Source organism: Apteryx mantelli, chromosome 1, assembly GCF_036417845.1.
Source record: "Apteryx mantelli isolate bAptMan1 chromosome 1, bAptMan1.hap1, whole genome shotgun sequence".
Lineage (NCBI taxonomy): Eukaryota > Metazoa > Chordata > Aves > Apterygiformes > Apterygidae > Apteryx > Apteryx mantelli.
In genome coordinates this window covers 218,920,176-218,990,392 of record NC_089978.1, presented here as the reverse complement: position 1 = coordinate 218,990,392, position 70,217 = coordinate 218,920,176, and the positions used below count along the sequence as shown (strand labels likewise).

Sequence of the window (70,217 nt, the reverse complement as noted above, 5' to 3'; positions counted from 1 at the left end):
CTGTCACTAGTCACGAAGAAATACCAAGGCCCTTGGGCTCCGATTTCCCCATCTGCTGGCTCACAGCCTGTTCCAGCAAGCAGGCAGGTCATCGCAGTGCTTGGCGACAATGCTTGGCAGAGCACTGCGATGCTGGATCACGCCCTCTTAGCTTCCTGCAGCCACTGGCACAAAGCTAGCTCCCCCGTGCCAGGGCAGCACAGTAACTCCTTTAGCCAGCTTTGAAATTTTGCTCTCAAATCCTCCACTTCCCCCACTCCTGCGGAGGTCCTTAGGTGTGAAGAGGCAGAAGAGTTGGTCTGCTGCCCTGGTACAGGAGTTCTGTTGCCCCATCCCCACGGGAAGAAGTGAAAGAAAACTCCTTGCTGCACAATGTCCACTCCTGAGAACTCATGAACTTTAAGAATCTGATGGAATTTATTATAAGATAAAGTATCTCAATTCCAGCGTTTTATCACAATTATGTATGAACGTATTCACCATTTCAGACTCACTAAGTTGCCCACTGTAATATTTTGTCGATGGACTTCTTTGTACACAACAAATTTTTGGAGCAGAAATTGTCTGTAAGATGTTCTCCAGGGGGACTGGTGGTCTTAAGCAGTTCCACTATGCAATTAGTGCAGCATCAGCTCTAAACTGGACAATTTGTTCTGGGGTGGGCTAGAGGATTTGCCACCTAAACTCTTCAGCTTATAATTTCCTTGTGCTGTTGGATGAGTTTTGCTGGGCTTGAAGTTTTGAGGGCTGGTAGCTTTGTTTTGTTGTGAATAGATGCTTGCAGACAATTCAGTATTCAAAATCTGATACTCGAGATGCTTTTTTCAGTCATGAAAACCACACGCTGTCATTGCAGTTACCCAACTGGAGAAGTGTGACCCTTAAAATCAAGTGTCCAATGCAAGTATGTAGGTACACAGGAACATGTGGTAACACATAGCACTTTTGACAACACAGCTAGAATTTTCTTTCTGTAATAGAGACATATAGACATCACCATTGCACCAAACAAATGTTAAAAATGTTTTAAAGTATGACCTAACCAGCTTGTCAAACTTTCTCACCCATCAGTCTTTGTTTTGAGATCTATTAAGACAGAAGTCACTGTAACTGTGAGACATTAGCTTACCTCCAGAAGAAAGATTTGAAAAATAACCTTATTTGCAATAATCCATCTCCATCACCCAGGATGACTTTCAGTGCCATAAATACTCTGGGAATATCAAAAGCTCCTGGCCTGAGGTCTATTAATTTCAATGATGTTTCTAATTTAAGCCTACAAAGAAAGTGCTAAATGACAGTGAGTTACTCAAGCACAAGCAGATGATTTAAGAGCAGATGCAGGGATTCAATTCTCAGAGGTTTCCTTCAGCCTTTGTCCTGCCTAGCTGGTGAGCTCAAAATACCCTACAAGATGCTGGCACATCGACTCTTCCTGAGGCCAGAATCACAACAGCCACTAGAAACCCAGTTTTCAAATGACAGTTCAGTTTAGTTAGGCCTAAATCTTGGGGTATCTATATATAGGTTGATTTTTTTACAAGTTATGGGAATTCAGCTGCTCAAACTTCCACTGGAAAAGGCAAGGGTTGGAAATTTGTGAGATCTCATGGATATTAAATGATGCTCAATGCAGGCTCATGTTGTCTGATAATGCAGGAAAAATCCTTTTTGCCATGCATTTTGCTGGTCTCCCACATTCAGTGGCATTCAGCCCTGCAGATCTCCTCAGAATAAACCTGATCAAAGCTTTCCACAACTGAGTCAAGATTTTTCAGCAGTGTGGTCAGTTTTGCAGTGAGAGCACAAGAGGTTCCTAATTGTTCTTCTTCCTCCAGTAGCTCAGGCCACACTCCCACCCACAAGGCAGTTGTTCTCCTTCCTTTCTTCCCATCTGCCCAGAACCTGCTTCCATCTCTGTCCCAGTGCTAGGACAATCATGACAAAAGGATGTTGCAGGAATGACTGAGGGGAGGAAGGAAAGTGTGGCAATTTCCCTGTAAGTAGTTCACCAGATTGCATGAGAGCATCTGGTTACTGGTTGCCTCCAACTATAGGCACACAGGAGCTGTGGACTGCCTGTTCACCCCTCATCCTGAGGAGCTGAAATTGGTGATCCAACCACCTGGTCTGCATAGACCAGAACTGCCTCCTTAGCGGACACTTCAGCTCAAGCACCCCCTTTCCACAAACACACTGAAGATGGCTGAGAGTTCAGCAGATCCAGAGCCAAATGATATGTATAAGCAACTGGGCACCAATAAAGCTAGAAGCTTTGCATAGATGTCCTGAGACCACCACTGCTCTTTTAATTAACTGCTTGAAAAAAAATTGTGTAGGTCTGGACCAAAGTAAAAAACCTTACATTGTCCATGAGCCTGTCTCCATCATGACACCAGACCTCATACGGATATAACAGGGGCTTGATGCTGTGTAGAAGATTCAGGCTTTTGCACAGGGACCTGCACACACTCACTTGCAGCTATGTCCCTGCCATCACGCATCATGTTGGAGAAGAAGGCAGCTGGAAGCAAGCTGCCATAATCGAACAGTTCCTGTGTGTCACCCTTCCCAGACAAAGTCTTCATTGGATATAGCTCAGCAGCAGTCACGGAGTGCACTGTCAGCTACAGAGTGGAGGAATTGTTCTCCCCTTACCTCTTCATTGCTCTGATGGAGGAACCATGTGGCCACAAGTGTCCAGGAGCACAGAGAGAGTCCAGATACAATGGTCTGGACTAATTAAAGCAGTCAGGGAATGCAGCAATCAGCAGGAAGATGCAGGGCACAGACAGAGAATAGTGAAGACAGGGAGTATGCAGGTCATAAGCCAGAGTAGAGAACATTCAGGAACAGGAGATGCAAGACCTCAGAGACACCTCTGGAGACACTCAAGATCCTTCTGGGCAGTCCACCACTCATCCCTGAGTCAGAGTCCTACCAGCTCAATATGCTTGCTCCAGCCCTGATCAGTACAAGACTAACTTTCCTCACTTCCACTGGGAAAACCATTTCACTCTGTCCCATTGCCTGCTCCACACTTCTGGAAAGTGCTTGTGATTTCTTTCCTTCTTTCTCTCCCCCACTCCCACTTCCGATCCTTCATTCTAGTACTTGAGTTTCTGACTTCCTTTTTATCAGCTTTACACTACTTGAAATGAAAGCTCCTTTAGATAGTACTATCTAGGCTTCTGTATTCCCCCTGTCCTAAGAGGTTTCCACATATGCTGAGTTCAAACAATCAACTATTGTCTTTGGTCTGGGAAGGGTGTGGCAGAGGCTTTGTCCACAGGGTGGGGATACATGCATCAAAATTTTCAGGAAGCAGCACTTGTGGTAAGAATGACCTTGTATTGTCAACCAGAATCTACAGCATCCACATCCTCCTCCTCTGGGGATGTGCAAACAGTATCAACCAGGAAAAAAGCCACCAGCAGCCCAAAACATAGGCACCATTTTAGAAGGAGGCAGGGGATGCAGCATGCCCTCTCAGATTACCCTCCGACCTTGGCTAAAATATTACTGCCCTCTCGGAGGTGTCCAGCAACTGCATAAGCATGTGGTAGATTCTTGCGGCATAGTAGCATCACCTCCTGTAAAGTATCCAGAATTAGCAGAATTATGTCTTAGAGTCTAAATTTTGGGGAGTATCCACGTGCCAAAATGCAAGTGTTTAGCATCATTTTACCCTGTTGGGTATTATGGCTGGTATCCTGCTGCCTATCCAAAACTATAGGTCTTCCCTAAATTCTATATTGTAGCTGCCAGCCCCATATACACTGTAGGTCTTGCACACCATGAGGTGGCTCACATGGCCCAGGGCACTTCTGTTTAGAGAACTTAATACCAATGTGCACAACAAAATGAAGACATCCGCATTTAGGTGTCTCCTTGTGAGCTGGGTATCTAAGCTCCCATGATAGTCAATGGAAACCTAAGATTCAACTCAGTTGTCTAAACATAGAGCTCTAGTACCAGTAGAGATGCTCTAGGATATCTGAGATACAGACAGCTTACAGGTGTATCAGGTAGCCTACAGAGACAGCTCAGATAGCCTTAGAAATCTGTGTTTAGACAGCTGAATCCCACCTATTGTGGTGTGAGCAGTAGTCCAAAGGAAAGAGCAGCTTGAGGAACAAGTGAGGTTAAAGACAGAGGGCTACCTGCACTGGCTAGGAGGTTCTTCGCAAAGGGAGCAGAGACAGGTCAGGGATACCAGACATCATATGGGATTAGTTTGCTTAGCCAGAGAGACAGCTCCCAAAACAAAACTGGTCTGGATCTCATGGCTTTGCATGGGGCAGGTCCAGGGAAGTGACTAATGGCATCATGACATATGCTGAGAACACATCCTTGATCCTCCATGTCCCAGTCCTGACAATATTCCCATCCCTCATACCCTACCTCCTCCCACCACGTAGGCAGCGCCTAAACCTTAGGATCTGGGCACTCATTTGGTGGTGTTTTGCTGCTGTTTGTTAGGCACTGGCAGCCCCCCGCTAGCAGTGGTGGAAACTAAATATAACTGGCTCGGGCTCATGGATTTCATTATCGAGCTCAGAAAAGGAAACACCTGGAGCGAGGGGAGGAGGGGACGAGCACAGCTAGCTCTGGTGCCTGGATGGACTACCTGCCCCAAAGGCATTGGCGTTCCCATCGCAGTCTCATAACAAATAACAAATAGACACTGTTTTCCATCCCAGTGGCATGTCCCGTTGGAGTCACCGTCCAGCTTCAAGCTGCAATTGCTGCAGTGAGAGCTGTCCTGTCAGCCAGCACCAGGCTGGCTGCAGACACCTTTAAGCCTCTCATCAGACCAGGCTCTGCAGAAGCAATCTCTCCTAGAGGGGCTTGGAGAGGGTGAGCAACCAAGAGGCAGCCTACCTGCCAGCCCAGCATCTCCTGCTAGACAGAATTTCTCCCAGCCCACAACTGCTCTCACAGGGGCTGGTGACAGCTTGCAAAGGACAGTTCCCTCCTTAGCCCCCTTCCCTGCCACCGTGGACCCTCAGCCCGCTGTCCCTGCGGTCCCTCTGCTCTGGAGCAGCGAGGCAATGACACTGTCTGACTCCCGGCAGTTGCCCCTTTTCTCCTCCCAGCCCTCAGCTCGAGCTGCCTCCTCCATCCCCAGCCTCAGCTCATCAAAGGGCTCTGTGTTGCGCCTCCTGCCCCTATTGAGGTCGACATTACAAATTATCCTTTCATTCCTGCTGTCATCTCCTCGGCAGAGCACAGAAGTCCGACCCCCCCCCCCCCCCACCACCACCACTCCAAGCTCAGCACTGAAAAAGATGATGATTTTTTTTTTCCCCTCCCACGGAAAACAGCCCACCTGCTCCGACTTTCATCCCCACCCCAGTTTCTGCCCTGTTCCCTTCCTCTGCATTCAGCCTCTTCTCGCAGGAAAACATTCACAATGGAAAAGATCGACAGCAAGGAGGATAACGCGCGAGCCAGCATCCCTCCAGACAGCTGCTCCTGCTCCGCAAGTGGCCAATAATGATTTCGCTTTCCCCTCTCCCTTCACATGCTAATCACTGAGGAGTGATTAGAGTTGCAGCCTGACACCAAGGGAAAGAAACAGAGCGAGAGGCCAAAAGGAGTTCTCAATGCTAAAGTGGCATGGGGGAGAAATGTGTGAACGAAAAGCAAAACAAAGCAGAAAAATCAAAAAAAAAAAGAATGGTGCTGAAAAAAAAAAACAAAAAGAAACAAGGATTTGAAGAAGACTCTTTCTTTATGGTTAGTCACGTTCGCTCCTTTCAGCGTTCACCCTCAAAGTGACCAGGGAAGTGGCCTATTAAAGACTGCTGCTTTCTTATTAGTATTCCTCCTTCCCAGCCGGAGGAGGTAGCAAAGAGGGGGAAAGGGCGATGGAAGCGGGTTTAGGGAGGGCGCTTGGAAATTCCTGGCATTTTTCTGCCTTTGTGTCTGGGGGCTGAACTGAAAGGGAGCGATGGAGAGCTGCAAGGGCCCAGCATAAAACCTCCTGCCCCCTCCAGCAGCGAGGGGATCGTGCTTGGCAGAACTGAGAGCCTTTTTATCCCCTTCACTAGTCAGCTTCCAAAAAAACCCTATAAATTTGATGGGTTTTTCTTTTTTTTGACGGAGAGTTGGCCCTCAAGGGAGCAGACCCCGAGGTCTCTTTTCCGTCTGCCCCTGATAACACTGACTCCTTTGGATTCCCACGGGAAAGGCCTGTTCAGATCTTCTCCCTACAGCCCTGGAGACTGAATCTCTTCAGGTTTTTGTCTGGTTTCACTTTAAAATTGCCATCTGACAGAGCTCCCCTGGCTCCTCTTTTGAAACGACGCTGTGCTGCTTCGTTTCACTGTCAGCCCCAGCTATTGTCCATCGCATTCCTCAAGGCGTAACAACAGCTATAGTGGGTCAGAGCAAAGCCTTGTCTAAGCCACTATCCTCTCCCCAAAATGACTAGAAGTGGATAAAGAGGGAGAGGAGGCAGCGAGGAATATTCCTAGGGAAGAGAATGAGAACTGCAGCGTTAAGCGACCTCAGCAGCCTCCAGGAGCTCCTGCACGAGAGTTTCCACCCAGAACATCACGCTTACCAGCCAACGATAGACCTGTCCCCCTGGATTTTTTTTGACTCCTTTGTCGAACTCATTTATGCTTCCGTTCTCCGCAGCATCTCCCAGTTCCTGAGTTATGTGAAGGAATGAACAGTCTCACCCGCTCCCACTGTCCGTGTCTCTCAGGATGTTGTGACCCAGGGTTGTCCTCCTGCCCAGCTCTCTCTTTTGCGGACAATGGAGCCCTAGCCTATTCCCTCGGTAGCGCTTACACAGAAATTGTTCAGGGCCTGTAATTGTTCGTGGTGCCCTTACCTTTCCCAGCCCTATTGTGTCCTGTGGAGATGGGGGGAACAGAATTGTATACTCCATTCAAGAGGTCAATGCCCCAGAGATTTATTCGGTGCCATAATCGCTTTTTTTATTTCTTTTGAACATTATTCCTTTCCTAAAAGCTCTAAACTTCTATTTCACCTTTTTGACTCTGGCTGAGTACAGAGATGACATTTCACTTAGCTCTTCCCAGGGACACAAAGGTGCCACCCTGGGAATGGCTAATTTAAGGCCTGGGTATGGTCAGGCTGCTTTTTACCATGTGCAGTATTTTACACTTTCCAATATCAAATGTGAATTGTCCCTTGTCCCACTCAGTTGCTCCAGATTAGAAAATCATTCTGCAGTTTTACATGCTGAGCTTTCAGTCGGACTATCCCGAATAAATCTGTAGCAGCAGCAGCAGCAGCAGCAGCAGCAAACATACTGACTTCATTATTCACCCCCTTTTCCAGATCACCCATGAAAAGACTGAGCAGAACAAGCCCAGGAGAGGCTGGGACCTACCAGCATCACAACCCTGCTGGAAAAATCATCACTTCATTCCTGTTCTTTGTTTCCTAGCTTTGAACCTTTAATTAATCCATGGTGAACAACAGAGGTATCATAGTCTTCTGTACTGCTCAGGACCTGGATCAGACCAACCAGACTGGATCTGACTCATGTGCCATCTCACTCATTTTTTTGACTGAGCCCAGTAAAAGAAACCAGAAAGCCCACAGGGGCAGGGTGGCCTGCCTTCTGATGTTCAGCCTATATCTTACTAAGGCTATGAAGGAAGATTCCCACATGAGGCCTCTCTATAGTCCACACGGTCCTGTACATAGATGTAGGTGCATCAAGGTACTCCCTTGAGCTTTGCGTCTGAGTGACTCTCCTTGGGGGAGTCATCTCGCTGCCCACTGGCAGAACACAGCTCATAGCCCATCTTTCCTCTCTCCACTTATCCACCTGAAGCTGGGAGGGAACATGTCCAGGGCTTTGCTTCATGGAGAGCTATAAACTCTGTCCAGATCTGTTGCATGGAAAAAATTATGATGAGCCAACGCATCCACACACCATCTGATAGCTAAAAATAGGGAGCAGTGAACCGAAAATGTCGGGCTCCGCCTTGGAGAGCCCGCAGAGCGCCTCGCATGCAAACATTTGTTTGCAGCAGTACAATGGAAAAGTGGTCAGTGCTAAAAATAGGGAAGGTTGCTCTTAAGCACGGGTAGGTGGGGTGGAATATGTGCTGTGCCAGTAGCTCAGCATTTGGCTAATAAATGAGGGAGGACAACAGCCGAGGAACTGAGGGGGGAAGAAGTTTGTTTATTCATAGCTACATGCTGTCTTGTGCTTTTTCCTTCTGCCAAGAGTGACCTCAAAGCAATCGAGAGCTCCTCACCAGAGCCTGCGCCTCTCCTTCCCTCCTCCTCTTTTCACTTTTGACCGGGTTGCAAAGGCCAGCTGGCCCCTGCTGTTCGCCACGCTCAAAAGATACACAAGCATTGTACAGTGAGATCCATGGAGAATATCTCTCATCAGCAAAATCTCAAATCGAATTCAAAGCACACTGAAGAATGAAAGACAGCATCTGTGGATAATGCACTGGTGGAGGTTTCCAGCAATCAGGCTTCCATTTTCTTTCTCATTATTTACTGTAATTATCCCCTGTGCTATTCAGCCAGGAATGGCTGGTCCTATCCTGCCTGGTGCTGTAGATGACAGGGAAGCAATTGACTCAGACTCAGAAAGGTCACATCAAAATAGATAGCAGAGATCCCAGGTTCTATAATTGTGTGTAATGTTATAACATCAACCTCTTCTTTCATTTTGGCAGCTTGAAAAGTATCATGAAGAGTCGGCACCCAGATTTGTCATCTATCCTGTGACTTCAGTTGCTCTGAAGGAACTGAGGCTCTTCCTCCAGGGAACTGATCCATATGGAACTTTATGCACTGACTAAAGGGGTTCCTGGTGTCAGATAAAGTTGCAAGGGCTTCCAGCACTTTTAGCCCAAAGATCTTGAGAACATACTGACACTTACCAGTGCTTCAGCACCCTTCTTGCCCTTGTGAACCCATCCTGCTCCCTGTCACCCTTCCTACCAAGTGCTCCAGAATATCAATATTATCAGTGTCACCACTGCATCTGGATGGGCAGCCTTGTCTTCACCAAAGCTATTCAGCGGTCATCTCAGTATACAAGTCCATTGTCCAGGGGCTTAGAAAGGTGGAAATAGAAAATTCTTAGAAATGTATAAATAGGATAGAAATGTAGAGTAGATGCATTTGGAGATATGTCCCAAATATCTCAAAATACCGGTGGAATTTAGTATACAACCATCTTCTGTGGCATGGGAAAAAAGTTTGTCACATGTAATGCTGTCCACAGAAAAAGTGAGCATCCATTCTAACTTCCTTCTGTTCATCCTGCCCTGTGCAATGTAGACCTCTAAGACTGGTGGTGTGAATCATCACACAGGGGCACCTCTCCAACTCCACTGACTGGAGAGACCCTGAATGATTATGTTACGCTTCACTTGAAAATGGACAGCTGCTGGTGAACTACGGCCTATACGGCCTTTAGAGTAGGACATACAGCACTTCTAGCTGGGCATTGACCAAGATAAAGCCTTTGATCTAGTCAAGACCAAAGGAGTACAACATATATCCCAGGTCCACCCTGCTCTTGGCAAGTTTGGGATCTAGTTCAGATCGTGGAGTGGATTAATCAGCCAATGTGTAACAAACCTTCCCTCTTTCTCCCCCGTTGCTTCCAGATTTACCAAATCCATAAGGCTGATTCCTCACCAAAGCCACAGGATCTATGCAGTATGCTCAGTGTTTGTGGTGGTTTTAGTTCTTCTGTCTGTTTACAAGCCTGAAGGGAAGGATTTTCAGCTTCTCTTTGAGGGGATTTGTCATTTGTCAGCAGGGGAATCGATCTCCCTCAACTGGCTACAGAGTGACCAAAGTCTTGCATGTCCTTTTGCATCTTTCGCAGATGTTCTTTTAAGTGGACCTTAGCTCACACACAGGATGTAGCGACATAATGAGAACTTCCTCTGGTCCCAGAAATTTCAGCACAGTGCTCCCCGTGGTGGGGGGCATTCCCACCATGCTTGCTACAGAGCTAACAAGCAGGCTGGAACAGGTCCAGCTAAGCCCCCTCTTCTTCCTGGAATTTCCTTTTATTGTTAATCTCATCAGCACAAAACATAGACCTGGATATTTGGCTTTCTAACCAGCAACCTTCTGTTTGTGATGTTCACTCCCTTCACTGGAAGAAGAGATTCAAACCCCCTTCTGGGTTAATTGCTATTTTAACTGACTCAGGAAAAAAATGATCTGCTTTGCTGTCCCATAAGTTGCACTTAACACAGAGTTGAATCCTGCAAAACTGTCCATCTCTCTCTGAAGTGCTTTCTAATCTGTTGCTCTTCTGCATATGTGCACTATTGCACAGGTTGCTTTGTACAAATCCACCTCTCAAATGCAGAAACACCAACACAGCCACATCTTTCACCTCCAGAACATGTGGTGTCTCTTCAGTACCCTCAAGTAATAGAGTGCCCTACCAAGCATTTGTGCAAAGCTACTAGAGTAACTTCACAGAATTTCTCAGGCACAGCAGAGCAGTCCTACAGGGAAGATAGAAATGGTGGTTGCATCTCAGCTAGAGGCATGGTCCAGCTGCCCACAGACAGATACTTACTGCCATTAGAGATGCCCTAAAGAATCCTCTGTGGATTCCAGCTTCTTCCCCAAAAGGGCATGGGCTTCCTAGAAATAGTGGGGGGTGTTTGCCAGTCTAGGTGGTTGTCCTTGAATGGTGGCGACTTGGTGGCACTACAGCCTTACATTCTGCCCCAAAAGTGATTGCATTTCAACAGAGGGCAAAGGGATTTGCTTGGTGTGACGTTCATCCTTCCAGGTTGCTAGATCCAAGTTCTACCTCCTGTAACCACAAGGACTCTGCCGCAGAGGTATAGTACCTGTACCCTCCTGGAGAAAGAGCACCAGACCACATACCACAGATTATTGTAAGGCATTTGTTACCTTATTTGCTCATTTTCTTATTTTCTGCTCCACCTTGACTGTTAACTCCCCTCCCTTTATAATCTTTGTGCAGCTGCAGCCCATTGCACTACAAACAGGGTGTGGGTGAGTGGGTGCTTGCATGTAGCTGGTGCATGCATGGGGGTGCATTTGTAGAGCTCCCCCCTCAGGCTTCTCAATCACAGAGACAAAACTGACATTTTATGACAGAGCAACTCCCCAGACACCGCAGTATGCATCTGCAAGGTGAATCCCACCTCTTGTAGGTAGCAGAGAGCTTAGAGGCACCTGCCATAAAAAGGCAGGGTATCTGATGTAAAATACGGAGGCACAGTGTTAAGAATGCTGCTAATTTTCCTCTGTGGAGCCATCACAAGATGGCAGCTCCCTAGGTCCCTAATGAGCATCCTCAACCCAGCCAAGGGGACGTGCCTTTGTCCTGTGCTGGGACAGGGATGCTCTCCAACACTTCTTTGGGCAACACTTAGCATAAGACAACTTTGAGTCCACTTGAGCTTTCAAAGAACTCCCCCAAACACAACTCTCATATTCCTTAGTTCTAGTATATCCAGTTTCACTGCCAATGTCCCGGACTAAAAGAAGCATTTAGCCCTTTCTTGTTGTTCATACAAGGTTGTAGACAGACTCCCACTTGGCCGGCGTGATCTCAAATGAGTGAAGTGTTCACCTAAGGTGGTCTCCTGGCAACAAATTTCCAGTGTCTGGGCAGTAGATTTGGAAGTGGTCTAAGCTGAATCAACAGTGACTCCACCAAAGTGCAGTTATGTCACTGAAAGGCTTCAAGGAGCCCTTTGAATGTATGATAGATCTCAAGTGAACAGGCTTTTCCTGGTGCCAGTGGGCTGGGATCCCAGAGGGAACAGCCTCTCTGGACTAACCCAGAAACTGAGGAGGTGTTTTCTCACCTCTCCCATCCTATTGCAAGCAGCAGAGGGGAAAAATATTCCCAGCTTCATGAATACAGAATATGTTGGATTTGAGCTCCACTGAAGCTTGAGGAGAAGGTTGGAGTCACCTCTGGGGAGTCTGGTCCCTATTCTCCTCCACCCCTTACAGCACAAGCTCTTTTTTGGGGGATATTTGGGAAGATTAGAGTTAATAACTCCTGCCTAATCTGTCCCTGCACCAGGAGGGTCCAGAGAGGAAGTTTGACCCAACACCCATCTGCCAGCAGGGAAACAGATCATAAACATTTCCTGAAGTGCACCCAGGTCTACCCCCTTGCTGGGTATTGTTCCTGCCCTGACGACAAGGCTTCACATCCTCAAGATCTTTTCTTCCTTTCTAGCTGCTGGGCGGCTCTGAGATGTCTCACTTTGCAAACACTGCAGCATCCAAAGATGTCTGGCCGGGATTGTGTTGATGTTGCTGGTATGCTCTGCCCTGAAGATGGGCAAGAGACTGGTTCGACTGAGATTTTCTCTGTTGTTCTCACCTCATTTCCCATTTTCTCTACCACACACCTTCTCACAAATGCACTTGGCAAAGTTGCTCAGCCCTGTGCAGGGCAATCATCAGAGGTGAGGGGAGGGCAGAGAGGCTGGGCTGCCCATAGTGCCACTCGGCTTGTATTTGGCACTGGCAAAGGGACACAGGGGGACGAGAGCAAGGCTGGGCTGCATTGCAATGCAATGCAGGGCTGCAGAGAAGGAGAATGGGCCAAAAAAGTGCTGTTTAGCTTCATTAGTCTTTCTTTCCTGAGCCAGACCTGGCAGCCGCTGGGAGCAGTGCAGTTGCCTGGTTGATCAGCAGTGCTGTGCCTCTGAAAGACTTTGGACCTGGACCTGCTCTCATAAGAAGATGCCTTATGGGATGTCTTCCTTTGGTACAACCGGCTTCAGAGAAGTTTGCCTGTCACACAGGGTCCAGTCTCCTGACTACACCAATATCAAGGCACAAGCAGTCCCTATTTTCTCCATTTGCCTATGTAAGCTAAACTCAATGGACATCTTGCTATTAATTATGGTGGATTCTGTTACGTCTTATCTTTACAGCTGATTTCCAGGGAAAGCAGAGAGCTATTGGATAGGGCGATGGATGTCTCACCCTTACTGATCACAGCCCTTCTGGGACAGGACCAGTAATTACTGTAAGATGAATTGGTGAGGTCTCAGCTATCTAAAAGCACTCATCATGTTTGTCCTTCTTGCCCAGGGGTCCTAGCAGCTATGATAGATGATGTGTTAGAGTGCTTCAGCTCTCTTCTAAGGTAGCATTAAGTACTTCGATGAGTGAGATGGGAGCAGGAATTTTCCTGTCTCCTCTACACTTGCCCAGCAGGGAAATACTAGACATATCTCCATGGTTAACAATCTTTTTGGCAATGCTGCATTCATCTAAAACAGAATTCATTTCCTCTCTTGCCTCAGAAGGACATTGCCCCAGTCAGGAATCACCAGCTACTGTTAAGATCCATGTCAATGAGTGAGCAAGCATGTCTTACTGAAGCAGTTTAGCGTTGCCCATTAAGCATGCCAAATAAAACTGAAACATGCTGTGATTTGTACTTATCTTCCTTAGGCTGAAGGGATTTAAGGGAGTTCTTCGTGCAACTGATGACCATATGTAATTCCCATTACTGCTGATGAGAATGATGCATTTCCACTAACTGGATAAATATCCCTTAAATTTGTCTTTGCTGAACATGGGATTAGGGAAATGAAAGGAAGGCGAGCTCTTCTCATTGTAGTGTTTTAATTAGCTTCCAGTTTGTTTTTATTCTTGTCTTTAAATACCAAAGAACTCCATATTAAAAAAAAACCAAACTAATAAGCAAGAAAGAGGAGGTCAAATGAGTTATCTGTAAACACCTTCATTTTGCGGAAATAATAACATTTAGTATATCTACAGCATGTTCTTTCCTTAGATCTCAAAACCTTTCCTAGACCCAGTCCACTACTGTCTTGTTAATCTCAGTGGGATGCAGGATGCAATTTATGGTTTGCAGTGGGAAACCGAGGCACTGCAAGAGAAAAACACTTGTGGAAAAACAAATTAGCATCAGTTCTAGAAATGAGACTTATGAGTGGGATTCATCTCACCTAGGTGGAATAGGTGATTCATCTGGCCCAGCTTAGATGTCTACCAAAAAGGTGAATTCCCCCTCCAAAGAGCATATATCTCCCCTTAGTGTACTGTAAGCAAATGCCAGTTTTTTCCTCCTAGCTAGGGTGCTTTTCCCTCTAACAGATCGTTGTATTCAACAGCTGCACTGAAAAACTGACCCTACCCTCTCAAACCTACAGGTCAGCCCAGGAAAGTTGCCCAGTGGACCATTTTTAACAACTCCAAGAGGCAGGGTTTTCCATGGCAGCTGGCCGATGGCAGGGACACCATGGATTTGAATGGGAGCAGAGCACAGGCCCGGTTTTGTCGGAAATATCCCCCCTACATGTGTGAAGGGAGGGCTAGGACTTTGTTTTGCTTGAAAGGAGGACAAGGGGACGTGGGCTTGCGCTGAATGCCTGGCAGGCCAGCTGCTTTAGCCTGGATGCTTTGCCAGAGCCACATGAGGTGGTCAAGCTTGGTGTAAGGAAGAGGGATGGTGTAGGGTGCAGGCCTTGGTCCAAGTGGGCCATGCCAAAGTCCTGAAGAGGAGTCTGGGGAGAGGAAACCAACTGTGGCAACTCATATCACGGCCTCAGGCAGTTTGCACCAGGTGTAAGGAAGACAGCTCACAACATGAGTAGAAGGTGGGGGCATCAGCCCAGTAGTGGCCATCTGAATAGAGACAAGGAGCAGGAGCTGTTTGATGGTACCAAGAGCAGGGAAGGAGGTGGAGAGGTCATCTACTGTCCTGGGACAGGAGGTTTTCATTTGGCCCACCCCCCCTTTACTCTTCATTTTTCCATCGTGTCTAGAAAAGCACAAGGGAAGCAGGAAGACATACCCTGAAATGCTTGCAATCCAAGGCAGAGCCACAGGAGCAAAGCAAATGGGGCTTGCCCAAGGCTACCTGCGAGAAGGTGGCTTGACCAGGCAGTTATCCCACCTGAGCCGACTCCCAGCCCTACTCAACAGCCATCGCTGTCTCTCCATCATGTTATCAACTGATTTTTCATGCAGGGCTCATAAAGAAAAAAACATGTCCAGCAAGCTCTCCCGCACCCCTTTCCCCACTCCAGGCTCCAGATGATTTGCCCCATCTCTAATAATTCAGAGAGCTTTGTTATGACAGGGCAATACAGTTAATGGAGAGTGAAACTGAAGAAGAATGTGTGGCAGTTGCAGCTTTTATCTCTAAAACAAATAGTGAATTCCTCGGGGCGGCTGCAGCCTCCGACAATGATCCCGGCTGCCGGGTCTTCGCACGTTGCCCTGGTAACTCCCAGGCTGTTTGGGGCAAATCCTTGTGAAAGAGGGAAGAGAAGGCGGCGAAACCTACAGGAAGAGAAGTGGCACTGATGTTTGGGGAGCAGTGTGTCCCCCCAGGTGGGAGGCCTGAGAGATAGTCGAGCTGGTGGGACATGCTGCATCCACCTCCAAGGCTCAAAGGACCATCCTGATCCTCCCAGGAAACTCCCACTGAATCCAGGAGATTCAAGCTCTAAGGAGTTCTCCAGCTGGAAGGAAGTAAAGCTGGTCTATCATTCCGCAAAAGAGGGAAGTCCACCCCAAATCTAGCTAGAAGATCTCCTCTCATTCCCTGCTGGCCCACAGACACCTGCCGGAGTTTGTGGGGAGGTGGAATTGGGGACGTTATGGTAGCAGTGATATAATTCTCCACTGGCTCTGGGCTTGAAAAAAGAGATGCCTATTTAGCTGGAGACATGCAGAGCGACCGGTTTCCACCAGCGACTATTTCTAGCAGCGGAAAATGTGTCTAGGTGCCTGCCTGTCCCTCCTAACGGACTGTTTGTTTTTCTAATGCCTTTCCTGCATCCCTCCGCCTTCCCTTTTTCAAAAAAACATTATGTAAGCAGTCACACTTGTATCAAGGACAGTGCAACAGAGATGTGATATGAAACTTTCACATATATCTATGAACGCACCTTAGCCCCGATGGGCAGTTTTGCCTCTCCACATTGCCCTTCCCAATGCACCTGCTATGCAACAGCCTACGTTGCAGCTCCCCAGCTCCTCTCCAAACTAGGTCAGACCGGGAATCTGCTTCTTGCCAGTTGGATGTCATCCATGCGATGCTTCATCAGGGCTCCCCAGTCATGGTCTGCGTTTCTAATCAATCCCAGTCCCGTCCAGGTAAGAGTATCCAGGCCTGTGGTGCAGTCAGCAAGGCAGAGGAGAAAGGCTAGCATTTGGATGGTGCTCGTCAAAATCATTTCTGTTTGTTGTGATTCTGGCAGAACCTGCGTCACAGACTCAACCCCACTCTCTGCAAAGCCACAGTGATGTGCTGATAGAGCGTGGTGCCTTCCAAGCACGGAGGGGGCCCTTCCCTGGGAGATGGACAGTTTTGATCTCTTTGAGTAGAGCTCACTGAAGTATTTGGAAAGGATTCAAGGAGGAGGTGCTAAGTGGATGCAATTACGTGATCTGGTGTGCGACACAGGTTTCCTCTAAGATCAGTTTGGTTCTTGAGTTGTCTGGGCGCTGCTGCGTAGAGCAGCCCTTCACTGTATACTGTCTGTGGGGCTCAGCCCCAGGCTCAGACTCCTCAAGCTCAATTCAGCTGCCTGATAAGGCCTTCTGGAGCCATCTGAGATGCCCTCGGTGGCCTGAGACATCCCCAAGTGCCACGGGATGTGTAGGACACCTGTGGGCCTCTGGACCAGCAGCTGGAGGTGGGGCTGGACACCTTACCAAGCAGGATAGCTATTTTTAAGCAACTGAACTGAATCCCTCATCAAGGCATTGAGTGGGGTTTAGGGAGGTGATCTAGTGTATTTGTGTCCTTCAGGCCAAGACAAATCACTCTCCAGGCTGTGTGGAGTAGGGACAGGATCCGGTTGGCTAAAACAAGGTAGTGAGATGTGATTTCGCACACTGTGCTGTCATAGTAGCCAGTCCATAACTGCTGCCCCAGAGGGTATGGGCTTCTTAGAAGTCTTGTGTCATCCCCGTGAAGACATCTCCAGTACCTGAGGCACCTCTATTCAAGCAACGGGGTAGTGTCCCCATTTCCAGTGACGATAACGGCAGCCCCAGCACCCATCTTGCATGGAGTCACCTACACTACAGGCATGCCGATGTCTTGGTCCAGATCTGAATCCGCCCACAAAAGGGTATCTGCATGCGTCTGTGCATGATCAAGATGACAAGAGAGCTTCTGGAGCATCTGTGTTGCAGCAGAGTCATCTGCTTGCTGAAAATGCGGTTCCTCATTTATTTCTCTTAAAAAATGAAACCCAAGAGGGTCAGAAACTACACTTGTCTGTTCAGCCATGTCCAATGCGAAGCGGAGGAACAGAAGTACCACTGACCTTGCACTTAAACATAGGATCACAGCTGAAATTAGGAGCTGAGGGCCGAACCCAGACTGTATAAGTCTTTGCCTAATACATTAATTTCAACAGGGTTTTTAATCTCTTCACTGTCAGGAGTTTGGAAAACCATGGATAGCGGTGTGAGTCTTATCCTGGATTGCTCTTAGTTTTTCCAAGCAATTCCTGCTCACAAGGCAAGCTCCATTTCGGCTCCTCCTGTGGTGTCAGCTACAGGCTAAGGAACAGCCCATGCTCCTGACTCCCCAACACCTGATACATGCAGAAATTGTCTTCATTCCCTGTCCTGTGCACACCACAAGCTTCCTCCCTGATTTTTTTTTTCTCTTGAAGAACCTCTTTCCCTCACTTCTGTTTTACCTGCAAACTTCATTCTATCAGTGGTCTCATGCCCTTGAGGCTACCTGTCAGGCAGACATCAGGCCATAGTCATTTTTGTCTTTGCCAGGGTCTGGGGTTTTTTTTTTTGCTTTCCTTCCTGAAATAATCACTGGTGATCTTTACCCCGGTAACCCACCTTCTGTCATTCATGCTGTTACTCACGCCCCATGTGCTGCCGTTCGTCGTCCCGCCTTGACCCCAGATTTGAATTCCAAACATTATTACTTCGGGCCCCGTTGCACAAGGAAGATAGGCGATGACATTCAATAAAATCGGATTACTTGGCAAGTTAAATGATCCAAAGCTGGATCTCAGCCCAAGAATTGTCATGCTGCACTGGTTTTCCTCGGCAGCTTTCTGCGAACAGAGGTAAATACTGCAAGGATGCCTGGAGACGTCAGTCAAACATTATGACGAATCTGAACACAGCTGAACAGGAATTACACGGCACAGAGATGAAAAAACTCTCTTTGGGCATTCGTCCCAGTCTTGTGAAGCGCAAGAGCATTTCTCTGTGTTACATTTTGTGCTCCTCTGCCCAGTTTTCTTCAAAACGGCAGAAGAAATGGGGTTTCCATACTTTCTGAGGGGACCATGAAACCATCCCAATGTCATGTGAAGTGTCCCTTCTCCTGAGATAGTTTCATCTCCCCCTGTAATAGTATATCCTAAAACCTCTGGTTCCCTGTCCTGCGTCTTCCTCGTGTTAGATAAATATGGGAGCTGGGAGGAAAGGTTGTTAGGAACCAGGCGTGTGTGCGCATTACAGTCAACATTAAGCTTACGGAAGACGCAGGACTGACTTAAAACCATGAGATTTTAAATAATATTAATGCTGATAATAAATTTTAGTGTAAGCTCTCAGCTTTTTCGTTCCTGTTTCTCAGGCATACGTGCCGACCACTGTCAGCAGGGCTTCTCTGCACCCTTGAGCCATGTCGTTTTGGATTCAGAGCTGCAAGCAAAAGCACTGATGTAATTTCCTGATCCTGGGATGCTCGTATTTAGTAAAACCTCTGGAGCTGGGACGCCTGCGATAAAGCTCCCGGTTAGTAATGCTGCAAGTATTTGGGTGTAAATCCCTGTTTACCTGTTTCTGTGAAGTGATGATGCCTCTGTGGAAGTGCCCAGCTTCACAAGTTCGGTGCTTTTAACCTTCTGACCTGAGCAAATCTATCTCAAAAAAAAAAAAAAAGAGAGAGACTCCAAATATTTTCTACCTTTTGGCAGCCACATTGTAGGAGAGAGCTGAAAATGCAAATTAAATGTTGTCTTTCTAGTTTTGCTACACAGACTGTGTAGCGGGCAGGCGTGCCTCTCCCTTGCTCCATCAGGCACCGCGAGGTCCGGCCGGCGTGCCGAGAACTCACACAACTCCCTGCATGAGTGGCAGGGCGCACGGCCATGCCCTTCTGATCATTTAACACAATCCAGGGCCCGGATCAGCAACCTAAATCATTTTTTATGCAACAGTTGGCAGGGGAGGTTCAGGCGGGCTTGCAAGCAGAGGGCTGTTACCCATTTTTTACTCATTTTCTCATTTTTACTAGGCCTTCTAAGAAAGTATTTATTTACAAAGTTACCCACAACTGCTTCGGTTTAGTTTAGTTGCTACCAAGGGAGCAGGAGTCCCGGGCTTCCCAGCGCTGCTGTCCCATGTGCCGCGGGATATTTTTGCAGTTTACTGGAGGTGCTGGTGCAGCAAGCAGTGAGTCCACGGAGCTTGGCATCGCTGCCCACCTCTCCATCGCAGCTCAAGTTTTTTTCCCCTAGGTCGTCTTGTCTGGGCAGTTAACACCAAAATATGCTCATTGGGAGAGTATGTGCATGGGGAATGCGACCTGGTATTAAAAAAGGAAAATATTTTGCAGGGATAGAAAGAACCGCCTCTCTAATGCTAACGAGATTAATGACATGCATCAACACCTTCACTCATTAATTGCAAGTCTAGTTTCATGGTTTTTAGGCAAGAGCATTGAGGGTGGCTGAGGGACACTGGAAGTGTCACTCCAGGACTGACCTAGAAGCTAAAGTCGGGGCAAGGAGGCTTTTCTGTGGGACAAGGTGCAAAAAGAAGTAAGGAGGACTGGACAAGACAACCCAAGCCTCTCCTAAAGTCTTCTCAAGGTGACCTTGCAAAGACATGAAAGTCCACCTTTAATCGAAGACATCAAGAAATCCAAATTCTTAGAGTCACTTTTGGGGGGCAGGTTATTTTTACAACATCTGGGTCCAGGTTGGGAGCCTTAATGATTGGACTGGATGTGCCAGTGCGGGGGAGAAGAGTCAGTGGAAAGCTCGGAGCTTATTTTTAGTCTCCTGCTGGCTGCAGTGAACCCTGCTTAGCTGAATGTTAGATAAAAAACTTTCAGCACCCTTCCCTCTCACCACAAAAAAAAAATAAAGATTTGATAATAATTTTGTCCTTGGGAGCTTGGGTGTGCTTGCTTCTTTCTAGGTGTTCTCAAACTGATACAAACTTTTCTTAGAAAACCAACAAACCAGAAAATACCCAGTGCAAATGTACATTAATTTCTTCAAGCAATACTTGCAAATGCAACTTAAGTTCTGAGGGGGTGATGTGCGGGACCAAAGCTGGGGTATGAGCACCTTGCCCGCAATCTCTAGGCCTAGTGGTGACCATACAGGTGACCGCAGTGGCCCATAAACCTCCATATGGTTGAGAATCCCAAATCGACCCCTATCCAGATGAAAATCCCAAATCAGCCCCCTCAAGCCCCTATGCAGGTGAGAATCCCAAATCAACCCACATCCCAATTAAAACAAAAAACCAAATTCACCCCCAAGCAAGTGAAAAATCCTCAATCAACCCCCCAAACTCCTGTCTCACATGCAAAAACCAAACCCACCCCCATGCAGGTGAGAATCCCAAATCAAACCCCATCCAGGCGAAAGATCCCCATCAAATCCCCCATGGAGGCAAGAACCCCAGTCAGCTCCTGTCCAGGTGAAAATCCCAAATCAATGCCCAACCAGATGACACCCCCCCCCCCACAACCCCACACAGGTGAGAATCCCAAATCCCCCCCCATCCAGCTGAAAGTCCCAAATCCACCCCCACGGAGGTGAAAATCCCAAATCCAGCCCAATGCAAGTGCAAATCCCAAATCCCCCCTCCCCATCCCGACGAAAATCCCTGATCCCCCTCCCATCCAGATGAAAAAATCCCAATCAAACCCCCGTGCAGGTGGGAATCCCACATCCCATCCCCCCACACCCCGAAACCCCCATACCGATGAAAATCGCCAAACACCCCCCGCGCAGGTGAGAACCCTAAATCCCCCCCACCAAGATGAAAACCCCAAATCCCCCCCAATCCAGATGCCCCCCACACACACCCCACGCAGGTGCTCCCCCCCTCCCCCCTCCCCCGCAAGCCGCTCACACCCCCCTCCCCGGGGGGGGGGGGGAGGAGGGGGCGGTCCGGGGCCAAGCCGGGGAGGGGAGGGGAGGGGAGGGGGGGGAGCCTTCCCCGCCCTCCTCTTCCTCCCCGCCGGGCCAAAAGGGGAGGGAGGCGGCGGGCCGCGCTGGCTGCCGGCGGCCGCGGCGCGGGCAGGGAGCGGGGGGCGGCGGCGGCGGCGGCGCGGGCTGCGCGGAGGCTGCGCGGGGGCTGCGCGGGGGCTGCGCGGAGGCACCATGCGGGCGCTGCCGCTGCTCCTGCTGCTGCTCGGCGGCTGCGGTAAGTGCGGCGGGCGCGCAGCGGGCGGGTGTCAGCGCCGCGCTCCCAGCCATTTCCCCCCCCTCACCCCCCCCCCCCCCAATTTCTCGGGAAGTTGGAAGCAAATTGGCCAGAGCTCCCCCCAAAAAAATTAGAAAAAAAAAAAAAAGAGAGAGAAAAACTGAGATTTCTCTGAGCTCTTCCAGAAACCCAACTTCGGGCACAAATCTCTAGGGCAAAAAGCTTCACCGCTCGTTTCTTTACGTAAGACCGAAGTGCTTTCTCTTCACTCCTTCATCTTCCTTGGCAAAGCCCCTAATAATTTGGGCTCTTCAATCATGCTTTTTTTTTTTTTTTTTTTTTTGGTCAGATTTTTAGTTAGTTAGTTAGTTAGTTCGCTAACCGCCGAGCCGCGCATCCCTCCTTTTGGTCCCGGCCGACCGCAGCCGGAGCGACGCAGCCCTTCGGTTCGGCTCATCGCGAACGGTCCATGCGAGGCAGCCCTTTGGTTTGGCTCATCGCGAACGGTCCATCTCCATCCCAAACGCTGCGCTGCGCCAGGTGCTGCGCGTCTCCAGCGCGAGCCCTCGGCGCCGCTTCGCGGAGCTGGCGCGGGAGGCGAAAGCTTGGGGGGAAGCCAAAGCTTGGGGGAACGCTGCAAGTCAGGGATGGAGTTGGGGAAAGGATAAATGTCCTGAGCCCCTTTTGCTGCAGGGGCCTGTGCCGCGGATGCGAGGTGGGATCGGGCCCATCGCACGTGGGAATTTTGTGCATGGGAGTAATAACGCCGGCTGGGGCCGTGCAATCCCATCGCGGGTGTTCTAGCGGCCGCGAGAGATCTGGTTCTCCGGTGCCGCGTTTTGTTCAAAAGATGGCTTGAAAAGGCACCGAAAAGCAGTGGGGAAGAGGAAATGCACTGCTTGTTTTTTTTTTCCAAAGTGGAGAAAGGCAGGGAAGAGTGGAGCGTTTCTTCCATGTATTCAGGGAGAGGGAAGATGTGGGGGCAAATTAGAAAGGAAAAGGTGAAATCTTGCTCTGGGTCGTGTCTCCCGGTGGAATCGCAGCTGATGTGAATGTGCTTTTATTCAAGGTAACAAAAGCTCATGAACTCTCTGGAGGTAAAAAAACACAGTGGAGGCAGGGCCCCTGAATTTTAACTACGGGCTAAATTCATTAGGTCAGCCTGAAATCTCTGCCCGGGGTTTGACTGAGTAAGACAAAATTCTTGTCCTTGCTTCCATCCATATATTTGCTTTTCTGCTTCTCTGGTGACTCATATATGTTAGTGATGCTGAAGTAAAAGAGGAAAAACTCATGTTGCCTTATAGCAGTGGCTTCATGAGCGAGCAGGTGTGGGGTCTTCATCCCTTTCCTAGCACTAATGTGGGCTTAAAAAAAAAAAAAAGAAGATTTCGCTTGTCGTTGAAACCCAAGAAGCCAAGGGCAGCCTGCAGCTCCTTAACCCTGTAGGAAGCAGGAGCTGTTCATGCAACTTTGCTTGTTTTATACTGGCCAGAATTTAGCTGAGTAACTTCTCAGAAGGCTTTTTTGCTTTTGTTTTTTTTCAAAACTGAGCACTAAATACGCTGGGATTTGTACGAAACAGGCTTTTAGCTGCAGGATGGTGGCACGGGAAGCTGAAGGGGAGCTGTTACTATAGCACTCTCGAGTGATCCTATTACATCTTTCTCGGAAATTATTTGATTAAATCCTTCAAAACAGTATTTCCTGCCATTAGTTGCTGCTTTTAGATTTTGAAATAAGCTACTTAGAGATGCTTTTATACTGCTCCCTGGGTACTGGCACCGGGGTTTTTCCTCCTTAGGGACCAAAATATGCATCCCTCTTTCCTGGATGTTTTGACTTTGTGACTGCAATTTTGCCAAGTTTTACAGCTAATCGCGGCACTACCCAACTCTAAGCTTAGTATCTGGTGTAATCGTTTGAGTTACTCAAAGTGCATCTCTTAGTTTTTTTTCCCCTAAAGGGGGAAGAAGTTGGTTCTGTAAGTGAAAATGTGTGAGGTTTTGGTGTCCTAAAACAGTAACGTGGATAGAGCCTGTTGCTTGTGCCCCTCCTGTATTGACCTGCTCCCGTTTAAAATGGTTGTGAAATGGGTGGGGGACAGGGAGTTCGGATCCGGGAGCAAATCTGCTTGTGACATGAGCTAAAAAATGACGTTACCATGCTTGGGGCAAAGCAGAATTGGCCCAAGGTCACTGAAGTTTTTAAAAGCAGCTGTTTTCGGTGCAGCTATTTCGCTACAAATTCCCGACTTGCTTCCAGGTCTACGCCGGCTTTATATCACCATAAGCCCTTGGTTCTGTAGAGATCCCCTGTATTTAGACCACTGCAAATCAGAATAAAATGAGCCTCAAGAAAGGCGGCAGAATATGACATTGGGCAGATAACTGTCTTTAAATTCAGCCAGCCTGAAAGGGGCTCAGAGTTACCAATTATAACATGTTCGCAGGACATTTACTTTTTCCACATATTAGAAAAAGTGGAAAACAGATGTTAGATCTTATTTCCCATTAAGGGGTACGATAGCAAAATAGCATCAGAAGGAGAAAACCGATACTGTTTTATCCTCCGGGAGGCTAACAAAGAGGCACAGCTCAAGCCTGTCCTGGGGGCAAAAGAGGGGAACGGGTCTTACGGGTGATCTGCCCTTTGCCTCCTTCAAAGAAAAGCCCAGATCGCAAGATTTTAAAACCTTGTTGCCAAAACACCCCTCTTCTTTCCCAGAGCTGATGCCAGGGGGTCATTTTTGTCCACGGCGAGCTGTCAGAGATGCACGTTTTTTTAAATTGACTTGATCGGTTGAACGCTGGTCCTGACACTGGCAGGAGCAGGAAATTGCGGTCGTACCTACATTAGGAAAAACTGTTCATCAGCGTGCTTGAAAATCGGAACTGAAATAGAGCGTGTCTTAATATGCGTTTGCTGTCAGAGGAACTTTGACGGTCGAGGTTTTGCAGCCCGTTCCCAAGCCGGCCGCCCTAGCTAAGCGAGCCGTTTCAGCCGCGCTCTGCCTTTGATTCCCCGGTGGCAAAACAGACAGCAGTGATACCCCACGGGTCTATTTAGGCGGCTTAATTAAAGAATTGTTTGTAAAGCGCTTGAAGAGGCTTGGATGAAAGGAGCTGCTTCGGTGCAGTACACTGATTTCATTTCAGAGAGTAGCTTAAAAGGTTTATGATGATGAGGTTGGTGATAGCCCACGTCAGCGGTGATGGGAACCCAGCTGGAAATATCTGCTTGCTCCATGCGGATTGTGGAGCTTGTCCTGGGCCGCGCGGAGGTGGAAAGCCCATCCCTTCAGGGCAGACAGGGCCACCACCACGCAGCAGCGTGCCGGGCTGTCGCTTGCGTTGCAGGTGGCTGCGCTGGGATCTGCCCCGATCCCAGCGCCGTGGGACGGTTTGAACTTTGGAGGAGCCTCGGCGGCTGTGTGCTTCGCTGTGTGCGCGCGTGTGACATCTCGCAAAGTGTCCCCGAAACGTTTTCGCGTGCTTCTACTAACTGCCTTGTAGAAAGTCGGGTTGCGTGGACTGCCGTCCTGCATGGCTTCTTCTGTAACAGCCCCTTCTCCAGGCAAGGATGTTGCTCCTGAATTCTTGTAATGCCTCTCCTTCCCGGTGGGTTCATGACCAAACCGTCTTGCTTTTTTTCATTCGGAGCGAAGCACGTTGTCCTCAGGTTTTTGGTGTTCTCCATCTCCCTGCGGTCAACCCTCTGCACCTCTCCAGGGCTATCCTTCAAGTCCTGCGTTGCAGAGATTTGGGATTTTCGGGATCCTAAAATCCACCGAGTCTCTGCCTCCCCAGCAAGGCTGGACACGGTGTAGAAGACCCCGAGCAGGGTGCACCTTCCTGTTTTGAATTAATTCCTGCATAACCATCGGTAAGGCTGAGCAGCTGGAGCCAAAACCGATGTTTTGAGCCTGACAGGGCCCAAACCCTGCATTTGGGTCTCTCTGTGACCCTCCTTATAATAACTTAAGCCTCAAATTCACAAGAGCTTCCTTTGCATAATATCCGACGGCCGTGTCTTCCCTAGAAGTCCTGCTGGAAGCTGCCGCTGCTAGTATTTAATAAGCTTAAATAGCCAATATTGGCTACGGTTCCCTGCCTGGCACATTAAAATGAGTCACCGCTGACTTCAGTTCATTACAGCAGAGTGAACTGCAGCGGCCCATTTGGGGTTGACCATCCCAGATAACCCTTTACTGTAATGAAAGAGTAAAGCGATGACCAATAATATTGAAAATGATACGTTTTTTCTCCTGCAAGGTAGACTTTGCCGGGGTGCCGAGTTATCTGCGCAACTCCTTGCCGCAAGATGCCTTTGCTAGCGATTTCAGGGGGGGATGGAGGGTTTCCGCAGTTACATTAGAGGATAACAGTGCTGTACGGTATTAAAAAGCATATTTCTGGTTTTCCCCAATTCTTTATTGCCCTTCATAGGGATTGTAGCATATTCTGAAGCACTGGCTGGTCACTGAGTGATAGCGCATGGGAGTACAGGTCTCATCTGGATTGGTCATTCTCAGGGGACAACCAGCATTTTTCTGCCACGTTAGGACAAGCCGAAGGCACAAGCCTTTTTGCGTGGGTTTGGCCTGCTCTGTGTTTTCACAGTTCTTTCCTCCACGCCTTCGGACGCGTACATTGGCAGAAACAACTCACTTCCTTATCGCTCGCTCCCCCGGTGACGGGCTCATCGCCGCCTCCCACTCCCCCAGGTCCTTCTTGGGTTCCCCAGCCGCTCCTGGCCCTTCCACCTCGGGGGGATTCGTGGTGGTCTCTCTTGCTGCCACCGAGCATCTCACAAGCTGAGATGCCCTGCCAAGCCACAGGACAGCCACTGCCGGGACAGACCGGTGGCTTTTGGATGGCAACCACTGTCGCAGCTTGTGAGACAGCCAGACCTGAGCCTGGTTCGGTGTCGGGCAGAGGTCTTGCAGGTCCCGCTGCACGGTGGGATTTGTGGATATACCGCCAGTCTCCCTAAAAACTCCTTGCGTGGGACACTTGGAAGCTTAGCCAAAAAAAGTCATGTGAACTGCCCCAGGAATATGCAGGGAAGAGGCAGGCGGGAAATGCTCCCAGTGTATTACAGCTAGAGTGTGAACGGCATCTCGAGTTTCGAGGTGACTAAGCGTTGGGACTAGTCTGTATTCCAAAACATTTATTTCTGAGCTGAATGATCCTTTCCAAGAAGGTGGATAGGGCTGGGGAGAGAAAGACGAACTTGCCTGCTATTTTACCGAAACCCTGTGTGATCAGCTATGAGCGGAAGAGCTGAAACGCTGCTTAAGGGACTGGCCGTGCCTCAGTTTCTCTATTTAGCATGCGTCCGCTTAGACTGTGGGCTGTTTGGTGGAGAGACAGCTCGGGATGCATTCGGGGATGGGGAGCTGGTCTCGGTTGAAGCCTCCAGGGATGCTGCGGTGCAAACGGCACCGTCAAAATCGTGGCAGGCACGGAGCCGAGGTGCAACAACGACTTCTTGCAGCCAGGAGCGCCCTCGGGGACGCCGCAAGGCGAGGGTGGAGAAGCGGCAACCCGCCCTCGGTGGGCTTTTATCACGGCGACTCGTACATCTGGAGCCGGGCGCCGTGCTGTAATTCGGGAGGAGCAGCTGGCGCCGCACCGCTCCTCTCCGCGGTGTAAATGCCCCCTTTGAGACGTGGCCGCCTGGGCCGTGCTGATGTACCGGCGTTTTTCTTCTCTCCGGCCTGGTGCTTCCAGCTGAGGGGCACCAGTGTCCTCGCCTCCTCCCAGAGCCGAGGGAGAGGGCCAGGCTCCTTCGAGGATGATTTAGATCGCTGCAAGTGAGCTGCCTGCTCCGAATAGCAAGTAGCGCTAGGCACAGTGAGGGTTTTGAGGAGCCCTGCAAAACGCCGCCGGTAACGCAGCAGTGGGGCCCCCGCCCTCCCCTTGCGCTTTGCTAATGACTCAGCGTTGACGACGAGGTCTCCGAAAGAAGCGCCCGTCACCCCAGCGTCGTGCCGCTTGCTGGGGTTTCGTTTAGAGGCGTCCGCAAGAGGAGCATCATTGCGCCTCAGAGGCTGTCCTGCGTCGTTGTCCCGTGCCCGGGGACGTCCCAGATTGGGAGACAGCCCTGCGAAATGACCGGGAGTCCGGTTCTCCTCCCGTATCGCCTTCCGGGGCTTTCCGTAAGGAGGATCGTTTTGCTGGGGGAGGTCGGGCCTCTGGCGCAGCAGCAGCCGCGCGGCGTGGTCTTTCTCGCGTTGCGTTCAAGGACTGAGCGCGCAGCAGTTTCTAGCCCCAGGGCTGGGAAAATACAAGGGGCCTTCAAGAGGCGAAGTTGCACCGATATCCTCCGTTGCTCACTCGCTTCGGGGCTCCCGGGTCTTTTCCCCGAAGTTTCTCTCGTCACTAAACCCGGCCGCTTTGCAGACGTTTGCAACGCGCGCCGCTCCGCCTGCGTGATGCCTCGACGCCCAGCGCGGGGCGGGAGGCCACGGCAGTGGATGGGAAGGAGCTTTTATTTTGGGGAGCGGGAGTTCAGCGCTGCTAAAGCACCCGCTTTTAGACGCGCGTCCGCAAGAAAGCCGTGTCCGAGAGCACGCACGCCAAAGGCAGCGTGCTTCCCTAGTTTGCACCCCTTAGGTCTTGGGGGTTTTGGAAGAAATTTTTGCTGGTGGGTCAGGAGTACGCCCTAAAGGCTGCAAAAAGGAAAGGCAGAAAAAAAAGAACATGATCTTTGGATTAAAAGAAATATATACACGTGCGAAGCCAGGTGGAGGGCAGCAGCCTCAGGAATAAGCAGAGGGGACCTGGGTTAAAATCTCCTCCAAAACAGAAAAGATGATAAACCTTTTTTTTCCCCCCCTTTGATTATTCCCTTTTAGAAGTTGCTTCAAGGTCTGACCCATACTCTTAGCATCTTTAATAAATGCTGGTTTAACCCAGCAGCTTTTTCCTCTGGCTTGCAAGCTGTACGTGCAGGGAGGGAGCTTTGGTCTTGCACCACATGGATAATGAGACTGGCTGCGAGGGGGGAGGAAGGTCGTTTTGCAGGGGTAGAATAAGGCCCTCGTTACTAATGTCAAAGGGAGAAATTTTCTCTCTCTCTCTGCCCTTAATTGGTTTTAGTAAATTTAACTGGAGGAGGAGGTAGAAATTGTCTTAGAGTTATTAAGCTGGGGTACTTAAAGATACATTAAATCTGCATGCTGGCTCCGTAAGAAAGGAGGAGACAAGCTTGTCAGGCATTTATTCTAAATGGCTTCTGCTAGGCACAGTCAAAGGGAAAATGCCAGGTTTTTAACGTGAACAAAGGCGATTTGAAAGACTCCGCAAAAAGGTTTGGAGAAACCACGTTTGAGAAAGTCCTGCTTTGAAGCGTAATAGCAAAGAGTTTTTTTTCTTCTTTCCTTTTCCCTTGGGTCTCAAGGCAGGAGGGGGAGATAAGACATTCCACCACGCAGGCAAATGAGGGGAGGGGGGAAAAAAAAAAGAAAAGTTTAGAAGAAGCGAGTTCTGATACTGTTACAGCCTGTGGAGAACGGATAGCTTTCAGGGCGGCTGTCGCACGCTGCTTATCACGGCGCTGTATTCCTTGGCCATGAGAAAAGGCAGAGTCGTTAAAGCGATGCACTGTGCTGCCCGGCCCGGGCACGGTTAGCAAGGGTTGATTTGAAGGAACCATTCCCCTGGAAGGCAATTGCCGGGAAGGAATAGTTGCGGCGATGCCAGCGTGGGTATCTGACACGGTCCCACGTACGGTGCTGCCACCGGGGAATGCTTCCCTGCAGCAAGGCATCGGCATGTCCCTTCTGGCCCCTGACTGCTTTAACTTGCTGAGGAGCCACGTATATCTGATGCCTTTGACATAAGGCATTCGACTGATTGCATTGGAATTCAGTAAAATTGTATTGAATTGGTTGCATTAAAAAATCATGCTCTCGGCTGAGCTGCAGAAGGTTTTGTAAGTGTGTATGTATGTTATATATGTGTCTTAAAATCCAGGTTTTGTATGAAGTTAAAGGTGTGTGATCAGTATTAAAAAACCCCATGTTTTATGCTTGTTTTAATCTGAGATTTAGTGGTATGGCTAATGGTATAGGAGTACACTTAGAGCTTCTGAAGTGTGTTCTTTATATATATATATTTTTTTAAATAAGCAATTAAAGGTGTCCTCGTTGGACACTTCTGATTATTTAAGCAACAGTTAAGAGAAGCAAGTTTTCTAGCGGGCATTGCGCTAGCTAATATGGAACATCCTCAAACCAGGTTGCCGTCGCACTACTCCAGAAATAGCGTTCTCTCTGATGCAGATTTTCAGCCGCTTTCCCAGCTCTTTAGCTGCTGGTGCAACGCTGGGTGACCCCATCCGGTCTTGGAGCTTGTTCCTGTTTGCTCCCGTGGGTCTCTCTTTGCAAGGCGGAGAAAGCAGTAACACACGGTAAATGCACTATTTTGGGGGGGGAAATGATTTTCTTTAATGTTGGTTTAGTTTTCAGATGGATCGGTTCCCTGATCCGACTCAAAGCACTGCTGCAAAATGTCAGTGCTGTCACAGGCCCGTGCCCCTTTCCAAGGGTTCGCGGGTCTGCGTCGCATCAAAACAGCACAAGTGCACCAAACTCGCCTGCGGTACCTAAAAGCTGGGCTCCTCAGTCCAAGGCAAATGCGTCCTGGTTGCCCATATCTCCTCTGGTCTTGCAGAAGACTCTCGGTCAGTGCAATCCTGTAGGCTTCTGAGATGGTTCCTGCAGGTACCAATGAATCCCCACGAGCTGCTTTCCATGGGAGAACGTCCTTTTTTTCCCCTCATTAAATTCTCACAAATGGTTCAAAAAGTCATTTCATGGCAGGGTGATTTGCTTTAAATTGATGTGGTTTGAATTATGGATCTTAATCGCGATTTAAAATAAGAAGGAAATCTTAATTTAAGTGATTTGATTTTAATCGTGTCTTTCATTTACAATTCATAGCTATGTCCCAAGGTTGGTTCTCCTTGGTTGCTAGCTGTAAAACATGTAGATTTGCAGCCAGCTCTTGCCTTTCAGCTTTATTTTCTCACCAGTTGGGCATGCTATGAAGATATTTGTTTAAGCTGTTATATAGCCTGTCACAGCTCTATTTTGATTTCTACCTTATGTATCTCTTAAATGTTTTTTAGGTAATGAATAGTAATAATTCTGTGCTTATTGCAGACAATCACTCTTCACTTGTAGATGAAAAACTCTGTTAAACTGACATATGCAAAGTGTCATTTGTAATTCATTTAAAATACATTAGCTAACCAAGGCCCTGTATACCTAGCATATAAACTTTTCGATGTACTTTTGAGTTTAAAACTAAGAAATTTATTGAATGAATTTCGAGCATCAATCTTAGAGGGAGTTAGTGAGTGAAATTAGTTGTTTCATGTCTCTTGAGGTTTTAAAATAAACAGGTGCCATTCTCTTAAAACTCGCTTTGAGTGTTAAAAACAGTAAGAGGAAGCAATTTTATTTTTCAGCTGCCAGTTCCCAGTTGCTCTTGCAGCTTTGAATTAACCATTCGTGCAGCTGGTTGAATCTCTCTCCCCATTACCTGTAAAGGGAATTTAAATGGTTAGTTTAGATTTACATGCGTAACTTTTGACCATCTAACTGACGGCAGGAGAATCCCATGCTTAGTGTCCAGGTACCCTGAATGTCTTCCCCTTGGTGTAGGCAGGACAGTGATTAACAGAGAGAAAAACAAGATTTTGTGAGGCTTGCTTTAATCAGCTGCCTGGTTTCTGACTAGGATCTAAATCCAGTCCCATTTTGTGTTGGAAAATCCATGTTCCCTGGGTGCAGTGGGTGTCTCAGCTGGTTTTAGACCTGGAGCAATATTCTTAATATCATCTTTTGTGCTAGACCGTGAGTTTGGCATTTCACAAATTGGCAGGAGACCTGTAGTGCTCCATGGCAGTGCACGTGTCCCCCTGGGGGGTATGGCTGGCTCGGAAAAATCCATCTCGTGTCCCAGGAAAGCAAAGCAGCCTTGCAGGTCCTTGGTGGACCTCCATCCATCCATGCTGCATGCCTGTTATGGGGGTCTGGGGAGTTCGGGGAGCCATAAGCTCAATTCCCCCTGTTCTTTCAAGAGTAAAATGTTATTAATACACAGTTCTGCAAAGCCTGGTGGAGCCCGGAGCTCCTCATCCAGCCTGTTCAGATGCATCTCACCACTGCTGCTATAGCAGAACATTTTTTTCTGACAGTCTTGACAACTAAAACATTGCTGCTTAAGGCAATGATTGCAAAACCCCCGTGTCTTGACAACTGACACATTCTTGTTGCAGTGTCTTGGGCTCCTCACCGTGGGATGCCCCTTTCAGAGGACATGTCTTCATTAGTCAGGTGGCTGCTGAGAGCAATCTTCACTGCCGAGACGACCGCAGACTTTGCCTGCAATTGCTGGTCCTGCCATCCGTGCTGTGTGTGTACCCATTACGGCTAACAGGGTGTCACCTCCACTGTGTAGACGCATCTGCCTTTGCTAAGACACATCAATTAAGGCTGCCAAAGCTGTCAGACACGTTGCAATCAGCCCCATCTCAAGGCGGAGGATGCACTGACTTCTGCCAGGCACTAAATCTGCATTTAGTCAGGCCAAGTCCCTCGTAGGATGTTGGTGGGAGCAATATGCCATGGTGGCCACCCTCCAGAGAAGTGCTGTCTTGGGTAGGTTTTCAAAGTCCACCCTATAATTTACTATCTTGCCCAAAAGACCTTTTCTGTGGGATTTTCTAACAGGGAGAAGGTTGGCATGAAGGTGAATTAGATGGGGAAGCAATACCTCGTGAGGGCAAGGATGGCCAATATTCCCACCGGTGCAGGCTACATGACCGAGTACAAAGTCTCTCACCCATCACCATCCAGATGGCAAAATGTACCCCAGCAGCCTGATTCTTGCCCGATGGGCTTCAAATGGCCTTCTCTGGTGGTGGCCATCTTCCCTCCCAGCCTCTCCCTCCAGTATGGGTGCTCAGCCATCTCTGCCTCTTCTTGTAGGTCTCCTCCGGCTCCACGTTCCCTGTCTTGCCGTTTGTCTGAGGCATGGTTTTGACTTGGCGGAAGGTGATTTAGGGTGGCTGAGCTAGGAAAAAAAGCTGTCCTTTGGGAAAAGGAAGCAGGACAACAAGAGGAAAGGGTGGACTGGTGGGAAGGAGTTGGCAAAAAGTGGGCACTTAAGGTCAGGCCTGCAGAAGGAGAAGTAGAGGACCTAGTTGGCGGTATATACTTTGTGCGGTCAAATAATGTCACTTAGAAAGTGTTGGGGAGAGAAATGCAGAAACCCAAACTGATGGAAAGAGAAGAGTAAAGGAAAGAGCTCTTTTTCTCTTAATCACAAGAAAAATCCAGCTCTTTTGTTCTGCCGCCTATGAAGTTTGGCTGTTGGTAGCCAACAGCTGTGCAGGGTAAAGCATTTGGGGTGGGTTTTTGGTGGCGCAGCTCGCCTACTTAGCCAATCCCCGAGAGCAGGGCTCTCCTTTCACCGATCGCATTAGAAGCAGCGGTTACGGCGTCTAATCAGGATCTTTGAAACGAGCAAACCCGCGCAGCCGGCGAGCTGCCCTCACACTCGGGTTCCCGCGGTCAGGCACAACCGCGCCGGAGGCGGCGAGGAGCGCTGGAGTCCCTTGGCGCGCGCCTGTCCGGCCAGCAAGGAAACTCCGGGCTTTTCAGGAAACGGTGTGAACAGCTCGATAGGCGTCATTACGGGACCAGAGCCGCAGCGCGATGCTCGTGGGAGGGAAGCGGGGGGTGGGAAAAAGCGCAGAGAGCTGGTGCGTTTTGGACGGGACCCAGCGCTGCAAAGCTCTGCCTGCTTGTGGTTGTTGAGGTCCCACTGGATTTCCAACGAGAGCAGCAAGGCAAATCCCGCTCCGGCTGTTGCAGGGACAATTGCATTGCACTTTCGCAGCTTCCCTTTTCGACTGCACGTAGTATTTTTCCGCACGGTGAGCGTGGAGGCATTTCCAGCCCTAACCTGCCAAACACCTGCAGCATCCTACCCCAGAAGCAGCTGCGTTTCACTGCTTCCTTGCCAGGAGACGCAGCAGAGCGACCACGTATTTCAGCTGCGGCTGCTCTCAGAAATGCTCTTATGCAGAAGAATCCCAGCAACAATTGCAATAAAACAACCCCCAAAAAAGCCCCCAGACCCAGCAAAGGCTTCAGAAACCCCCCTCGCAGTCCAGAAGCGGCGTAGTGCCCTGAGAACTTGAGCAGAAATACTTCTGGGACAGCCATGCGAAAGGAATGCCAGCTATTTCGGGGCCGTATTTGTGTTCGAGCGGGAGGAATAGGATTGTGCCGCTCTGCTTTGTCTTTCTGCGAGAGGGTTTCGCGTGTCGCCGGGACGGCTCCGATCTGATTAGGACGGGGCTCGCCTGGGGGGGCCGCGGCGGTGCGGGGCCGTAAGCCGCTTTCCCCTTGAGCAGGCGCTGGGGGCTGGCCACGAGCGTGGCCCAGCTGGCCTTTTAGGGGAGGGTTTCCTTCTGATCCGTCTCAGGAGCAGTTGTTGGGGCAGGGGCTTATCTCTGTCTCGGTGGAGAAAATTGGCAGCCCAAGGCACTGGGGGGCTGGCGGAAGGGCAGCGTTGATAACGCCGCTGCACGAGCGGGGCAGCGGCTGGAAACCTCGGCCGGGGAACTGGCCTTGAAGCCATTATTTTGGATAATGCTTTTAGGATTCCACTTTTTTTTTCTTTTTATGTTCCCATCCTGAGGTCTGGCTCTTGCTGCAGTGGGGAGCTTGGGGAAGGGAAAGTGCACCCCGTGAGATGTTTCTGCAGAAACCTCTGCTTGCTCTGAACAGAGGTGTGCACCCTGCCGAGGGACAGAAGAGAGCAAGGGGTACCAAGATTTTGCCTCTGCCCAAATCTGACCTGCTCAGAAGGAGCAGACCCTCACAATCTGCCTCTAAAGTAGGTAAAGGTGTTTATCCCTCTGAAACTTATTTTATAGAGGGGAAAACTGCAGCAGAGATAGGACCTCAGATCTCTCAGCTCCTGTTTTAAGCAACAAGATTGCCCTTCACTGAATGGGTGGGTGCAAGGTTCCCACATTTCTCCCCCAAAAAGGCAGAAAATAACGAGGCTTGTTCTAGCGACTTGCTGCCACCTTGACCTTGAGGCACTTCCCCCAAAGTCGAAGGGCTGCAGATTGTCTTGTCCCTGTTCAATCTGTGGCTGTTACCCTGAAATGAAGAGTGGGGAAAGAAGAGCTGCAGGGCTGGGGAAAGAAGGCGCTTTCTCCTTGCTTGTTTGGATTAGGACCGATGCATTTGTTTCATAGCAGTAAATATCAGCTTTTGGATCCAGCTGGAGCTGAGCCAGCTTCCCAGGGGCGAGTGTCTGTGCGTTCATATGGCAGTGCGGGGCTGCACACGCTGCTGCTGAAGTTCATCTCCGTTGCAGGTGCGTTCAGCCCTCCCTGCGTCTGGGCCCTTGGCGGGATAGGGATTCACTCCTGCTTTTGTCCTGCTCCCACTCGGGAGAGTTGGTTCAAATATTTTGCTGTAGCATCAAGGGACTTGGCTGCATCTGCTGCATCAAAAGTGTCGAAATGCAATGCCTGGCTTTCGGGGTAGATGTCCTATTTCTTTGGCCTCTCTGCTGTGCAGAAGCTTGCCAGATGAAGGACTGAGCGCTGTTATTTTGCATTTGAGCACTTCTGCCTCTCATCTGTGGCACTGTGACCCTCGTAGAGGGACCTGGGTGATGGGAGGAGCCGGTGATGAATGGGCGGAGGTGCCCGTGCGCTGGGTGACACCAGCTAAGAGGGTCCAGAAGCACGCTGGTCCCAGGGAGCGGTGGCTGGAGGAGACAGGTTTGGCCAGTGGCACACAAACAGGGCTTTGTTTCATATTCCCAGGCCCTGGGGAATTAGAGAGCAACGTGTGGGTCTGGGCTTTATCAGATAGAGTTGGACAAACCAGCTCAGCTACAAGAAAGGGAGACTCGAGCTCCCAACCGCACCCTGGAGGTCAAGTCCTGGCTTCCTCAGAGCTCTGAAATTTTTTCTCCCCTCCTTCCTCCCGTAGCTTATGGCCACTTCCAGATGTGAATGGAAGGAAAACAACTGACTTGCTTTGGGAAAGGCTGTTCTCACAATTATATGTACCCAGCCGCCTACCGCTTGGGTCAGAGCGGGGCTAGAAGGCAGGAGAGCAGGTCTGTGACCTGCCGTGGCAAGTCACCGCCTTGTCTCAGCCAACATCGTCCTCCTCCCACTTTGTCCTGGCAGGAGCAATCTCTTCTTCTCTGGGGTCTGTTTCCTTCTCTCTCTCCTTCTGGTTTCTGAGGTTAGGCAAGAAGCCATTCTAGGTAGAAACCTTTTCTTGGTGCTAAACTGTAGCCATCTAAAAAGGGCTCTGAGGTCTGTTCGAATAGCCAGGCCTTACAGCAGTGCTCTTGCTAATTTTTAGCTGTTTAAAGCAATAATACAATGATTGATTATCAAGGAAGTTATCAATAAGCATTGCTAGAAGTCGCCACCTGCTTTTGATGCCTCAGCTCTTTTTTGTCTCCACGGTTAGCACACCCAAGGTCTGATTTCTGAGAGCTGCTCTGGTTGGAGTTGAGGAGTATTTTGCCCGGATGATAATTTCCAGGGATGTCTGCATGGGGTGGGGCTCAGAACAATGGAGACATCTTTCTGGATGTCTGGAGGAGTATGAGCTGCTTCTCTGAACGTGGATCTGGAGTGTGCGGGGGGGTTCTTCCGTTGTCCTCTCCCTGCCATGCTGGAGCCAGGGATGCTGCTTTTCTTGTATCTTATAAAGTAGGGCAGTTCTTGAAGCAAAGACATTCTTTGATTTGGCAGTGATCATCTGCAAAAGTAATGTAGCATCAGCCTTTGCTGGCGTAGCACAGCCCCAACCTGTGGCTGCATTTGCTCTCCTGCTCCCTCCCCATACCCACTCCCAAGTCCGGGATTACGACCAGTAGCACCCACTGAATCTCAGTCCAGTGTCTTCTCTGTCACTGTTCTGCTCTGCTAATGACTATCTGTGGGTCCCATCGTGTATCCAAACTGCGGTCCCTGCCCTCTCCTCCTGTCTCCAACCCCACTGTGATTCCAGCTCTTTTTTTCTAAAGGAAATGTGCAAGCTGATGTGTCAGAGTTTCACTGATGTGTCAGAGTTTCGCTGCTGTGCCAAAAATAGGCTCCAGTCTCCATTGTCTCAGGAGCAGAATAGTTTGGATATTATCGTGAAGCCCAGCCCTGCATCCCCCTTCTGCGTCCAGCCTGTGACACAGAGCTGCTGGTCGCATCCCGGAGCCCTTCCGAGGTGGGAGCCCAGCGAGGAGTTTGCAGACCTGCAAAAGGTCTTCCGTAGGAGAAAGAGGAGGATGATTAATGGCAGGGAGGGGATGCGGCTCCATCTTCCTTCCTGCTTCCTTTGCTCCCTTCCCCTGGCCTGCCACAGCCTTCCCCGTTGCATGACCACCAGACGCTGCCGTGCCACATCACAGCCAGAAGGGAGAAGGATTTCGAGGGCAGGGAGAGGTCAGCAAAGCTTTGAGCTCCAGAGCAGCCACAGACAGAGCCATTTTCCTTCCACACCACCCCAGGTGCAGTGTTGCAGTGAATCTCTTTTCATGCCCAAAACCACCACTGGTCCAAGCAACCACTCCTGGGTTTTTCGGGAGCTGAACGTGACCATTGTTGCATGTTATATTTGCATTATATTCATTGCTGAAATTTCTCAGCAAAAAACCATGCCATTTAGACCTGTTGCTTGACTGTAGCCTGCTTGCACTGAATACAAAGAGCTGGATCCCTAACCTGGCTACAACATCCCGTGCTCTTCTGCTCAGCTCCAGCCACTCAGGGATCCCACTCCTGGCTGGGATGCTGGGAGAGCAGCATCATTCCCCTATTGAGTCATAACGATGAGGTAATTGGGCTGGAAAGACAATGTCATGCAGCAGCCAAGATCCTAGCTGGTCAGTCTAGATTGTGTCTCATCTCTCATGACAAAGCCACATTTAAGTGACTAATTAAAGCCGTTGCAAGCTCCATCTTGGAAGGATAACCAAAATGCACATTGTTCCTGGTCCATTAAGTCAAGCAAGTTGGCCAACTAATTAGCAAGCCCCTCTTCCTTCTTCACCTTCACTGCTTGCTCTGCAGGCCTAAATTCTTGGTCCTGGCAGTGGAAAAACCTCCGCAAAGATGTGGCAGTATATGTTTCAGGGCAAGATAGTTGCTTGAATGAGGACCTGAGGACCTCGGGAGAGCTCAACAAGAGCTCTGCTGTAACATGAGCCAGCTCAAACTGCTTTGGGATGGCCCCTCTGTGCTGCCATCCCAGCTTTTGTTGGGTGCTCGTGCTTTTGGGTTCCCAACTGCCATAGGCGTTTGGTAGTGCACCTAAACCTATAGCACTCGGGTCCTCCTATGCCATATGTACCCTGCAAGGACAATTTTTCTGGCCCACACACCCTCTAGATGAGCCTTGGACTTCAGCTCAGGGCTGGCTGTGGACCAGGGAAATTTTTTTGGTGTCTGTCATCCACTTAAGGGTCATCTTTCCCTTTATTTGATGATGCACCCTTTGGGCAGTGAAGGTACAGTGTCCACAGCATAGGCAGTAAGCAGGAAAATGTCCAAGCGCAGTGCCGGCAAGCTGCGTGTACGTGATAAATCGCCGCTTCCCTCAGCTGAGTGCTCCTGCAGTGTCAGGACCAGGACTGCAGCCTTCACTGATCTCCGAACAATGATGTTTGGAGCCCTGAAACCGCTGGGCACTTCTGCTCTAGACATTTCTTGCTGTTATTGCAATTCTGATAAAAAATCGTCCTATAGAGAGTGAATACACCTGCCCTAAGGGACTTCCCAGGATAAATGCTGTTTAGTGCTGTTAGGTTCCTATCTCCATTAAATCCCTAATTTTTTTTCCTGCCCGTGATGTATCTGTCTTAAAGCAGATTAATCTTCTTTTTGCTGCCCGGGCCCAGCTGAGCAGGAATGCTGGGCGTATGTTTACCGCGGCTGGTGTCCCAGCCCTAAAGCATAGCAGCCGCTTCTTTTGAAGAACATACAAAGCAAGGAAGAGGAGCGATTGTTTGGGAGGAAACTGAACCATAATGTAATAGACTCCTGTGGGGATTAGTATTAGTAATTATTTGTATTGCTGTGGCACCTAACCAAGATTGGGGCCCCGGGTAGCAAGGTGGACCAGCACGTAAATGAAGACGGTTCCTCAATCCAAAATCTATCACCTCCCAGGTGTACAGACGGGGCACAGGGAGAGGCTAAGAAGTTTATCCAGGGTCATTTTGGGAGGCTGTGGCAGAGGAAGGATTTAAGTCAGCGTGTAGTCCCTACAAGAGCATCCTTCCTCTTAGGAGGGAAAAGATTTTTTTTTAAAACTTGTCCTGCTCAAAACTACATGCGAGAGGCCACTGGAAAATAAATATACTGTGTTGAAGAGTCCTGCATTGGGAAAGGTCATCTCTTACTGTCTGTGCCTTTCATCAGCGATTCCTGTGATTGTGTGTATTATTTTAAGGAGGGGGAGCACAAGAACTGTTGAATTTGAAGAACAGAAGCTCTTCAAATGGAGATTTAGTCCCAACACTTAAAAAAAGAGAGAGAGAAAGAGAAGGAACTAAAATGGATATTCTTTTTCTGTAAAACCTACTGTTTCAGGAGAGTTAAATAATGAGGCAATTATGAATTTGCCAACAATAGAGAAGTTGATCTGATTACACAGATTTAAAGCCAGATCGTCACTGGGGCCATTTGGTGGGAAAGCAAGTCTGTGCCAGACGGGCTTTAAATAGTTTTGAATAGGAGGGAGGGTTAGCCGTGTCCTTCCCTTCCTCGGCTCTCCCCACCTAAAGAATAGTACGGAGCCTCCTGCCAAGTGCACCGTGTCCAGTCCATGCCCGAAGGCTCGGCGCGCCTGCGCTGCTATATAAATATATGTGCGTGCCTACGTATATGCGCGGGTATATATAGAGCTCAGCCTGATCCGGGAAGCCCCCACCCTGAGGTGTGGGTGCGGAGCCAAAGACAAAAAAAAAAAAGAAAAGGGGGAGACTTGAAATAGCACCGACACACAAAGGATCGCGAGGAAACATGGAGCCCTCCTTGCGGCGTGAGCAGGAAACCGCCGGGCTGCCGGCACCGTCGCAGGCGCTACCCGAGGTCACGGTAAAGGGCTCGCCCCTGCCCTCCGGCCAGGCTCCAACCCATGGCTGAGGGATGGTGGTGGCAGCTTTAACGTCAATGGAGTGCCTTTTGCCCAAATAGTGCAAGTTTGCAGGTTCCCCACCATGTCTCTATGGAGGAGCCTGTCCCCAGCGAGAGTCCGAACGAGCAGTGAAAGCAGGCGGCACTGAAAAGTGGGTATTTAACTGGGAATTGCCCAAAATTTTCCCGAGGGATGCTTGAGGTGGTGACCCACCTAATGGGGGCTCCATCACCTGGCGTCATCCCTGGCTTTATTATCCACTTGTCCTCGCAGCGTCCTTCACCACCCTAGAGTTGCAATGGGCCGAGGAGGATCTGCTCGACCAGCCCCGACGTGCCACAGCGGGTGATGGAGCCATTGCCGTTGGGTCCGTGGTGGGCGACGTGCTGCGGTGCCGACAGCGCAGTGCGCTGCACTGATTTACCCCAGCCTTCCCCCCGATGCGGGGCTTTCCCGTGAAAAACGGCCAGACTTGCTGAGCGGTGGGGAGGCGATGTGGCTCCTGACCACGAGGAGGTTAAAAATAAAGCCGCCGGCATCTCTGCAGGCGGGCGGCAGTGCTGAGGGCGTAAATTTGGGCTGACCCCGTGAGTCATCAAAGGCGCTGGGCGTACAAAGGAGGGTGAGGCTACAGGTCTTATCGCCTCCTGTCGATCGCTTTTCCGCTGGCACATGCACTTCCTTTTGGCCCCGGGGTGGGCAAGTGCCCTCTGAGTCCTACCCTCTCCTCCCACCCCGAGCGAGACCCCGCCAGGGCCGCGGTGCTGCAGCCGGTGCTGCCTCTGGCTGTTACCGCCTTGCCGAAAGCCTTGGAGCCCCCTTCGGTGGGAGTTCCCCTCCCGTGATGGATCTCCTCGCCTTTTCCTCGGCTGTGGCAAGAGCAAGCAATTGGGAGCTGTGAAGGGAAAGGCTGTTCCCGGGAGGGTCATTCCTGCTATAAATCTTGGTGAGGAGGCAAGGAGGAAAGGGAGGTACAAAGAAGCGGACACCAGTGGAAGGACTGTGGTTTGCAACGCCACGGTGGTGGTGTGTGCCAGGATAAACTGACCTTTCGATCCCCCATGCCGGTTTTTTTCTTTGCATTGGAGCTACCTGTGACCAGGCTAGGATCCCTTATCTCTTTAAGTTTAGGGTCTCTCTTCTCATTTTCTGCCTCTCAGGGCTACAGCTTTGACCTCCACCTTGCTGGGCCTCCAGCAAATTCTCTGTGGACTCCTTTTTGCCCTTCACCACTCTTAATTTCTGGACATCAGGTTGGTGAAGCCTTCTGTACCTGTTGGCAACTCCTGCTTCTCTGGAAGTAGAGTGGAAGTGGAACCTGCCTCATCTAACCTGAGACATCCGGAAAGTGCAAATTGTCCACTTTGTGGACTTGGACTGTCAGTGGAGAGACATTGACATGTCCGGAGGGCAATTTGCCCTGTCCAAAGAAGGATCTGCTTCAAATGATTAGAGTCATCCTCCAGAGATGCTGGTCTCCCTCCACTGACTATAGAAGATGCCTAGGTGACTAGCTGAGGTTCTCAGTTTATACAGCACAAGTTTGGGGATCTGATCCCTGCTGCTAATGCCAGTCCTAATGCCCTTCTGTCTCCCATGGTCCAGCTTGTCAGGCTCTGAGGTCTCAGGGAAGCCAATAGTCCCTACTTCTGCTCTTGGGTTAACTCTTTCCTTTTTGGAAGAGCCCCCACCATGAGGGGAGTGATGTGTGGTGAGGACAGGCAGAGAGAAGGGGAGTGAACTCAATACGTCCGTTCCCTCGGTGAGCTATTGCAGCTCTGCATTCCTCCCTCCTGCCTGACCTTTGGGATGAGGACCAGTGCCAGCAGGCAGGGTGCTCCCGAGCTGGCCTCTGCCCTCCCGTATGCCAGCATCACCCAGCCAGCGCAGGCACGGGCCATGGCTCAAGGTGCCTCGTTGCAAGAGTTAGCACAATCCTCACAAAAAGCAGGAGGTTTTGGCTGCAAAACCAACCCACCAGGAAGGTTGTGCATTTGGGACCCTCAGCTCTTACGGAGAACATAGTTGATGCAAAATGATGAGTGACATTAGATGAGACAACTCTCCCCAGGCGCTGGGCAGCTGGCAGAGGTTCAGCCAGCAGGAGAAGTAGCTCAGGGCCAGCTCCTTCCCCGCCTTGCTCTGATTGCATGGAGTATGAACCTGGCCAGCTGGAGGGAAGCGAAGCCAGTGAATTCGGCTGCCAGACAGAAGCGAGGCTGCTTCTCACTTGGGACGTGTAAGCCCATCTCCTTCGAGATGCTGGGGTTAGCAGAAAGGAGCCTGGTCCTGCATGAGGTCGGTATCAGTGCCAAATGCAAAATCTGGGAGCTTGCTTATGTGGGGACCATCACCAGCTTTCTCCGGTATTAACTTTCTTAAACTTTATCAGCTCCCCTGTGTTGGCTTTCAGAACTAAGGAGACTTTAATTTGATTTCACCCACTTCATTTCAGCTAAATTGGATGAGGGCTGATTTAAAGCCGAACAAGAGTCACCACCTGGCGAGTTGTGTGCACTTTAACTAATCCGCTTTGGAATCACACCTTCCGTTAATTTTCAGTTAATTTTCCTGAGTACTTCTGAGTAGACAAGCCATCAGGCTGAATAAAAATCAGCTCCCCGGTTGATGGCTACTGTCCTCACTCCTTTTCAAGTTGTCTGTAGCAGTCCTCCAGGAAAAGCTAGACAGAAATGATTCATCCTTCTGGGCTGAAAAGCATGGAGAGGAACTTCTGCTTTGCCTAGATGCATAAATCTGTCCTCGTACAGTGTGAGGCAATTCTGCAGGAGGGCTGGAGAAAAGAGGTCAGCTCTCCAGGAGGGGCTGGTTTGATGTGACACAGATCAGCCCTCAGTAGCAAACTGGTGGCTTCAGCCAAGCAGTTCTTAGCACTGGCTTTCTTGAAGGTCTCCTTCCCACCAGCCTGCTGCCAGCTATGTACTCCATGCTGCTGAAGTCAATTTGTGGGTCAGCCTTCAACCCTCAATGGAAGGGAGGTGGTGAAGTTAACGGTCTCCCTGAGGAGTCAAGGTGACATTACCAACTCTGATAGTCTTATCCAGGCTCTCCGTCCTTATTATGGACCTGAGATTCCTCTCCAGATTCAGAGGAATCTGGGCTTTTAATACATTTACTTTTTTAGGAGAACAAGCTTCTTTAGCACTCATGCTTGTAGACTAAAGCATGAAAGAGTATCTTAATGGCTTACAACCTGGAAGTTATATCAGAAGAATCCTAAATGTTCTATAAAAATACATACACATATATACTATATATATTTATATATATCCTGTGGATTTAAGGCATTCTTGTGACTTTCAGCGTGATTTTGATTCATGACCACTGTTTAGGGCCAAAAGTAGTTGGGCTTTGCCTTGCTGCCAAGACACTTTCATGGCCCATTTCTCAATGTAAAGCTTGAGTTTCTTCCAAAGTCCCTAGATGACTCTTGCAGAAACAGAGAGGTTTCAGTGCTAAATATACCAGACATCATGTCCTTCGGCCTCTGGCTTCAGGTGGAAAACTGTTCAAGGGCTTGTTTGCAGGAGGGAGACTAATGCTAGCTTGGAAAGGGAGTGTGTTGTACTGCCACAAATTTTGCTTCAAAGAAGCGAGGTAGCCGCAGGATAACTCCATTCTTGCTCACGGTGTGAAAGAGGCCTGAGAAGGATATGAGCGTGGCTATGTGCTGAGCTTCAGAGGGTCTGGTCAAGCAGGGAAGTGCTTTTTTTTTTGGCTTGTGCTCCCAGCATTTCCGCTTCAGCAGCTCCGCTACCGTTTCCTGAGTGATGAGAGGGTTTCTGTTTGGGCTGTGAAGAGTCCCCGGTTCATTTTGCAGCCTGGGAACGGTGTGGGATTGAAGCCGGGTCCGTTCCAAATCCCATCAGCGCCCAGCGGAAAGAGGATTTTTCCAGGTTCAGTGATGAAAAATAGCTGGGGGTAGAATGGAAAGGGGTGTGCATGTGTGTACGTGTGTCTGTTCGCCTCCTTGACAACATCATGCAAAAGCATTTTGGAGCCCTCATTTTCCACACTGGTCTTCCTGTTTCTTTTTTATTATTTTTCCCCTTTCCCTTCACTTCTTAGATAGCTACAGACTGTCCATGGTAAGAGCCATGGAAACACAATCCTTAATATGGTATCCTGTGTTTATCCATGAGAGAGGCTACATTAGAGCTTGCTCCCATCACCAGTGTCCCTCACCTCTGGCCTGGAGTTGGCCATGCAGATGACACTGCCTGGGATGGGCCAGTTGGGTCCGTATGGGTGAAAGATGTCACAGCCCAATCACAATTTCTTGGCAATAAACAGTCCTCAAGGAGAAATTCAGGAAAAATCCAAGCTTGGCATGAAAGACAATTTGATGATAATTTTTTTGAGAGATGGAGGTAAGAGATGGGGTCGCGTCTAGTCTAGAGGAGCCAAAATAGACCTGTACACGTATACATTGAAGTAAGCGTGCATCCTCTGCACACAGAGCAGCTTCTGTCTGACTAGGCCTCCTGACTGCCCACCTCGTGGTGAGGAGGGAAACAGGTCAGGAGGGCAAAACCCACCTGGAGTCACCCCAGCAGAGTTCGTGAAGTGGTAGATTTGATGCACAGGAAAGGAGGCTTCATCTCAGACCATCTCCAGCAGCTCTTTCTTTGGGTTCTCCTCCTATGAACTTGCAATAACCTGGTCTATTCAAGCAAACCTGTTGTTCTTCACAGTACTGGGATGAGGAGTGCTGAAGTACTTCTGCTCCCTAAAATCCACTAGATGCTCATTAATTGGCCTCCATAGAGCAAATTAACCCATTTCTGCCTCCCCAAATGGCCATTTAGAGGGGCCAAGGAAGAGAGGAGGAGAGATGCTGAGGTTGCCCAGGGTTCATGGGTTAAACTGCTGCTGCCATGGACAGACTCATGTCAGTGAAAAGCTAATTGCTCTAAAGTTTCTAAAAGTCCTAGAAGTTGTAAAACAAAGTGCTCTTCTCCTCCAAAAGAGCAAATATCTCTTTGCACACTGGAGAGGAACGTGTCTGAGCAGGGAGATGTGCCTTGGGATGATTATTATTTTTAATAGTTTGTCATACTTCCAAATGAAACAACAGACAAGCTGAGCTGGCTCAAATACTTGCAGAAAGAGCTGATTGGGAATTTGTTAACGAAGCAGGTTTCTCATCAGAAAATGCCAGTTCATCAGAACCTGAATTTTGGGGATGAGTGTAGCAATTGCGGAAGGAAAGGCTTCTCAGGCTTTGGCTGGGTTTCTTGGTCAAAACCAAGAAGCTTTAACTGTAGCAGTTTATCTGCAATGTGGAATGGTGTTTTCTTTTCCCAAACAGGCGGACTGGCTATCAGACTGCACAGTCTGCTCCTCGTACCCCAAAAGGCTGTCTTGTGAGTAAAATAAAGTGAGGCAGATGTAACAGGAGGGATAGAGCAGCAAAAGCCTGAGATTTGGTTCACGTACCTGCGCCGCGAGATTCTGAATTACTTCCCTCAGGTGCAACAGGGGCAACTAAAAGAGTTTTTTCTGGTCTGAATTAAAGCAGGGCAGTTTTTGGCTCATCTAGGGGCATGAGCGACCGTAATATCCTTCAGCTTGCTGATAGTGCTCAGGATGATGTTAAGGTGCTGCTGGGATGTGCCCAACATCTCCAGTTGAGGGGTATTTCCAGGAAGGTGGTGCAGAGCGGGAAGCCCTGGACACTTCTGTCCACCTGGACGGGCGTGATAAGAGCAAAACCCTTCAGGGCTTGAAGCTCGTTGCTGGTTTTCTCCAGTGTGCAGCGAATAAGTGCTTATCAGGTAAGTCCTTCTGGGTAGGGGCTTTGGGCAGACTGCGGCTCTGGGTTCGTTTCATTTGATAGTGGAGGAAAGGATCCTTGTCGATATTATTGTCTCCATTTCTGTCACCCGCATGCAAGATCAGCACCAAACTGAAAGCTTTTATCACTCAAGCCTCCTTGCAGCAGGGGACAAGGAGGTTCCCTGCTGAAAACAGGCTCAGTGGCTTTAAATCAGGGTCCAGACATACTCGTTTCCTTCCTGAGAGATACTGTAGCTCTCACTAGATCCAACTGTCAGGTCTCATCGTTAATATTTTACAGTGCAATTCTCTCAAGACTATGCTACAGAAGGGTTTTTTTTATTATTATTCTTTATTCTGACAGAGTTTGGGAGAGGATAGAGATGCCTGCATCGGAAAGTTGGACTGATGGGTTAGGGTCCCGAAAGTGTGCTGACACTGACCGTCAGACTTTTCCCCATGTTCTCCCGCAGGAGGCCAAGTTTGTCTTTGACCCGGGTGAAACCATTTCATAACGGTGATGGTGAGATTGGATTTGTACCTTGTGACGCGGAGAAGCTCCGATTGCAAGGGTGACAAGTGATAGAGCAGCACACGCGCATCTGCTGCCCGCAGCATGGCTCGGGTCACGGCTCTCGCCAAAATCTCGGCAGGTGGCTCAGGAGGACAGTGCTGTTTGGACCTGTCTTTCTCTAAGCGGGAGGAAGGGAAAGAGCCTGTCCACAAGGGAAATCTGAAAACCCTGTGACATGATAGTTGGCTCTGGTAGCCCAGCTCGGTTCCAGAAAAAATAATTATATTTTGTGCTGTTCTGCCAATCTGGTCTCCCTGGTCTTTATGGTCCACCCTAGAGGTGGCCCCTCGCAAAGGCCACCACTGGGTCCTCAGCCCCCCTTTTCCCTTTGACGAACTCAACCCCTAGCCCTTACTGGATCAGGAAAGGCTGCGAATGGGGAGGCGGATAGGAACTGGCTCATATCCCCTCCCCTTCCCTGGGTCGCTCGGTCTCCCGGGGTTTCTCATCCCGTCTTGGGAGGAGCAGGAGCCAGCTTTGAGCCGGGCTCAGCCTGCTGGCCCGCCGGAGTGGGGTGTGTCACCCACCGTTTCCGAAGTTATTCTTTTGGGTTTCCTTTTTGCACTATTAATAGATTTTTAGCCGATCTGAGCTGTTTCAACAAGGTGGTCGGAGCCGGTGGGGGTGTTACAGAAGTAGGAAACGGGAAGCTCTCAGGCAGGGAATTAATTTAACAACAGGAGCTGCACGGAGAAGTGGCAGCTGCGGGTGGGCTGCAGGGAGGAGGCACAGGACGTGTCCTTTCGTTTTGCATTTTGCACTGATGCGTTTCTTTTTTTTTTCGTGCTCAAAGCTGTGGCCTTTCCAAATAATCTACTTCCCCCTTGGCATCTTCCCCAGCCTGCAAACTCCCTTGTGTCCATGCTGCAAAGAGGGTCAAAGTGGTTCAGAGCATCGCTCAGGGGCATGCTGAAAACTGTGGCCCTCAACTGATGGTGGAGCAAACTCCACTGGCACAAAACACCATGTGCTTCCTTGTATATTTTGGGCAGCTTTTCACATTACAGTAGCTCCTAATTGGGATGTTTCTCCTCCAGCCCTGGCCAGGAGGAGCCCCAGAGCAGCAGGGACTGAAAGCAGCATTTCCAGCCTTGCAAACCCTGCTCCTTTGGGCAAAACCGGCCCGTCTTTGTAGCTAGCGATCGGGGAAAGCTCTCACCCCTTCGGGGCTCTCCCGTTGCAGAGACACCGTATTGCAGATGTAGTCATAGGATACACATATCCGGAAATGAAATCATGTTTTTGCAGTGTACTCATTTCCTCCGGGCTATTTGGCCTCTGCACGCATGGATGCATGTGTGGAAGGCTTGCCTGCTCCTCCTGGGTGTATAAATATATAATATCTATATATATATACACACATATATATATAAGTATATTTACCATGCAGCCCTACCCCACTCCCCCCTAAGATATGCAAGGATTTGGGGGGTTTTGGGTGACACATGCAAGAGGAGAGGTGCAGACCCAGGTATTAGACTCATTGCGCCCTGTTAGTGTTAAAGCACTTCCCCAAGTCCAGCAACAAGAGCATTGCGCTGGGAGACACACGGTCTGATAGCTGGTATGTTATGCTATTTTTCTGTAACGTGAAGAATTGATGATGGTCCAAAAAGTGAAACCCAGTAACTGGTCCTGCCCTGCCGAAACCCAACCAGGAAGGTCAGAGGCAGGTAATTTTTTCTGCTTTCTTGAGACCAGGGTGAGGGCCCCTGGCTGAAATCCAAGCGAACTTTCCCTTTCAGGCTTTTAGAAATAATCTCTTCCTGGTAAGGGGGGGTGATGTTGGTGACTTGGTGGAATTCCCCTCCGTTCTTCTTTTCTCTCTTACATGCGTTAAATCCTTTCATCTTCGGGGCTCACGGTGTGAAAGGGTCATTCTTTCACTGCCGAAGGAAATACTGTATCTTCTGTGAGTAATCTGGATGTAAAAGGGACACTGAACATAATCTTGTCCTATCTGTCTTTTCTTACTATCGAGCTGTGCTTTGCAGGGTTTTTCTCTTCTTTTTAGACCAGATCCTTTTCACGTCTTTTGTTGAGGACAGTCATCAGGCAATACTGGCTATCGGCCCAGGGAAATGGGGTATCATTACCAATTATTACCGCCAGGTCCACTGCAGAGATTTGGAACGGGCAGCCAGTCAGGGAGGAAGAGATAAAAAAAAAATTAGTTCTCCGGAGTTTGAAAGAGATGCGACATGTGTGAAAGGAAAACAGCGACTCCTGGCCTTGCAATGCTCTTGCTGTTTATTTTGCATGTGTTTCTGCTTTGAAATTAAGTATTTGGTAGGCCTCTGAAAACAAGAGCAATGAGTTTGCATAAGCCAGGCCTTCTGTTGGAGGTGGCACTGTTACACACCAAAAATGTAATTCATTCTTCTCCAATCCCAAAAAATATTTTCTAAGGCTGTAGTGAGACAGAATCTCTGGGCAAATTGCTAATATTAAGCCCAAAGCAATAAAACTGCCAAAAGTGTCCAGCCCAGAGACCTCAGCAGCGTCTGGCTTGTTGTGAATGGGAGAACATTTAATTCAGCAGTGTCCTGGCAGAGGAAGTTGCCTGCCACATCTGGGCAGCGAAGACACATTTCGCTAACAGATCTGTGGCCAAAACCCTGGGGGACAGATCTGGGGATATGATCCCGGATCCTCCGTGAGAGGATTCAGCCAGCAGCTGACCTTTCTCGCCTGGCTGTGGCCATCACCGGCGGCATGACAGGCACATTGACCACGTTGCGGGAAGAGCCCGAGGTCAGACCCATGCTATTTTAAGAGGAGGAGTGTCAGGTTTGCAGACTGCCTGGATTTCCCCTTCCCGTGGCCATTCCCATGGCCGTCGGCCACCACTTCCACTGCATTTCAGCAGGGCAAAGTAATTCTTCAAAATCACCGGCTTTGAGGCAAACAGTGGAAGAAGAAAGGGGGAAGGGGAAAATCTGGTAGCAGCCAGAGCTGAGCAAAGCCAGGGTGGAGGTTATTAAAGAAATGTCTCCTTCAGATCGATTTTGGGAAAGCAGATTTTTTACATAAGGCTTCCCAGTGGTGCCATCCAGCCCACTGGAGGAAGAGTGGGTTTATAAGGAAGGAGCAGTGTGATAAAGTATTTTCTGTCTGAGATCATTTGTGGTGCTGCTTGCCAGAGAGACACAGGTCATTATCCACGAAAATTTCCACCACCGTAGCATTTAGCATTGCCTGACCTAGGCCTGGCCCTTGTAGTAGGATGGACAATGTCCTACGTGTCCGCATGGTTGGCACCCATTGAATGCGTCCATTCATCCGTACACCCCCGTTGGTGGTGACTCACCCCTCCCAAAGCAGGAGGGTGGACTGGCTCCTCAGGTTGCTCATAGGCCACTTAAATCCCTGTGCATGGTTTAAAGACGAAGAAGAAATAAATGTTTTAAGATCTCTCGACCTTAATGGGAGAGGTGCATGAAGCAAGAGCGGAAGCAGAGATGTGGAAAGCTAAACAAATAGTAAGTTTTGTGGGCATCAACTCAAATCTCAGTTCTTCTCCCAGTTGCTTTTTCAGGATGCATGCCCCCATGTCCCTTGAAGGAGGATCTGCTACCCACCTTAGCTGGGGCAAGCCTGGAGGATCACACAGGCTTCCTCCATCAGTGGAGGGACCCCTTGCTTTGGGCATTTTCACCCGATAGTTGCTACAAACGGCCTGGTTCAAAAGCACTTTGGTAGCTGTGCTGGCCTCACAGCTCCCCAGGGTGGGATGGTTGAAGCGCTGAGGCCGGGCCCCTCTTTTTGTGGCTCGCGAGATCCCAGCTGGTCGCTGGAGCTGGCCCAGAGCCAAGGCGCTGACCTGCCCCTTTCTCCTTTGGATCGCGTTGGGTCGAATTGTCTTTTCCACCTTTCCATCAGCAAGCACTTGCTTCCTGCCCCTCTGGGTCTGGGCTTTGGGGGATGAAGAGGAAGTGACAGCAGCGGGTTATTTCCACCTTCCTTCCTAGCCTTTCTTTATTTACATTTCTTTTGTTTTCTTTCTACCTTTAAAGGTTGCTTTTTCTTGGTTTGCTTGTTGTCAAGACTCCTGACAAACCTTTCATCTTTATTTATGGGCTGATCCCTCTTTTGACTAACTAGATATCTGGTTTCTAGCTTGCAGCAACCGTCACTGAGGATTCAGACCATCTAAGGAGAAAGAAGACGATGACTTGATCCTACCTTTTGCACCTGCTGGGTGCCCATACCTGGTCTTACGCCCATGTTTCACTCCCTTATCTCTCCCCCTTCAGACATCAATTGGTTTAATAAGAAATGTGCCTTCTCTCCACAAACACTCTTTTCCCACAGATTGTGGTGGAGATGTTTTTCCTTGCAAGTCCAGGGTTTCTTCAAGTAATCCACCCTGCTGGTTTTAGTTAAACTCATTAGTCACTGTACCTTTCAGATCATGTAGCTCAAAAGTCACCAGGTGCCCTCACATCTTAATGGTGGTCTCAGAAACAGTTGGTGGCTGGTAGGGAACCAGCAGTAGAAAATATGTTTGAAAATGGGGGTCTGCACGTCTCTTCTCTCATCTCTGAGTTTCCCTATTCGGATGCCCATCCCTGCCAGTGCAGAGCCCAGCCGTAGCCCTCCAACCTCCTCCAAAGCCACCCCATGCCCAGGCAGCTCCCAAGGGTCCCCTGGTAATCCCACTCCTTGCCCAGCCTCCCCACCCTGAATCCCACTTCTAGGTCTCATCTCTAACATGCCTCCACCTCCCGGATCCAGACCTGGCAGCACTGATCCAGGTCAGATTTCCTCAGCTGAAGCCAAGCTGATAGTCTCAGAAACTCTAGCTTTCATCAGATCTTTGAAGCACAACCAGTGCAAATAAACAGGTTCTGTAAGAGCAAGTGCCTCGCCGGTCTACTAGCATGAAAAAACGAAGCAGATTTCGGGAGAGCTCTGTGTCAAATGCGTATGGCTAAAAACCAAACCTGGGAAGTTTCACTCCTATTTTGGAGGGGCAAAAAACAGCCCTCTTCTGCATGGCCATCAAGTGGAACAAAACTCCCCAGAATCAGATTTTTTTTCATTTTTTTCTACTCCAGATAAATCCACTGATGAAATGACTTAGTGCTCCCTGCGGTTTTTCAAAGGTGAAAGATTTGTCAAACCTTCCCTGGGGCGAATTTGAGCAAAGAGCCCAGGGCTGGTGGTTACCATGTGCAATGGAGAAAAATTATCTCATTGGCAACTGAGGGAGCTCCTGCAATGATCAGAAACAAAAAAAAAGGACCCGAATTTTATATCCAGTCTCGTAATGAATGCACCACATTTTATCACTGTGGCGTGTCGCAGAGCTCGCGGCTGTTGGAGAGCTCTCTTTTCTCACGCAAGCCGTCCTTTGGCCGCTTACCTCACTGAGAAACAGCCTCATAATTTGAGAATTTAAAGTATTCTTCAGAAATCAACTGCCAGTCCCACAGATCTCTTTGTGAATGATAATGTGAGATAACTGAAAAACGGCCAACCCCTGGCATGGCTCTCCGTATTGAGCCGGAGCTCTTTTCCCACTGAGGTAATGTCAGCTCTCAGTAAACTGCTTCATGGGTTTCCTCAAAAACAAATAAGCCATGATAAAAGCAGCATTTCTAAGGGATGTTTCGGGCTGTATGAATGCGGGGTGAAGAGCACGTGGGAATTTTGCGGTTAAGGTTGTGCTTTTATAACAGCATTGGGGATTTGTGTGGGCAATGTAGCTGGAGCCCTTCATTTCCCTGTCTTGGTTCTCCGTTACTTACCTAAAGGAATCTTTTGATTTTTTTTCTTTTTAAGATTTGTCTGTGAAATTGAACACTGACTTTAAGCATTTGTATGCGAATTTCTCCATCTTTTCAGAATAGTAAAAAAAATCCGCTAAACAAACAAGCAGTCATAATTTGGTGATAATATTTTCAATGGACAGTTGATTTGAACATCCTTGAAATTAAAATAATGGAGCTACAGGTAAGTGTAAAACCCTGTCCGGTGCTGACCCGTTGTTTTGGAGCAAGTAGAATAAATATTATCTACACAGTTTACCCAACAGGGAATTTCAGTCTGTACATGGTTTGACTCTGTGAATTTATGTGAACATGCCTTTTTGTGACCTTTTTTTTGTAGCAATCATCTGAGTTTGGGAGGGGAAAAAAAAAAACTAAATAAAAAAATGAAAGTGATTATAGAAAGAAAGCTGGAGTTTGCAAAAAGAAAGTAACTTTCAAAATGGTCAGACGTGTCACCTTATTTATCTGAGGCTCCTCGCCACTTCAGGGACCTGAGATGATCTCGTAACAGGGTTGACCAACAGCACATGGAGCATCCCTTGGCTGCCTCTGTACAAGGATGTGCTTTATTTCAGGAATGCCCTGCACAGGACCTAGTGCGCCTCCCATCCAGAGGGGACCTGACTTGTGCGTGTCAGCAGGTCTTGCCCTCCTGCTACTTCTCCCACTCCCTGTGTCTCCTGAATTTTACTACGTTTGTAGTGCAGTAGTGTAGGTCGCTCAGGCTTCCTCGGTTTTCTTCCTCCTTCTCCTCCTCATCTGCTGTTTTCTGCTAGACACAGTGAAACTGGAACATGGGCTCTTGATGAGATTTTTTTTTTTTAGCAAGCGGAAGAGAAATCATGAGTGAATGACTCTAGCTTTGAAAAGGGGTCTGACTGGTTTCTGGTCAGCGTTTATTTCTACAAGTAACTATTCTGGGTGGAAACCAAGGACAGTTTCCTTAGTTCAGAGTTTATCTATCTGGGCTTTTTTGCTTTTCACTAGGTGTCAGCGTTCAGGATAACAGCACTTCTCCAATGATCAGTACAAAGCCAGGAGATAATAAGCAGACGGTCACTACTGCAACTACCAGTGCAGTTCAAAGCACCAGCCCTAAAAGCAGTACAGGAAACCCACCATCTTCCCCAAGTGTGACTCTCACCACTACTCAAAGCAGCACGGGAAGCCCACCATCCACCACTGCTGTGTCTCCCAGCACGGCTCCAGTGTCCAGCACTTCAAACACCCCAGCAAAGCCACCATCCACCACTGCTGTGTCTCCCAGCACGGCTCCAGTGACCAGCACTTCAAAAACCCCAGCAAAGCCACCATCCACCACTGCTGTGTCTCCCAGCACGGCTCCAGTGACCAGTCCTTCAAACACCCCAGGAAAGTCACCGTCCACCCCTGCTGTGTCTCCCAGCACAACTCAAATGACCAGCCCTACAAACCAGCTGGGACACCCGTCACCCACTCCTGTTACGTCGCCCAGCGTGCCTCAGCAGGTCAGCCCTTCAGCCAGCTCAGGACCATCAGTAGCCGCCACTGCTGCGACCTCCAGTGCGGCTCAGCAGCAGAGCAGCCCTTCAGCCAGCTCAGGAAACTCACTAACCACTGTTGCAACATCTCCCAGTGTGGCTCTGGGGAGCCATCCTCTGAACCAGCTGACCAGCCCTGCAGCGAGTACCGGGGTCCCAGCAGCCACCCTTTCTCCTGGGCTTAAGGACCAGAATGTCTCCTCCCCCAAATCTGTCACCCAGCAGCCTCGTTCTTCTACCAGTTCTGCAGTCCAGAAACCAGCCTCTTCCACTAGACCTGGAAGCATCAACACTTCTGTTGCCCCTTCTGCTGGATCCATGTCCCCCACCACTAGTAAAACATCTCTGTCTTTACCACCTGGGAGCATAGACAAGGTCTCTAAGCCAACCACCACTCTGACTCCTGGAGCAGGTACCAGAAAACTAGACCCTTTATTTTCTGGGGCGGGGGGGGCGGGGTGCTTTTGTGATTTTGTCCTTTGACTACTCGAAATATCTTGTGCCATTATGGGGTATCTTCACCTTGCCTCATTTTAGGACTTTCCAGTGTAGTTGTGTCCATGAGAACTGGGTGTTTAGGTTCCTGTTGTCCTCAGCGGACATCTAGTCAATGCAGTTAGTGAAATTCAGGGTAAGAACATCTGACAAAATGTAAACATCTGCTTTCAGACGGATTGAACTGTGCTCTAAGCACCGTCGACTGCAATGACTCGATCTTCAGTGACTGCAAAGGGAGCCCACAGTGAGGAGTTTAGCGGTAGAGTCTGACACTGTAGACTCACAGAGTCAATGAAACAGATTGACAGCACCCTATATGCTGAATGTAGAAGATCCCTAGCATGGCTGACAGCTCAGTGAAGACTGTCTGGGCATGCACAGAAAAAAAGCTTTAGATGACTGAGGGAGTTTTGTGGCTAAACTCTGAGTCTACAGTCTCTGAAGAGTCTAAGCAGTTAGGAAGGGTGTTCATCACTGCTGCAGTGGTTTTGGTTCTGCCTTAGCAGCATTGTGAGTGTCCACATGTTGTTTTGGATCTCAATGAACACCATCAGTATACTTTTTCTAGACCCTTGGAGATTTAGAGTTCATCCCCTGAAATAAGTGTCCAAGGGAGTGTCTTGGTGAGGCACAGCTTCAGACTCCCCTTTGGCATTTTGCCTCATAGCATTTACAGGAAAGCAATCACACTGTGGGACTCTGAAGTCTTCATGGAGCCCTCCAGACTTAGGTGAGATTGTGGATAGAGGTCAAATCTGGCCCTGAATAAAAGCTTCTATGACACTGAAGCTCAACAGTGTCTTCCTTTGGAGAATAGCTGGTTGATCTTGACACATTTTCCAGTTGCCTGCAATGTGGAAGCCACTCATGAAGCCATCTCCTCTCCCTCAGCCTTGCAGCTCCTCCTTGTTGTCAGCATCACCAAATGGGCCAAGGACTTAATGCAAGTCCATCTTTACTGGCTTCATCCAAGTCATGTTTCAGGCATGTTACCAGGCAAGGGGAGGTAAAATGGGTATCGTCATGAAGGCTGTTTCTTTCCCTTCGTGCTCCAGAGGATTGTTTTCCATTAAAGGATGAAGAACGAAATGATGTTCATTCAAATTTGACCTCAGGCTTTGCGTTTGAAAAGGTCTAAATAACCTTTACATTAAATAAATAGGTGAGAGAGTGCAACAGAAACAGATGGTATTGAAATGAGCCCTCTCCTGGAACCTTCAGAATGTGTCTGAGAGAGAAATAACCAGCATCTTTATTGTGGAAGAGGCAAAAAACCCCAAAGCAAACCCCTGAGCAGGCTGTAAGCAGGATGTGGCGTTTCAATTCTCTTTGATTGTCGCCATTGGAGAACCTATTAGGAAGGCAGGGATGGAGACCCATTTCTTTAAAACAGTTTGGGGAGATGAGAGGCCAGTATGCTCATGGCCTCGCTTGCTCATGGCAAGTAGTAGTGCTCATTGCACTACTCCCCTTGTGCAAGGAACTGCAAGACACTACAGGCCCTAACAGAGGCATCCGAGATGGTCTCAGGTGTCAGAGACACCTGTGTGGGGCTGGTAGACATGGGGCGTGTGCCTTTCCGGCGTGGCAGGTGGGCAGGGTGCCCTGGGGTATCTCCCATAATATGAGACACGGACGTGTGGGCAACTGAACAGAACCCAAGGATGGGACTCATCCCAGTGTTGGCACCTAGAGTGTGGTCATCTCCATCTAAGCATGTCAACCTGGGCTCTTTCCATAGCTGATGGAGATATAGTCAACAGAGTTTTTGGAGTGTTTCATCCTTTCCTAAGAGAGATGCCTACAAAGGCTCAGGTGATTTGCACGCTGAACTCCATTAACTGCAAGATCCTAGGGAGCCAGCTCAGATATTCTCCCTCTGTTGTAGAAACCTTCAGGGAAGACATCCCAGATTAGATGAGATGAGGGCTGTCCCATTTATCCAGCAATTCTCTGTTATAAGTGATTCCCCAGCTACCCAGTGCACAGCCATCATAGCCTTTGGGTTAATCTCACCAGAACAGTCTGATGGGTTTCAGCAGTAGAAAATAAAATCAGCTAGACAATTTTTTTGTATCACAGTTAACTAAAATAATGTATATGTATCAACCCAAAGCCTGTACAACCTTTGCTAGACACAGTGAGCTCAAGGCAGATCTAGAGATCCAAATAAATGTCACTGGAAACTTATTTTTTGCAGCTCACAGATGGAGCTGTATCAGCTGTATCCTCTCTACTGTATCAGTGTCTTTCTGCTTGTTTTTTGGTGTACTTTGGGGACCCAGGTCAGACCAGCCTTGGACAAGGATCTATGTCAACCAAACCTGGAATCGCTGACCAGAGTCCAACCAGCGTGCAGCCATCGGCCCCAACCTCCGGGCACCAGACAACGAGCAGCAGGCCTGGTCACCAACACCCTAACGATACCTTCCAAAACGAGGTAATGACACCTATGGAAAGGTGGACTTTTCATAATGGTGTCCAAGAAATAGTTAAAAAAGGATGCTCTTTCTTGAACGATCTTTCTGACACTGGGAGCACGTTCATGCTGCTCCTGGAGAGCAGGGGCCAAGCATGCCCTATGCACATAGCAGTTCTCTGCAGGCTCTTATAACATGAGCTGGATTTTATCCCCAAAACAGTATATTAATTTTTAGCTGGCACTCAATCTGCATGTAAAGCCTGCAGCCCTTCTCACCATGTCTGAGTCAGAGAGAGACCTATCTTTGGAAAATTGTGTGTAGACATGAGCCAGCAAAATAAGAATAGATAAGCCCATTTTCCCCCTAGCTTTCCAGTAAAGAGACACAGAGGCTGGAGCTGAGGAGGATTATGGTGTGAGTGCTGTGAGTATAGGGAAGAATGCAAATTGGGGAAGTGTAATAGAGAGCAGAAACTGTGATGGAGATGACTTGTACATGCTGAGAGGACCAAGACCACAACTCACTGCAAATCCTGCATGGCCGATCATAGCAGAAAATGGGTTGGGAGAGTAGAGGTCTAAAAATGCAAGCCAGAATGATTAAAGATCACAGTGCCAGGAACGAGGGAAGGGAGTCCTGTTTCTAGACATTTCACTTTTGTAGGGCAGGTCTGCATCAGGGCCTCCTGGCATGAATTTGCCCTACTGTCCAAGCCAATTAATTACCCCATTACCCTGCACAGCGAATCTTAAACCTCATTTGGAAAGTGCATAAGCAAATGTCCCGTAGACAACCATTTGCGTTATCCAGGAAAACCATTTCTTTACACAGAAGAGGTGGAGTGAAGGGCTTCCCGGTTTGTCTTCTCTGCATAAAACAGCTCACAGCTTTGGTTGGGGTGTTCCCAAAGCTCTGGTTTTGGTCAATCTGTTGTATCACTCACTGATCAACTGTCTTTCCAACCTGTGGCAATGATTTGAGAGTTGCTTTTCTTCTGTCTTTCTAGGTCATTTGTGAAGACCAGGTGCAAAATAGCTGGCCCATCATAAGCCTTAAAGAAGCTAAAACCTGTGTAAGTACCATCTTTTCTGAGTTTCCATCTTTTCTTTTGGGCTTCTTTGTAGGAGTAGCAGTTGTGCTGCAGATAGAGAAGAGATTTTAACCTATGGTGCTCTGAGCACATGAGCCTGCAGAGACAATAATAATTTCATCAAAGTAAGGTACAATCCCTTTCAGGGTGTAAAACACAGTAAATGCAACCCAACGCTCAGCAGTATCACCCAGTGGGGGATATGGTTGGAGAAGCCCTTGAAATTCCTGCTCTGAGGGGGCTCCTGCGAGGGACTCTGCCGGTTGCACGGAGCGCAATGGTGTCTGGTGGCATGACGGCAACGTACCATGGCAGGGTCCGAACCCACAGCCATGCCCACACTGGAATGGAATAGGGGTGTATGGTTTAATCCATAAAAAATAGTTTGACAGATTGACAAAATCTGATTTTGGAGCCTAAAGCAGCTCTGCAACTTAGTTTAGGCAAGGCTGTGGGACTTGCTGGCTCTCCCAGTGTGATTCCTGCTCCTTAGGGATGCTAGCGGTGCTCCAAACCCTGTCGGGCTTGGAGCTGAAAATCCCAAATTATGAGCGCTGCAGAGGAAGACCCGGCTCTGCATGGGGCCTGGCCTTTATCCTCCTTCTGGCTTTTATCCTCCTCCTTCGCTCTGTGTGTAGCCGCTCTCCTCCCTGCTGACGTAGCTTGAGCTACGCCGCAAGGCTTTGCTGAATTTTGGATAGCAAAGCAGGGCAATGCCGGTGTGCGCTGATGCGCTGGTGAGTTAAGGGGTGGGAAAACCTAATGGCTTAGCATTATCTGTAGCTGCTTCGTGCCTGCTAAGCTGTGCTGTCACCCGCTCGAGCTGGCAAGCCGGGAAGTCTGCGGCGCTGTTTTTCTTAGATTCCTGCGGGCATAATAGCGAGCCGAAGCGCTGCGAACGCAGAGTGACAATTACGTCCTCAGGCAGCTGCAGGAAGACTGCAATGGTGCATCCTTCGAGCATCATCGGCTGCCAGCACGCCTCCCACACGCTTGCCGTTAGCTTCCCATTCGGCAAATTCCTGAAAACTCTAGCAAATTTTATGCCTCCCGAGCTGAGCAGATAGATAGCAGAGAAATTGCACTATCTGGTTTCCCTGCTTTGTAGACCCGGTAAACAAGTCTCTAGCCAAATCTTGACAGCAAAGTGAAAAAAATCCTTTGCGTTTTGCAACCCGTGGGAAAACAGGAAAGTGAGAGCTATAAGGAGAAGTGTTCCAGAAATGGCTCAAATCCTGGCTAGGAATAATGAGCCAAAACTGGGTTTGCATTGTGCTAGGTGTTGTATATGCAAGCAGCTTACACAAAAGCTCGGTTTCAATGACGAGCCAGGTAAAGACTGGAGAGAGGACATAGAGGACCACAGTGACAGGGTATCTACCCAGGTTATCCATGACAGTTCAGTGGCAGAGCAGACCCAACATTACCTTACTGCTTGTTCAGTGCTTTGCACATCTGGCAACGGTGTCAGTGTAGTGGCTGGAGCAAACTGCTTGGGAATGACCCTGGGAATCGCAGGCAGTGCACCCCACTGCACCTTAGTTTCTCCACCTGCAATAAATTTAAAAAACCCCAACACCGTATATCCTTAAAAAAAAAAAAAGCCAAGTAAGTGGCTGTTGGTAACACTTTTTGGACTGATGTTCCTTTATACGTTCCCAGCATCCTTCCCCTTCAGTTGGTACCTTTAATCAGTGGCTGAACAGTTTGGTCCAGGTTCATCTGCTCTCTCTGTTGCCTCTTCTTCTTTTGATTATGGTAGGATTTTAATGAGGCTGGTTCCCTAATGAGGCACATTAGCTAGATTCACTTCAAATAGGATGACTTTCCAAGGGCTCAGCTAGCACATTTATGTTCAGTTAGGTCTTACTTTGCTTTTGTTGGCTGTTTGGAGTTCTCCAGCCTATGCAACTGCCCTGCTTCTCATCCCCAGCCTGAAATGCGTTGCATGAAGCAGAGGGTGACCATGTCCGAGGTGGCCAGTCCAGCCACACAACCATGGGGCCACCCTCTCTGATTGTCAGTGTTACCCATCCCTTGTGCCACCAGCTGGGACAGGGGTGTGCCCAGTGAGAGGAGAGTAGGTGGACGCTGTAGGCGCAGGAGGATGCCCGCAGAGGTCTGCTAGGCTGGACCACCAGCCTGCTCGAGCTGAGGGATGCAGCGCCAGCAGAAGCCAGTGAGATTGCCTGGACCTGAACTCAGGTGTCCTGGCTGGTCTGGTTTGCCTTCTCCATGACACAGAAATCACAGAATAGTTGGGGTTGGCAGGGACCTCTGGAGATCACCTGGTCCAACCCCCCTGCTCAAGCAGGGTCAGCCAGAGCAGGTTGGACAGGGCCTTGTCCAGCTGGGTTTTGGATAGCCTCGGAGATGGTGACTCCACAACCTCTCTGGACAACCTGGTCCTGTGTTCGATCCACATTGCCCAGCACCCTCTATAAGGCAAAAAAACCCTCCTGCACAACCCCGCTTTGCCCTGCTCCAAGTGGCCTTGGTGGAGCTGGGTTCCCGCATGCTGGGACCCTCAGGAGCAGGATGCTTCTCGCCCTGACTTCCGCTTCGAGAGCGACCTTGCCCCCGCTGCCTGGAGAAGAGGAAAGAGCTGCTGCGCTCCGGGCGACCTCGGCAGCCTCCTCCCCTGTCCCCAGCTGCCCCGGGCCGGCGGGACAGTGCCCAGGGCAGCCCGAGGGACCCCCACACCGAGCAGGGGCTCCGTCCCCATCACCCTGGCCAGCTGGCCGGGGCGGGTTGTTGACTCAAGTGCTGTTACCTCATTTGGGGATGTTAGTTTTAGGTCCCCGCCAGTGTGGGAACCGGATTAGCTCAACGCGCCAGAGCCTGTCAACTGCAGCCAAGGAATGCGACCGGCCGGAGGGGGAGAGCCGCCGGGGCCCCGGCATCGCCTCAAAAAAAAAAAGAAAAAAGAAAAAAATAAATAACAAGAAAAACCCTCCCAAGGGATGGGACCGCAATGGGCAGGGAGGGGGGAAACGCTTTGGTTCAGCCCGGCGGAGAGGCTCGGGCACCTCTCGCTGCTCGGCAGCAAAGCGGTTGGGCACAAGTCGCCCGTCAAAGGCTGGTCCTTAGTCTCGGGTCTAAATTCCCTTCCCCAGCACCTGCCTCCTCCCCTCCGAAATTTAAAGTTTTTTGCTTCCGCACAGGGCGGTCGGAGAGATGTATGATTTAAAGAGGGGGGGGATGCCAGAGCTGGGATGAAACACGGAGAAGCGAGGCTGCGGAGCGGGAATGAGATGCTTTTCACGGCACGGCGCGGCTTGTGCTTCGGCCCCCGCCCGCCCGCCCGCCCGCCGCCGTCCCCGGGCAGGCCGGTGCTCCGGCCCCGCCGAGCTTTCCCGCGGCGAAGGCTTTCCCGGCGGCCGGTTCCCAGGGAGCCGCGGCCAAGGGGACTAACAATGCGGCCGGTGGCCCGCGCCCGCCGCGGCCGGGGGACCGTTCCTTCCGCCCCGGCATGTGCATCCTGTCTCCGCTCGCCGCCTCCAGAGCCGCTTCCCAAATATTTAGATAAGATGGGGCGCGATTAGGTGCCTTCCTCAGCCAGGCGGCTTCTCTCCTCCTCTTCCTCCTCCTCCTCCTCCTCCTCGGTGGGCGGCGAGGCTCGGGGGCCGCGGAGCATCCCTGCCCCGGCCGGTGGCCTCGTCCCCGGCTGGCGGGTGAGCCCGGCGCCCGCTCCGGCTGCGGCTCCTCGCGGCCGGCTCTGATCCCCGTCCCTCGGGGCGCTGCTGTTCCCGTAACGCCGAAAGCTGCCGCCCGCAGATAAGGGCGGCGCGGGATCCCGGCGGGGAGCGGCAGCCAAGAGGAGCTTGGCCGCTCCTAAAGAAACTGCTTTTAAGCCTTTCCTGTTCGCCGGGCTCGGCGGAGGCACGGGCAGACGGACGCGGCGGCGGCCAGGAGCCTCCGGAGAGCGGCGGAACGGCTCCCTGGGCAGCATCCCTGCTCCGGGCCGGCCTGGGGAAGGGGTGGTGTGATGCTCCTTCATCCTCCCGGGTTTGCTAAAGCCGCTGCCCAGGGCTGACCCCCCCCCCCATGCTGAGAACTGCCCAGCTTGTTGCATGGAGCAGAGGTGGGAGGTGTTGGGGGAAGGATGCCTGGACCGGGAAAACGATCGGATCCTGCATCTTGGACTGGGACCAGAGCAGCACGTGGCCCTTGTCCATCCATCACCTGCCTTTGCTACCACCGCGAAACCCACCGTGGGGGCCCCCCCCCCCCAAAGCGTGCCCCTCCGTGGGGGGAGCCACGCCAACCACGCGCGCTTCGTCGTCCCCCCCCCCCCAGGCCGAGTGGAAGACCCTGACCCTCAACGGCTCCTTGTTCAAGACCTTCTGCTCGACGGCTCGCTACGCCTACGACCCCAGCAGGGACAAGTGCACGGTGACCCTGGCGTCCCCAGAGCCACGGTCGCGGCGGTGGGCCGTGCGGGCGGTCGTGCACCGTGAGTATGGTCCCCGCACGGGGTGGGGGGGGGCAGGATGAGGCAGACCTCGGGGACACTGGCCTTGTCCCTCAAAAAGCCCCACTGGAGGCTCAGCTGGGCCCTTGGGATCTACCAGAGCTTCGCTGAGGGTCTCTGGTCCCATGGTCTTCTCCCAGAAGCCCAGAAATGAGCTACCTACTGGCCAAGTGCTCAGTTGCCAGCTGCAACCTCAACCCAGGCAAGCTTCCTCTCCCCTCCACAACGTCTCCAGGTACTAGTCACCAGGACAAAAAAGACTTCCTGAGTCCCTAAAATCCAGTGCCTGGCTCTGCTGGCCACCATGGCACGAGTCCTGCAGGTGGTAGGTAGCTGGGGAGTTTCTTGCCCACTTTGAAGCCTTTCGATGAAATCCAGCTCAGCTGGGTCATGGCCAAACCTGGCTTTAGCTTCTCATGGCAGGAGGCTGGAGACCCCCTCCCGGCCTGCTCCCTCGCAGGCACGGAGGGGAGGAAGAGCCCGACGCCCTTCCTCCTCTTCGTCAGGGCAAACGCACGCAACGACGAGCTGCTGCTCCCAAACCGGAGCTCGGGGCAGAGGTGGGACACGCGGCCCGGGGCGAAGGACGGCGGGGGGCAGCCGTGCAGCTGGCTGCTCCGCGCCGGCTTTGATGCGGGCTCCCGCGGCGCGCCGTGCCGCGAGGCTGCGCGCGGGGTCGAGCCGGCGAGGCCAGCCCCGTCCCCGGGCTGCGGGCGCACCCAGCAGCTGCGAGGCTCCTTCCCCCCCCCCCCCCCCAAAAAAAAAAACACATCAGAGGTGGGAACGATGTGCCTCTTGCAAAGCTCGGGACACGACCCGCCAGGTTTGGAGCCGGTGGGAAGGGGTAAGGGCTATGCTCTCTGTTGTCCACTTCTCCCTCAGCTTCTTCAGAGGGACCTCCAGGACCTGCTTTGGTCTCTAGGGCTGCCTCCCTGCTGGGAAAAGAGGCCCTGGCTCCTTTTTTTTTGGTTTTGAATGGATTTGGCAAGGTCTAGCCCCGTGGCCGTGCAGCACCGTGCACCTCCTCGGAAAGGGGGTCACGCTTGGACCTGCTGCCGGGTGGCCCCCCTCCTCCTCCACCCAGGTGCTCACCGCAGCTCCTTCCTTTCCTCAGTTCATTTGGACCCTGAAAAGGTCTTCGAGGAGCTGAAGGAGAAGAGGGACGAGTTAGACAAGGTAAGCGCCCGTGCGGTGATGTTCGCCGGCTGGGATCCGCCAAGGACGTCCCTGGGGGATGGACACACGCCGTGTCGGGCCCTAACGCACCCTTCCCTCGGCAGCTTGGCATCACCAACGTCACCTTCCACGACGAGCAGCTGGAGGAGGAGATCAAGGACCGATTCAGCACGCCTCTGATCATCACCATCATCACCCTGGCCGGCTCCCTGCTGCTCGTTGCTGCCATCTACGGCTGCTGCCACCAGCGCTTCTCCCACAAGAAGGACCAGGTGAGCTCTGGCACATCCTCGGTGGCCAACAAGCCCTGCTGAGCAAGGGGAATTCAGGGAACTGGGAGCCAGGGGAAGGGGGGGGGGCTGGGATGGCCTGGCTGCCAGCGGGAAGGGGTGGGAAGTCGCTGTGCCCCAAGATGCCTTCGCCCCAGAGGTGCCTTCAGGAGCTGAAGAGCTTCAGCATTTCCACCTCTCCTGGCGGAGACATCCACCCTTGGGGCTGGCACCACCCGTGAGGAGCTATTGGGTGACGGCCTGCACCTGCAGGGCGATATTGCAGCAGGATGAGCCGATTCCCCGGAGCTGCCGGTGCTTCGGAGGGGCAGTAGCTGCTGATGGGGCTCCCGGGGGGAGCAGCAAGGGCAAAGAACAGGGCAACGAAGGGCTGGTGGTGTCAGGGCGCAGAGACGAGCAGCATCCGTCCCACCCAGGGCACCAGGCCGTCCAGTGCTGACTAGCGTCCTCCAGTCAAGGCATAATTCTGATGAGAAAGGCTTCTTCCCCAGATGAGAGATGACTGGCAGAACTGTTCCAAACTGCAGAGCTTCTGCCAGATTTTTTTGGCTTTTTTTTTGAGGGTTTTTCTCAACCCAAAGACCCCCAAACCAATCCATTCTCCTCCCAGTAGAAAGGCCCCCCCCCCCAAAAAAAGGAATCATCTCAAAGTGCTTTTTGGAAAGCAATCAAGCGCTGGTGGGCTCCGCAAGCTCACCCTGCCTGCAAAACTCAAAGCAATATTGGGAGAGGGAGGAAGCGGAAGGGAGGAAATCCCGGGGCGAGCTGGGTTCTCCTGTCCAGACCCATGCCCCGACGGCGTGGAGGACGCCTGCATCTTCCAACCCCGTGGGGACCAGGCTGGCAGGAGCATCAGTTGAAGGAAAGAGACACCCAGAGCTAATAGCGTTGCCCCAGCCCTGAAGCAGCGTGATTTTAGCTTAGCATCCGCCTGTAAAAAAAAAAAAAGACGGGCCGGGGGCTAAGACACGCACCTGCTCCGGCCGTTCCCACGCTCCTCGCCAGCCGCGGGAGACCCCCGGGGCGAACCCCAGTTTTGCGTTAGCCCCCGCTGAGAGTTTGGCTCCGGAGCAGAGCGAACGCGACAGCGACCGTGAAACGAAGGCTACGTTTTGGGAGGGAGCCAAGGCGGCGGCAGCGGCACGGGCAGGCTGCGATGCCGGAGCGCGGCGGGGGCTCGCGATCCCGCGAGCAGGAGCCCTTGGGAAACCCCCCCCCCAAAATTGCAAAGAAAAAAAAAATCACACGGGACCAAACGGTAAATCCACCCCCCCCCCCCAGACTGCGAAACGTGCCCCTGGGTGCCAGCTCGAGAGGGCAGAGGGGCTGCAGCGAGCCGTACTGCTCCCGGCACCGGGATGGTTTTGGTTCGGCGCCGGAGCGAAGAGGCGCCCGGCGGGCGTTCGGCAAACGCGGCTGCAGGCAGCGGCCCCGGGGACCGTGCAAGGGCCGGGGGAAAAGGCAGCCGTCGCGGTTAAAAACTTGCAAGCCGAGGCACGAAACGAGCACGGGAGACAGCAGGGAGCAGAACGAGACCGGCGCGCAACCGGAGAGCCGCGAGCAAGCAGCCGGCATCGCCTGCTCTTTCGGGAGGGGAAGGGGGAGGCGGAAGGACCTCGGGAGACAGAGGTGGGTTGGGTTTTTTTTGGCTCGGGGAGGTCGCGGTGCCGAGGGTGCCACCGTCCCCCTGCAGCCGGGGCGATTTCGCGGGCGTCCCCGCGGGGCGACGGCAAAGCCGGCGGTGCAGGTTCCCCCAGCGCCGCTTCCCCCGGCCTCGCGCTCGGAGCACGGGAAAAAGCTCATTTTTTTTTTTCCCCCAAGACTGCAATAGATTCTTAAGAAATCGAAAGCACTCGTTCCCTTTCGGATTTATTTTTGGGTGTTGTTGGTTGTTTTTTTTTTTTTTCCTTTTGGTTTTATTCTGTTTTTTCCTGCCTCTTTTCAAAAATGACTTGAAAGTTTTGCTTTTTGTTTTATTTTTTGTTTTGTTTTGTTTTGTTTTCCCCTCCGCTCCCCCCCCCCCTTCCTCTTTTAAATCCTGCCGTTGTTTTACCTTGGAAATAAGCAGCACATCCACCCCGATGTCCCCGGGTTTGATGATGGACATGTGGCTCTGATCTTTAATGTGAGTTGCCGACGCAGGGCAGGGAGGGGGCGGGCGCCGGAGCCGTAACAACGCCAGCTTTTCCCCGACTCCCGGTGCTTTTTAGGGTTTCGAGAGCTTTTAACAGGACTAAAGCCTACTAAAAAGCCTGGCTTCGGCGAGCCCTCGCTGCACGGCTCCCGCGGGCGAGCCGTCACGCTTCCCCATCCCGTCGCTCCCCCCGGGATTTCCTCCCGCACGAGCGCCCGCTGTTTTATTAAATCCGCAGTCACGCCGCGGTACCGGCCGCGTCGCGAGGCAGCCTGAGTTTGGGGCAAAAAACAGGCGGATTGGGAAGGGAGGGATGGAGGGAAGCGAGGGGGGGGGCATGGATGCGATTTGCAGAGGGTTGGGATACCGTGGCTGCTGCAAGGGGACGAGTTCGAGCCGCCTCCGCGGGGGAGCAGCATCCCGGTGGCAGCCCAGCGGCAGCTTCCCGGGATTAGGCTGAAGCTTTCCCGCATCCGCTGCGGCTCGTGGCGCGGGGCAGCGAGACGGGGCAGGGGAGCAGCCCGGGTTGCTAAAATGCCATCGCAGCACCGCGCCAGCGAGGGGAAGAGAGGGGAGGGGGCTCCGTGGGGCCGCAAAAAAAAAAAAAAGCAATTTCGGAGCATCGCTAAAAATTTGGAGAAGCGGAGAAAAAAAGCCACGGGGGTGGAGGCGGGGGAAGGAAGGGCGCAAGCGAGTGGACGTAGGAGGCCGAGTTTCCGTAGCGGGAGGAAGCGGGGCGCCGGCCGCTCCGCAGCGCGCGGCCTCCGAGCACCGGGGCAGCCCAAGCGCTGCCCGAGCGGCGCCGGACCTGGCTTCGCGCGGGAGCAGGGAAACAAACGGGCTGCAAATCCCGGGGTGGGGGGGGGGGGGGGAGTTCTGCATCATCCCGCCCCGAAGAGCCCTGCGCTCCTTGCAGAGGCTCCCTAAAAAGGGCTAAGCCGGGATGCAGGCTGGAAAGGGCTCGCTGGGAAAGCGCCCGGCGGGGAGCGAGGAGGCGGCGATGCATCGCCCGGGGGAGCCGGGAATCGGCCCCCGCGCCCCGAGGACGGGGCAGGATGCGGTGGGCAACACCACCCGCGGCTCCAGGGAAAGGGGCTGGATAGGCCGCTCTCTCCACTCCCGGTTTCCACCAGGGAGCATGGGAAAGGAGCCAGGGGCTGGAGAAGGGGGAAGCCCGAGCGGAGCTGGGAGCAGGCAGCGACGCTCCCGGGCCGGGGTGGCCGCGGGCAGCTGCTCCGCAGGGATTCCCGCACGCCTCCGGCTGCTCTTTCCTGGCTCCCGCCGTTAGCGCCCCCCTCTCCGAGCCCGTGCTGTCCCCTCGCTGCGCCCGGAGCTGCTGCACTGCCGCCCCTAGCACTGACCGCACAAACCTTTACATGTATTTATATATATATATATATATATATATATATATATATACTTAAATGCACGCACGTGCTGGCTGGGAGACGCCGGCGGCTGCGGGGGGTCCCGAGCCGGACGGGCGCCCCCGGGCCGTGCCGCCTCTCACCGCGGCGCCTGGGCTTCTCTCCTCGCAGCAGCGCCTGACCGAGGAGCTGCAGACCATGGAGAACGGCTACCACGACAACCCCACGCTGGAGGTGATGGAGACCTCCTCGGAGATGCAGGAGAAGAAGGTGAACCTCAACGGGGAGCTGGGCGACAGCTGGATCGTTCCTCTGGACACGCTCATGAAAGACGACCTGGAGGAAGAGGAGGACACGCATTTATAGGACGCGGGCGAGCAGGAAAAACAACCCCTGGAAACCCCGTAACCCCACCTGTACGCACACACCACCCCAAAACAAAGCAAAACCCCCCGCAAACCCCCCCAAATCCCCTAGGAGCTCCTCACAGCCATGCAGGGCGCAGGACGGAGAGGGAGGCGGGCGAGGAGATGCCACCGCGGCGGGCGTGTGTCCCAGCCCCACAGCGAGGAGCTGGAGCATCGCTTGCTCCCCTGACTTTTTTGGGGATGCTTTGGCCCTTTGCGGGCTCCGGCTCCCGGGAATCCTTCGGGCAGCGCTCCCTGCTCCCGGCGGGCTTTGCTCTCCCCTCTCCGCAGGCTCCCGCCCTTGCAAAGCCCACGGAGCAACGCAGCCCCCCCAGCTACGCCAGCGCCACTCCGTCAGCCGGCGGAAAGGGCCCTTTTCCCCAATTTTTGAAGCCCAGCATTAGAAAAGCAACAAAAAAAGTCCCCCAGCACCTTCACCCGGACAAGCCGGGGGCAGGAGGTGCCGGACGCCCCCGCCACGGGGCCGGGCTGCCGGGAGATGCCAGCGGCCGCGGGGACAGCGAGCCGCACTAATCCTCCGCCACTGTCCCCTGGCAAAGCGCCCGGGCTCCCGCAGCCCCCTTCCCTTTCCGGAGCCCTTGGAGACGGCCCCAAAACTGCCGGCTGGAACGCACAAGGGCCGCGGCGGTTCGTGCCGTAAGCGGACGCGGATGCCCAGGTCCCGCTGGATCCGAGGGCCCCGGCTGCTCGGCGGTTTCCGCAGCAGCTTTCCGCTTCGAGGCGGACGAGAGCGAGAGAAGAAGTCGCGCCCGGCCCTCGTCCTTCCTGGGGAGCTTCAGAAACGAGACCGAAAGCGAAGCACGAGGTTGGGATCGTTGCAACGAGGTTCAGCCCCAGCGCGCGGCGTTCCCGCTGGACCCGGCCCAGGAACCGCAGCGGCTTCGATACCTGGTGCATGTCCTCCCTCCCTGGACACCGGGGGCTACGTGTCCTGCAACGTCCCGGCCTGGTAGGGACTTCCGTGGCTGCATTTTCCCTCGCAAGCGGTGGAAAAGATGGAAGAATCGGGTACGGGCGAGCGGGAACCAGGTTGCTTGAGGACGTTTTGGGTTTTTCCATCAGTCCAGCCCAAGGCAGTTCCTTCCCGCGAGGTTCATCGGCTCAGTTGGCGTCCTCAAGCTTTCCTTCCGAAGCAACCAAAACCACAGAGACCCGCAAAGAAACGTGCGGTTGGGCGGCGAAGCTGGGAACGAACTTTGTCCCTCCGCCCTCGGGTCCTTTTCTTTCTTTTTTAAGGTCTCCCATGGCAGTAAGTCTCTTCCTTCAGGTGCCGCAGGTGGATGAAGGCGACGGAGATCAGACCCGCAGCAGGGACGAAGCAGAGCGGGAAGCTCGGGGAAAGCCGGGTCTTGCCCGGCCGCCGCAATATTTATGGGTGAAGGGGTTGGGGCAGTTTTGTCTCCACCGGGCGAAGATGCCGCTCGCAGAGGACAGGGTTGGAGGCGCTCAAACCCATCTATTTTTGTATGTCAATATTAAGCGCCGTTCGTTAGCCACGTGCTCGGCCCACGTCACTTAGCTGTGCGCTGCACTAGGGGGAAGCGATTCTGGAGGGGGGGAAAAAAAGTGAAAAAAATTAAAAAAAAAAACAAGTAAAAAGAGATAGAGAAAAAGCTGAAGGCATCTGGTAGGGGATCGAGATCCAGCAGCGAGCGAGGGGAGCGACTCCCGCGCTGGTGGGCCGCGGCCGCCCACGCGAGGGCTGCGGGGACCCGTTTCGGCACGTGCCTAAAACCCCCTTGCAGCGAACAGATGCCAAAGCGCTTTAAGGAGTCAGGTCCAAAGACTTTCCGAAAGCAGCCGAGAGAGCGAGGGCTCGAGATCGAGCAACTTTAACTCTCTCGGAGCAGAGACCAGTGAAGATATTAACTGCTCGGCAAGTGCTTATAATGATCTATATTTGAATAGGAATTGTACATTTATTTATTTTTCCAGACACCGTATTTTTAAACCGCTGATGTTTTATAGTAGATTTTTTTTCCTTCCCCTATTTAAAGAAGTATTGCCTCTGAAAAACAGCGAGTTTTCTTTTCTTTCTTCTTTTTTTTTTAATGTTGATACCGTTCTTTTTGCAAAACGATCAGGTAGGAAACGCAGCGATGAGCATCTTGGGCCTTAATACTTCCCCGAGTAGACTGTAGCCATCACTGTTAGACCAAAAAGAAAAACCCGCCCCGTTATTCCCTTCCTCCCTGCCTCTTTTCCCTTCCCCTCTCCGTCTCCCCTCTTTTCTCCCCCAAAACAGCTTTAACGTAAGACACGCTGTACAAGGAGATCACGGCTCTTACCCTTGGGTAAGACTTTTCCAAGCAGTTCGGATGTTCTCGCAAGAGACTTTTCTACTTTCGGATTCACGAGGAAGGCGCAGAAGCTTTCGGACCGTTTCTTTCCCACGCCCGGCACCACGATCCGCCCGGCAGAAGTTTCTACTGTGACTTTTACCTCCGGCCGGAGACGTAAATCCATAGGAGGCGGCAGCGGGAGAGCGGAGCCGCTCTCCTCTCCGCCGTGCCGCACCGTGCGCTCGCGGCGGAGCTCGGGCACGCGCTGCGGAGCCGCGTCTCCCTCGGGGACAGGAGTCTGATTTACACTGGAATTTACTGAGGAACTGGATTGCAGAGATTATTCTTGCATTTTCCTACAAGTATATTTTGAAAGCATCATGTATTTCTGTCAATAAAGGTTCTTATGTAAAAGACTCATTTCTTGGCCAAGTTAAAAATAATAATAATAATAAAGTGGGGGAAGGGGAACTTTTAGTTGAGAGCCATAACCGTAAATCACTTGGACGTTACAGCTGGCTGTCGTTTGGGCTTCTTTGGAAAGCCACCAACACAGGCTTTGCGTGGTCCTCCTAGCGAGAGCATGGAGAGGCTTGGCCAAGATGGAGAACAACCCATCCAGACCCTCAGGGGTATCCAGCGGTGTAGGAGCTTGCGTGTTCACTATGCAGCACGATTGCTAGCGGTGAAAAACATCCCGTAATCAAGAAAGCTGTAAAACCACAGGGGTGGGATCCTCGGCTGATGTGGGTGAGGGTGGCCCCACTGC

At 51.0% G+C, this 70,217-nt stretch overlaps 1 protein-coding gene across 2 annotated transcripts; it reads left to right on the top strand.

Moving 5' to 3' along the window:
- The first annotated feature begins 21,348 nt into the window (after positions 1-21,348).
- Positions 21,349-69,862, top strand: PODXL (podocalyxin like). Of its 2 annotated transcripts, none has more exons than XM_067317529.1 (8): positions 21,349-21,411; positions 52,754-53,698; positions 56,070-56,224; positions 57,214-57,279; positions 61,597-61,753; positions 62,886-62,947; positions 63,052-63,219; positions 66,913-69,862. In XM_067317529.1, the coding sequence occupies exons 1-8, from the start codon at positions 21,369-21,371 to the stop codon at positions 67,102-67,104; spliced, it is 1,788 nt and encodes a 595-aa protein (XP_067173630.1). In that variant the 5' UTR covers positions 21,349-21,368; the 3' UTR covers positions 67,105-69,862. The 2 variants fall into 2 exon arrangements, with proteins under 2 accessions (XP_067173630.1, XP_067173626.1); XM_067317525.1 differs by having other exon boundaries at positions 66,910-69,862.
- Positions 69,863-70,217: the final 355 nt, after the last annotated feature.

What these genes read in the sequence shown, in the direction of transcription:
- PODXL (XM_067317525.1), top strand. Translation starts at nt 21,369, where the DNA reads ATGCGGGCGCTGCCGCTGCTCCTGCTGCTGCTCGGCGGCTGCG. An exon ending in CACTCTGACTCCTGGAGCAG is followed by an intron (nt 53,699 to 56,069) that starts GTACCAGAAAAC and finishes TTGGGGACCCAG; the next exon opens with GTCAGACCAGCCTTGGACAA. An exon ending in AGAGGGACGAGTTAGACAAG is followed by an intron (nt 62,948 to 63,051) that starts GTAAGCGCCCGT and finishes TTCCCTCGGCAG; the next exon opens with CTTGGCATCACCAACGTCAC.